The following is a 71724-nucleotide window of genomic DNA, read 5'->3' as shown; positions in this document are numbered from 1 at the left end:
GTATTTTTACTTTTTATATATATATATATATATATTGAATATTTGAATTTGATAATTACAATAGGAGAAAAGATATTATAATTACAAATTTTTGATGCATCTTAAATAATAACACAGAGAGGGAGGAAAGAATAACAAAAGGGTTTATTATACACAATAAAAAGTTTTGAAGGGAAAATGATCTTGAGAAATACAAATCGGGCCTATTCGCTAAGGTAACTCAAACAACATTTTTTAGTATTTAAATACTAAAAACTGTGGGGAAAAAAAAAACGTGTTTAGTAAGAGATTTTTTTTAGGAGTGTTTTAGTTATGTTTCTCATTTTAGGATATTTTAAACATTGAATTTAGAAAACTTCTCTTTCCAGTTTTCAGTTTTCAAATAACGTTATTTATTGACACTTTTAAATAAGTAAAAGACGGTGGATTCCACTAATTAGATTATATGTCATCACTTAAAAAAAAAACACACATACTAAACACACAATTTTTTTTTTTTTACTTTTAAAAAGACGTTATCAGAAATATAATACCAAACACTTTTTTGCATTATGAGTATTCTAAATACATATTTTCGCAACACTTTTTAAGTTACAATTTTTACATCACTTTGAACAACAATACTTAAATACCTTTACCAAATACCCCTCTCGAATCTTTGTGAAAAGGATTTTTCTTTTTTTGATCATTCGGAGCCTACACGTTTTAAATTCATGTAAAATGACTTTGTGGAAAAGTATTTTTATTTTAAAAGTAATAACACTATTTCAATAACACCAATAGTAGTGGCAGGAAAATTTTTCCAAATGATTTTTTTTTTTTTGGATAAAAGGGGAGAAAAGAGAAAAGAATCAATAAATTTAGGGAAAAAATATTTTTTTATCAAATTTTTTCTTTTTCTGAGTTTTTTTGTTTGAGAGAATTCTTTTTCTGAGTTGAAGTTCCTTTTTGTTTAATTTTTTTTTTTTTTTGATGGGCCTGTTTGTTTAATCGATGTACAATAAAAATATTCGGATAATGGATTCAATAAGTACATGTATTTCAATTTACAAGTTATAACAAATTATATATGTGGGGCCCGGCCCAAAATAATGGGCTAGTTAAATACAGGCCCGTCCGAGAAGCATCATGTCCGAGGAGAAGTCATAGCCAAAATATTATTCAAGCCCAACTGCGGTAAAAGAAACCTGTCTGAGGAGTAACACCTCCTTGGACACCACTAAGTCCAGATCAAAAAGCTCGCCCCAACCACTGCAGCTCATCCTCCAATCATATAAAAAAGAATAAAACCCAAAATATCTCACGGAAAGCTGCTTCCACCACATTAAATGTATCACAACCACCTTCTTGGCCGCATTAATGAGGAAAAGACCCCTGAACAGTACTACCTTGGCCACTGCAACTCACAAGGGAGTGATAAAGGTGTCTGATAGGACAGGTGCTCAAGTGGGGGCTTAGATGATCAACAAGTGTAAGGTTCAGATAAGAATGAGAGAGCTATATAATGTAAGGGAGTCCCTCAAAGAAAAGGGACGGAAAAAAATGTATTCAGCACTCAGGAAATAGAATCTTCTGTGGAGTATCCATTCTGGTGTCTTTATTCCTGCAACAACATTTTCCATACCTCAGATCGACTAAGCTCACTGAGGCTAAGTTCTTTGACCCATCCTCTACAAGTATTTATTGTGTGTTGCGCCTTGGGCCAGGGCCTGCTCAATAGGGTTTGGGCCAGGAAAATCGTGCAACTACAATTGGCGCCGTCTGTGGGAAGAACTAGAGCATCAGCCAGCACAACGATCGAGTATGGCAGAACTAGGCCCACACCAGGAGAATCCTCACCAGGCAAACTCCCAACAGACACAACCCGCCGAGTCCTAGAGGCAAAATAACCCCACCAACCCAAGCGGCAGGGGGAATCGTGAGGGAAGTGTGCATGCTATCCGGACGAGCTAGAGTCACACTCAGACAGGTAGTCACGTGTCCCAGAGGCGAAATAGTCATCAGGCCATGCAGCGGGAAATAGACGACCTGAAAAGGGAGTTACGACGTGTGCGGCGAAAACGATCCCCTTTTGACTCAGACGAGTCTTCTAATGCGGAGGATGCGAGTTACCGACGGAGGTCAAGGACCCCCTCAAGTGAAACCTTTTCCTACGAAAGGGAACCACGCCCTGTACGGAAATATGAGAACCCATCCAGCAAGGGTTCAGGGAACGATGTTATGAAGAAGGCGCTGGACCAGGTTTCGAGATCACCCTTCACGTATAGAATTGAAGGGGCTAAGCTGCCTCGACGCTTCAACCAACCGGCGTTCGCCATCTATAATGGCCGAGCAGACCCAGTAGAGCATGTGAGCCAGTTTAACCAGAAAATGGCAATCTACTCCCAAAATGAAGCCCTAATGTGCAAAATCTTCCCATCCAGCTTGGGATCAATGGCGATGAGGTGGTTTAACAGCTTGAAGACAAATTCCATAGGCTCCTACAAGCAGCTCACTCAGGCTTTCTGCTCCCGTTTTATCACAAACACCAGAATCCCTCGACCCCTTAGTTCATTATTGTCCTTATCCATGCACGAAGGAGAAACCCTGAAAGCATACTCGGATAGATATTGGGAGGTGTATAACGACTTAGATGACAACCATGATGATGTTGCTATCAGCACGTTCAAAAGCGGCCTCCCCACCGAGCATGGCTTGAGGAAATCCCTCACTGGTAAACCAGTTGCCGACGTTCATCAGCTGATGGATAGGATCGACAAGTACAAAAGGGTGGAGGAAGATCAGCTGCAAGGAAGGGGAAAGGAGAAGGTCATTCCCCCCAAAGCAAATGACTTTAGGTCAGAACGGTATAACCCTAGCCAGCCGAGGAGAGATTTCTCGCGACAGACTGGACAGAGCCACTCGCAAACAGTGAATGCCGTGTTCAGGGAGCCAGTACAACAGGTGCTGGAGAAAGTAAGGAACGAGCCCTATTTTAGATGGCCAGGAAAGATTGCCGGAGACCCTTCCAAACGTAACCAGGACCTATACTGTCACTACCATCAGGACCATGGGCATACCACTGAGGATTGCAGGAATCTATGGAATCACCTAGATCAGTTGGTCCGAGAAGGGAAGTTACGTCACCTTCTGCACCCCTCGAGCGGACATCCCGGTCACGCAATACCAGAGTCTCGAAAGGATGTGTCCTTAAGACCCCCTACTGGAACGATACATGTCATCCTTGCTGCACCAGGAAGAACTGGGCCACCCATCCCCAGGGTACTGGCTGTAGATCGGCTCCACTCCGAGGACAGGCATAGGGAACCCAAAAGGTCGAAAAAGCGAAGCTCTTTGATACTGGGATTCTCGGACGAGGATAAGAGGGGAACTATTCAACCTCACGACGACGCCTTGGTGGTTATGTTAAGAATTGGAGGTTTCGATGTGAGAAGGGTGTTAGTAGACTCAGGAAGTGCGGTAGAAATAATGTACCCTGATCTATACAAGGGGCTGAACCTGAAGCCGGAAGATTTGGCAGCCTATGATTCCCCCCTTCTCAGCTTCGAAGGGAGGATTGTTACACCGAAAGGGCAGATCCGGCTACCCGTGCAGACTGGGTCGGAGGTGGTGGAGGTAAATTTTATCGTGGTCGACGCTTACTCCCCCTACACCGCAATAGTTGCCAGGCCATGGATCCACGCCCTAGAAGCCGTATCCTCCACACTCCACCAAAAAGTAAAATACCCATCCAGAGGACAAGTAGAAGAAATCTGAGGAGATCAGGCCGTAGCCAGGAAGTGTATGGTTGCCGCCATCTTACATCGGCCCGTTGCCGAGTCCTCGGCCCCGTAGAGCTCATAGCAACCAGCCTCCTCGGCCGGGCAAGGGGACGGGCTAGCCGAGGAGATCAGGTGTGAAAGTTTAGATAAGATCGCTGTCAACAACGACCCGGACAAGTTTTTTCAGGTCGGCTCTGAGTTGCCTTCTCAAGAAAAAGAGGAACTGGTCAGATTTCTCAGAGGAAATGTCGACGTGTTTGCATGGGACACCTACGACGCCCCGGGAGTTGATCCTAGCCTTATTTCTCACCACTTGAATGTTAACCCCTCTTCCACTCCGAAGAAGCAGCCACCCCGACGCCCTTTAAAGGAACACGCTAGTGTCGTGAGAGACGAGGTGGCAAAACTGAAAAAAGCAGGGGCTATTATAGAGGTCTTTTACCCCGAATGGTTGGCAAACACGGTGGTGGTAAGGAAGAAGACAGGGAAGTGGAGGGTCTGCGTGGACTTCACGGACCTGAACAAGGCATGCCCAAAGGACCCATTCCCCCTACCCCGAATCGACAGGTTGGTGGATGCAACCATGGGTCATCCTCGGATGAGCTTCCTGGATGCCTTCCAGGGCTATCATCAGATCCCCCTTGCGCCAGAAGACCAGGAGAAGACGGCTTTCATGACGCCCATCGGAAATTATCACTATAAGGTGATGCCGTTTGGGCTGAAGAACGCAGGCTCAACCTACCAAAGGATGATGACCCGGATGTTCGAACCACAACTGGGTAAGATCATAGAGGTTTACATAGACGATATGGTTGTAAAAAGTAAAAGGGTGTCCGAGCACGTGAAAAACCTCGAAAAAATCTTCGCTATCTTAAGGGAACACCGGTTGCGGTTGAACGCTTCCAAATGTTCATTCGGGGTCGGGTCGGGGAGATTTTTAGGGTACTTGGTAACCCACAGGGGAATAGAAGTGAGCCCCGATCAAATCAAAGCAATAAACAGCCTACAGGCTCCTTGGAACCCGAAGGAAGTACAGAAGCTCACTGGTATGATTGCAGCATTAAACCGGTTCATATCGCGGTCAGCGGATCGATGCCGACCTTTTTACCTCCTGATAAATAAGTGGAAAGGGTTTGAATGGTCGGAGGATTGTGTTCGGGCTTTCCAGCAGCTTAAGGAATATTTGTCACGACCCCCCATCATGTCCAGCCCTGAGGCAGATGAGGTGTTGTTTGCGTACATCGCTGTAGCTCCCCATGCCGTAAGCTTGGTACTGATACGGGATGATAATGGGGTGCAGCGACCGATGTACTATGTGAGTAAATCATTACATGAGGCCGAGGTGCGATACCTACCTCTAGAAAAGGCAATTCTGGCGGTAGTACATGCCACCCGGAAGCTCCCTCATTACTTTCAGGCGCATACGGTCATCGTTGTAACTCAGCTTCCCCTCCGAGCAGTGCTTCGAAGCGCTGACTACACAGGAAGGATCGCCATGTGGAGTGCGCTTTTGGGAGCCTTTGATATTAAATATATGCCCAGATCCTCTATCAAAGGTCAGGTCCTCGCAGACCTGGTAGCAAAGTTTGCTGAACCCTCTATAGAAACAATAACTGAGAAGAAAGACATGGATGGAAAATCGGTTGGCGTAATTTTGGCAGGGGGGACCTTGCATTGGAAGGTCTACGTGGATGGCGCGGCCAACCAGAGAGGATCTGGAGTTGGGATAGTTTTAATATCACCAGACGGTGCTGCCATTGAAAAATCGCTGAGGCTCGGATTTTCGGCTACGAACAATGAAGCCGAATACGAGGCCTTACTCCAAGGGATGACAATGGTTCAAAAATTGGGCGGAAGAGTAATAGAAGCTTTCTCGGACTTCAGGTTGGTCGTCGGACAAGTGATGGGTGAGCTGGAAGCCAAAGATGCTAGGATGCAAGAGTATCTAGGACAAGTTAAACGCCTGTAGACGAGTTTTGAGTCATTCAAACTGACGCACGTTTCCAGAAGTGTAAACACTCATGCAGACTCACTGGCCACTCTTGCCACGTCCTCGGCGCATAATCTGCCACAAATGATCCTTGTAGAAGATCTAGTCAGGGCGAGTCCCATCAGCGGAAACCCTGCCCAAGTCCATCAGATCAGACAGAGTCCCAGCTGGATGGACCCCATAAAGAAATTCCTCCAAGACGATATCTTACCGGAAGAAAAACTAGAGGCAGAGAAGGTACGTAGAAATGCTCCTCGGTTCCGGCTATCAAACGACCACAAACTATATCGGCGCTCCTACTCTGGACCGTATCTACTTTGCGTACATCCAGAAGAATCCGAGTCTCTACTCGAGGAGTTACACGAGGGAATTTGCGGAAGTCACACCGGAGGAAGGTCGCTGGCGCACAGGGCACTCACCCAAGGATACTGGTGGCCGAACATGCAAAGAGAGGCTCAAGAATACGCTAAAAAGTGCGATCAGTGCCAAAGATTTGCCCCGAATATCCACCAACCCGGAGGGGTTCTCAACCCACTCTCTAGCCCATGGCCATTCGCACAATGGGGTCTTGATATTGTCGGACCTTTCCCCAAAGCTGCGGGGAACAAGCGATACATAATAGTCGGAACCGATTACTTCACTAAATGGGTGGAAGCTGAACCTTTGGCCAATATTAGGGACGTGGATGCCCAGAAATTCATCTGGAAGAACATTATCACCCGCTTCGGAACTCCACGTACACTCATTTCCGACAATGGTCTTCAGTTCGACAGTAAGAGCTTTAGGGAGTATTGCCGTGAGTTTGGGATCATTAATCGATATTCCACCCCCGCATACCCCCAAGGAAATGGGCAAGTCGAGGCCGTGAACAAGGTCATAGTGAACGGACTGATGAAAAGACTGGATGAGGCAAAGGGAAGATGGGTAGAAGAGCTCCCGCACGTCTTATGGACCTATCGGACAACTCCGCGACGTTCAACCGGTGAGACCCCCTTTTCGATGACTTATGGGGCTGAGGCCGTGCTCCCAATCGAGAACAACTTCCCCACACTGAGGTCTAGCTCGTTTACCCCAAGCGGTAACGACGAGTTATTGGGAAGAAGTCTAGACCTAGCCGAGGAAAGAAGGGAAAAAGCCACGATTCATATGGCCTATTATCACCAGAAGCTGAGACAAGGGTATGATGCCAATGTTAAGCTGCGACCTCTAGGTCCAGGTGATCTCGTGATGAGAAAGATTCTCGGCAGCGCGAAAAACCCCTCTTGGGGCAAGTTGGGGCCCAATTGGGAAGGACCATACCGTGTCACATCCGTGGCCGGGATAGGCGCTTACTACCTAGAAGATTTGGATGAAAAAACCGTACCTCGACCATGGAATGTAAATAACCTCAGAAGATATTGTTATTAATGAAAATGGCTTCGCCCATGTTTTGTTTCGTGATTATTCTCTGCCTGCTAATCTATCTACGACTGTTCATAGTTTTAAACAGAACCTAAGTCCTGCATGGCTCCTCGGACCACAGACTTAGGGGAAATTATTACTCATGACAATTTATACAAGTTTTAAACAGAACCTAAGTCCTGCATGGATCCTCGGACCACAGACTTAGGGGAAATTATTACTTATGGCGACTACTCATAGTTTTAAACAGAACCTAAGTCCTGCATGGATCCACGGACCACAGACTTGGGGGAAATTATTACTCATGACAATTTGGGAAACTATTACCTAGGGGAAATCATTTTAAGGCGTGCGCGAAGTCTAGCATCGTTGCAACCCTCATTCAAATTCGCTACAAAACATCCTCTTCACCTTGACCGTTTATATCGTTATCAGCGTTAAATAAAGGGATGGTGCTAACATAAATCCATGAAAATGAAGGAAACATTCTATATTAATATTCCGAGATCAATACAAAAAGAGAGGTCCTTACAAAAGAGCGCAAAAGCAGGACGACTCTCGTTCAAAAAAAAAAAATAATAATAAAGAGAGGAAGGAAATATAAAAATTAAAAAGCCTAAAAGCTAAGCCTTGGCAGGAGGGTCTTCTTTCTGCTCTGGCAGAGGAGGAGGAACCTCGATGGTAGGGTCCGCAGCCGGATCCTTCGAGTTGTCAGGCATGGGGACGGCATCTGGCACCGTTAAATCCTGCTCAGAAGCTGCTTGGACGCCGTCAGGATTCTCTCGGATCTCCTGAGGGTAGAAGACGTTCTCAGGCAGTCTTAACACCGAATCTGCAGGAACTCCTGCAGCATCAAGGGCCTGAGCCCATGAGATGCTGCAGTAGTCCCTGCACACCTCGGGGATCTCCTCGGATAGCCTGGCCTCCGTTTCTTGGACTCCAAGCTGGCGAGCAGCATTCTTTTCAGCCTCCGTAGCCTCTCGGATCAGCTGAGCCTCCTCTTTTACTCGCCGCAGCTCACCCTTGACTTTTTGTAGAGCAGTCTTGAGATCCAGCACTGCCTGCTTCTCGGTGGCGAGGTTGATCTGGGTCGAATATAGCTCTTTGCGCTGGTCCTCCGCCTGGGTCTCGGCACTCTTCAGACCAACCTCAGCACTTTTGCGTCGTTTCTCCGACTCCTTGAACTTCTCAGTGAGTTCAAGGTGATCGTGCTTGAGGGACCCCAAGGCTTTCTCCATCTCCGTCTGAGACTGAGCCTCAACCTCAGCCCGACTTCGATTATCACGACAAAATTCCTCAGCCACAAATACCTGCTGAGTAATCTGCAAACGAAACAAAATCGGTTCAGAATTTAACAGGGTTAAATAAATTAATAAAACAGTAAAATGATTACTTACCATCGCAAGATCCCTTTTAAGGGATAGGAAAATCTCGGGCTGAGAGAACCGCCTATAGGCCTCCATATCCCGAGGAAGCAGTAGGGGTTGCTCTAAGGCATCAGCCACGTACCCTGCTCGGCCCCGGTTGTACTCTCGGATCGACGAGTTGTAAGGGATAGCAACCCCATCCAACTCCAACTTAGGGCTCCACGTACGCGGGGTAGCGCGCACCTCAGCACGGTTCTCCTCGTCCCTGCTCTTAGAGGAGTTTGCCCTCTTACTCCTCTGTCCCTTTGTAGCCTTTTGCTGCTTAGCAGGCCGGGTGACCAGCTCACCCTCCTCAGGAATGTCAGCCTGCCTCTTCTTTTTTAGGTCGGGGATAGCCTTGAGGCCAGGATCAGTAGGGACCTGAGGGGCGATTGGAGGTGGGTCTTGGGTTTGTGCCTTGGCAGGCGCCTTCGAGGACTGACCCTTGCCTCGGCTGGACATCAACTCTCGCAGGGACTTTCCCATATCACCTCCTTCTCCGTCCGAGGAGTCGTCCGAGCAGGTTATTATGATTGGACCACCAGCCACGGAGTTGCGGTCCTGCTCTCCTTCAGGATCAGAAAGCTCAACCACGGGGTCTTGCTGAACTTCCTCCTCAAAATAAAACTCGTCTATTTCTTCCTCAAGGGAAAGACGAGATGATTCGGTTTGCCCCTCAACTGGAACAGCAACACCAGGCTCTTCTGGCGGAGGTAGTTGCTCTGCTATATAGGGATGCCGAACGCCGGGTAATACGACTGGTGGAAGATCACGTTGAGCTAGGAACCCGGTCTTGGACACGTCAATCCTAGCCAACCTCGGATTGCCAGCCCTTATGGCGTGACCAATAGCTTGGAAAGAGCGGCTTAGAGGTTGATAGCCTAGAACCAGATGAGCCGCACGTAGCTGTCCGTCCTCAGCAACGTAAATTTCCGACCTCAGAAGGTAGTTCAGCGCCGGCACATTCACGAAGTTTAGCCGAGGAGCGACGTGAACTTTATCTGCAAACATCCAAGAAAAGTGGGATTAGTTCATGAAATTCTCCAAGTGTAAGGAAAGTAAGAAAAATAACCCCCCAATGCTAAACCCTTTCCCCAAAAGGATTGGCCCTAAAAACGCCGCACCTGGGATTCCTGCCCGAGTCAGACAATGAATACCATCGAACCACTCCCCCGAAGCAATAAGAAAATCATTCTTCACGGTCTTATTGGATACTGGAAGACAAGAGATCAATCTAACAACCTCGGATCGGGATTTAAGATAATACCCTCCACTCTCGAGGCGGTGACACTCATACAGATAAGCCACGTCGTGCCAAGTAAGGCCTAGATTCATCCGTTCGTCTAAGACATCTACACAGCCTAGTATCTTGAACATATTTGGGGCACACTGATGCGGTGTCAACCTATGGTTGAACAGGTACTCCCTTGTAATCCTACGCATGGGAAGTGTCATCCCTCTCTCTATGAAAGCAATCATGGGGATAACAACTTCTCCCTCGCCTCTATCTGTCAATACTCCTTCAAGAGGACAGTACTGCAGCCCCACACCCGGGGGAATGTGGTATTTAGCCCTAAAGGCCTCCATAGCGGCCGGAGTATTTACTAATTTTTCGAATCTACCCATCTGAGCTGTACTGGAAGAATGAAAATAAAGACCAAGGGAAAAACAAAGTCTGAGGAGGAAGTCGAAGCGACAAAGCGAATGGAATTTACAGGTATCTTCTCAAATGACCGATGAGGAAATCGGAAAGCTCTTCTATGGAGGGTGCCTCGCAGAAATGACTATGAAGATCTGAAGGAAGGATGTGCTCAAGGATTTCTGGGCGTTGGAGTTCTCTGGAGGTCTCTATTCTGATGTGCGGATAAAAAAAGAAAAAGGGAGCCTGTCTGACGTCTTATATAGCCGGGAAGAGAGAGAAAAGATCGACCTCACCTAAAAAGTCGAGAAATAATGATGGCCGTTCGATCCACGTCTCACCGTTGGATGAAGGGGACAAGAAGCCTCCGGAAGTAAATGGCCGCGCCTCGTAAATTGTAGCGCGTCCAAAGTAACTGCCCGCACGCGCGCCCCAAGCCTTCATTACTTCCATCCTCTCACTGACATCAAAACCCCGCTTTTCTCCTCGGAAGGAGATAAAAACCGGAGTTTTGAGGGGCTATTGTGGGGCCCCGGCCCAAAATAATGGGCTAGTTAAATACAGGCCCGTTCGAGAAGCATCGTGTCCGAGGAGAAGTCATAGCCAAAATATTATTCAAGCCCAACTGCGGTAAAAGAAACATGTCCGAGGAGTAACACCTCCTCGGACACCACTAAGTCCAGATCAAAAAGCTCGCCCCAACCACTGCAGCTCATCCTCCAATCATATAAAAAAGAATAAAACCCAAAATATCTCACGGAAAGCTGCTACCACCATATTAAATGTATCACAACCACCCTCTTGGCCGCATTAATGAGGAAAAGACCCCTGAACAGTACTACCTTGGCCACTGCAACTCACAAGGGAGTGATAAAGGTGTCTGATAGGACATGTGCTCAAGTGGGGGCTTAGATGATCAACAAGTGTAAGGTTCAGATAAGAATGAGAGAGCTATATAATGTAAGGGAGTCCCTCAAAGAAAAGGGATGGAAAAAAATGTATTCAGCACTCAGGAAATACAATCTTCTGTGGAGTATCCATTCTGGTGTCTTTATTCCTGCAACAACATTTTCCATACCTCAGACCGACTAAGCTCACTGAGGTTAAGTTCTTTGACCCATCCTCTACAAGTATTTATTGTGTGTTGCGCCTTGGGACAGGGCCTGCTCAATAGGGTTTGGGCCAGAAAAATCGTGCAACTATAATATATATTAAATTTTATATAAAAAAATATTACGTAAAGATCAAGATCAAACACAGAAAGGCTGTCAAAATCAGTGACCTGGCCGGAGAGGTCTCCACGTTTTAAAATCATGTGAAAGAAGAAATAAAGAAGTCACTATTACACTTGTGATAGGTAAGTGTAAGAAGTCACTTCAATTAAACAATTTTGGTGGTTTCTCAAAAAAAAATTTTGTTTCTAAAAAAGTGCAAACACATTTTTTTTATTATAAATACTTTAAATACATGTTTTTATAACATTTTTTTAAGTTATAGTTTTTATATTACTTTGAACAACAATACTTAAATACCTTTACCAAATAGCCCCTCTCGAATCTTTGTGAAAATAATTTTTCTTTTTTTATCATCCGGAGCCTACACGTTTTAAATTCATGGGAAATGACTTTGTGGAAAAGTATTTTTATTTTAAAAGTAATAACACTATTTCAATAACACCAATAGTAGTGGCAGGAAATTTTTTCCAAATGATTTTTATTTTTGGATAAAAGAGGAGAAAAGAGAAAAGACTCAATAAATTTAGGGAAAAATATTTTTTTATCAAATTTTTTCTTTTTCTGAGTTTTTTTTTTTTGAGAGAATTCTTTTTCTGAGTTGAAGTTCCTTTTTGTTTAATTTTTTTTTTTTGATGGGCCTTTTTGTTTAATCGATGTACAATAAAAATATTCGGATAATGGATTCAAATATAAGTACATGTATTTCAATTTACAAGTTATAACAAATTATATTAAAATTTATATATAAAAAAAATTATGTAAAGATTAAGAAACCCAGAATGGCTGTCAAAATCAGTGACCTGGCCGGAGAGGTCTTCACGTTTTAAAATCATGTGAAAGAAGAAACAAAGAAGTCATCATTACAATTCAATTAAGCAATTTTGGTGGTTTCTCTCAATGTCTCAAAAACAATTTTGGTGGTTAAAATATATATATATTTTTTTTCAAGGCCTCGAAGCTTCAAAATAGCTGGCCCCACAAATCCACGTTCTGGGCAGAGACAGTGTCCTATTCTAGAAACCATATGTCGCAGAGTTGATAGCATCAACTATGAACCAAAGTTTGCTGATAAAACTGTTCTAAATGCTTTGAGGAAACACTGTGAAAAAAAAAAAAAAAAAAAAAATCTGTTCTAAATGGTTCCCAAAATCTCAGCCAATTTGAACCGCTAAAAAAACCCCTCCATGATTTTCCATTCTACGGGACCCAATCCGACGACCCTTCGAAATGATTTTCTTGTTCCTTTCTTCGTCCAACTGACACATGTTCTTAGCTCCTCCGTCATTCTCTTTTTTTGATAGGTATAGCTCCTCCATCATTCTCATCAGCCTCACTAGCTTTCTCTTCTATTACACATAGATTTCGATCATTGTCCACTTGAGGGAATCTTGTACTACTCTCAGTTTCCAAAATCCGCAACTGGGTTTTGTTCCTCTCTCAGTTTCCTCAACTGGGTCTGCCTCATTTTCCACTAAATCATCACTAGCTCGTTGCTGATCGCAAGAACTTTAGCTAGTTTTCTCAGAGGCAAAACGTTGAACAGTTGAATGGCATCTGCTGGGTCACTTCCTTTCACCATTGAGACGAAGTCTGAGAGCCCTGTGCTTCTTCACAGTGTAAATCATAGCCGACCTAGGTTCTCTTTCTTCGTGTACCGCCCCAGAAAGCCGCTTGATTATGCTGGTTTCTCTTTGAGCTGTGATAGACTGATATGTGGAAGCGGTAGAGGACAGCAATGGAGAATTACGCTTCCGAAGGTGAAAGCCAAGGACTTTGCGGAAAGTGAGGATGATAGCAATGAAGTGGACGATGCTCTTCAGGCCACAATCGAAAAGAGCAAAAAGGTTCTTGCCATGCAAAGGGACCTACTTCAACAGGTATTGAGATTGATTGTTTATCTTGCTTTAAGTTTTTGATTCTGGGATTTTATTCTCTTTTGGTATTGAGGTTGATTTTGTATTTACAAAATGGGTTATATATTTTGCTCAATAAAAGGGCTTTTAGCCTTTTAGGGTCTTACTGTGCCGCATGACATTTGGTTCAGATTTTGTATACACTGTTCTTGTTTTGGGAAAGTAAAAAAGCAACATTTGCTTTTAAGAGCTTTTCTGCTAATCTATGGGTCTATAAATAATTAAAATGAGTTCCAAAAAGATTATAAAAGTTAGTCGCTAGTCAAGTAAGTTAGCGGATCACTCTTCTGGTATCGGATCCAATTATCTGCACTTGCATTATTGCAGACTTGAAGCAGTCATTTCATGAAGTTGTTGTCTTGGGGTGTTGTGGTATTGCCTCAACTGTTCAGACAAAATCTGCCCCTCATTTTATTTTTTGAACTTCTGAGAATTATAGTTGTTTAACTCGTGTCTGTAGTCCCCTTTTCAAAGCCAATTCATTCGTCCTTTTTATGCTAGAAGAAACCTTTGGCTTATGATTATGTGAGCTTGGAGAATTTGGGAGAACTTTAAACTTATCAAAAAAAGAAGTTGTGAGAACTTTAAATCACGAATACCAATGCATTTTGAAAATCATTTAGAGAAAGCATGTTGTTAGAAACATGTTCTTACATTGTATAAAATTGTTGAAACTCTAAATACTCTTCTTAGTCTTCTAAGAGTTTTATTTTTATTTATTTTTTATTTTGGGATCAATACGAAATAAGTTCTTTGATGAAAAAGAAAGAGGCCAGGGCCCAAGTATACATGGATTATACTAAGGACACTCAAAGGAAAAGAAAGTAAAAAGAAATTAAGAAAAATACAAACTCTGCAGAATTGCTAGTATGTCTAAGTCTAGACCAGCAGCAGAGGAATAAACATGCTGCCACTCAAAAAGGGATTGCACTGCTGGATTTGAGTTAAATAATCAATCATTCTTGTCCTTCAAAATTACACAGATTCCTTTCCCTTCAAACAGTCCACATCAAGCATGAGGGAGCAGTCCCCCCAAATACTAGAATACATCATCTTACCACGCAGCCAATTCCAACTAGAAATGATATCTGGTACTCTCCTAGGCATCACAACTGATTCCCATCATAGTCCAAATTCTGTAACATTTTAATTTAGAATTTATTCTTCTAAGATAAAATGTTTTGTATTGGTAAATATATGTAAGATATAACCTTAAATCCCCAACTACCTCTCTCTCTCTCTCTCTCACACACACACACACACAAAAGGCAATTGTTGGAATGTCTTACAATAGCAAAAAGTACGTGTATACATTCAAAGGTAGGAAATACTTTAGAAAAAATTGCTCTTATTACGTTTGAAGTTTCCTAATGCAAGGAGGCTAGTCAAAATGGTATTGGTTTCAACTTTCAATTTGCATGTATGTAAATTTATATGTATTGGCTGATATTCATCACATTTTGCATTATTTGAAACCATTACAACAACTGTAGGAGTTGTAACTTTTAGCTACATATGAGATTTGTACACATGATCTTACCTGAATTTATATTATCTGTTTCAAATGGTGCTTCCTCTAGTCCCTGCTAATTATTACAATTTTTAGTATCTAAAAAATTGAATGCTCCAATGCAACTACTTTCAGATTGCTGAAAGAAGGAATCTGGTTTCATCTATAAAAGATAGTATTATAAATCAAGAGGATGAAGAAGTATCTTATGAAGGAAGGGGAAGCTCTTCTCCAAATCCAGATCTTGCTTCAGCTGGTGATAAATCTGTTGATGACAATAATAGTGGCATTCCTTCCAACAACTATGCCCGTTTGACTGTAGATGAGGAGCTGGAAACGCTACCTTCAGATATTAGTAGAGATTTTAATGAAGTAAAGAAGGAATCTGAAGAAGTGGCACCTCTAAGAAAAACATCCTCTGATGTTGACTCCACCAGTCATTTAAAAGAAACTAATTCAGAAAAAGTTTGGTCGGATGGGCTGCCTTCCTTTCTTTCTAGTCCCTCCGAAAGTTCCAGCATAACAGATAAAAAGCATGAAATTTTCAACAAAACAAGTTTAGCAGAGGTGGATGGTGAAGCAAATGATCCAGCAATTGAAGAAGTCAAACCCCCTCCTTTAGCTGGGGCCAATGTTATGAATGTTATATTGGTAGCAGCAGAATGTGCTCCATGGTCTAAAACAGGTATTGTGTAAAGATCTTCCTAGCCAGATTGTTTATTGAGAAAAGTTTCTCTGGGTATTTCTGTTGCATTACAAATAATCTTTTGAAATGGTTATCCAAAGAACAAATGAATGAAAAAAAAAAAAAAAAATCTGATTGGATATTTTTTCAGAAACCCTTTTGCACAATTCTTAACTTATGTATTGTTCATATCTATATCTTAATAGGCAGACAAAGTGTCATTTTTGTATTCATGAAGTTTTCATGTAATTGTATATTATAATTGTATTTCTTGTTTCAAAAAATTGAAATAGATGTGGATTAGATATTAGAAATATACAAGCATAGTTAGCAACCATAGATCAGCCTGTCGACGGAATTAATTAATGAGTAGCTTGATTAATCTGTCATTAAGCGTCTCTTACTGGGAAATTTATTTCTGTCATTAAGTGTCTCTTACTGGGAAATTTATTATTCTGATTACTCAGGGCTAACTTGGTAGTCTTTGAATTCATTTTAGTAGTTAATGCAGCCTAAATTTTGAATGAGTTAACATATATTACCACAGATTTTTGCTAATATGTTATTGTCATGCATTGTTATGCCTGACATGTAATGTGTTATTTGTAATATAATTTATCGATCATTTCCTGGTTTAAGTGATCGAACAATCAGTCTATCTATTTTTACCTGGTCACCCAGCCTTGCTTCAGGTCGATCTGGGGCCAAATAACATTAATGTAATAGGTTTGGTTACTCAATAGGTGTCACATGCTGGAATTCATCCATTTTATAAGTTGAAAACTTGAAATTGACTTGAATAGATTGTTTCTTACTAATGCAAGTCCAAGTCTCCTAGTTCTCTTGTCAACTTGTTAGATTATCAGCTTTGTAATGAGCCTCATTTAATTGCACATTTGTTTTTTGTTTTTTTTGGTGGGGGAGGGGGATGGGGCGTTTCCATAATGAAAACTTCTCTCTCACTGTGTGTCTTTTTGTAAACCTTTAGTATGTGCCCCAAAGGCTGATTTATGAGTTCTCATAGGTGGGCTTGGAGATGTTGCTGGTGCTTTGCCAAAGGCTTTGGCTCGGCGTGGACATCGTGTTATGGTAAATTGGTTATTCCTTTTAAATAGTTAACTGAAAATGGGAGTACTGCATTGCAGTCAACTGAAGACTCCAAGTTGCAACTTGAAATAAATATCTGACTTTCTTTTTCCCTAATTTCCTCAATATTAAACAAGGCCATTAAAAACCCATGAGTTTATTGGATTGATTGCAAATGCATGAGTTGTATTATATATTTTTTCTTTTGTTGTTTCTTTTTGCCTTAGGTAGTAGCACCTCTGTATCGGAATTATGTTGAACCCCAAGATACAGGAGTTCGGAAGAGGTATGTGGTAGATGGCCAGGTATGCACCAGCTGAAATGTTGAGCTGTAATTTATTTCCTATTAGAGTGACAAAATTATTTTTGTCATGGTGTAACAAATTTTTGAGCTTGCAGGATATAGAAGTATGTTACTTCCAGGCCTATATCGATGGTGTGGACTTTGTTTTCATTGAAAGTTCTCTGTTTCGCCATTTGGATAATGTATACGGAGGAAATCGTGTGGTATGATATTGTTCTTATAGTTTTGCTTAAATTATTCTTAGGGAGGATGGTGAATTGGTGATCATAGTTCAGTGATGGGCTAATTAGACTTCGAATAATCTATATCAGATGGTTTATACTTTTTACTTCCTTACTTCCATACTGTTATAGATTTGTCATCCAACTCTACAACCAAACTTGTGTTTATGATCTCATAAAAAAGGTTCTTGTATTTCTTTCTTTAATACAATAGAGTGTGCCCCTGGATTACTTGATACATGGTTCTAATGGGTGGGGTCATGTATTCACAATTTAATCCCCAGGGGTGGGCCCAAAAGGGCCCTGTCTGGTGAGTGTGCCAGGCCTAGTGCAATAGTTACCTTATTTGAAATTTACATTACATAATATGTATGCTATTTTAATGTGTCAATTGCAATCCGGTGCATACATAATTTACTCTCTCTCTCTCTCTCTCTTTCTCTCTCCCTATATATATATATATATATATATATATATTATATCATTTATAAAATTCTGAGTTCTATATGTGTTTGGTTTTCCCTCATTGCAGGATATTTTAAAACGCATGATACTATTTTGCAAGGCAACTGTTGAGGTATAGTTTTGGTCCTTTCAGACAAACCCTTAAATGAATGATATATGGAATTTTTTAATTCCACATTAAGTTGCATGAATTCTAGCTTGTTGAACTCATTGCTTAGCATATCTTAATTATGCACTGCCCCCCTCCCCCACTTGTAATTACAAAAAAAAAAAAGAAAGAAAAAAAAGCTCATTATGCACATTATAGAGATACCTATAAGCACCAAATGTTATTTCAGAAAATTAAATTATTCTATGTTCACACTACCATCCACATCACATTGGAAGCAAAAAGAACAAAATTTTCAACTTATCATAACTATAATATTTGTCTTGCGATGGGTCTATTATCTGCTCGGTTTTGCCATGTCAAACTGATTTGATATGGCAGTTAGACTCAATATCTGCATGTGTTGGGGATAATTGCTAGAAACCATGGTGCTACCCTGTTGTAAGCCACATATATGCTCTTCATGACAGATTTCCTGCAATTTTCTATTTTACATCATAATTATGTAGAATGTTCTTTATGATGTTGGGTCAAAGATAAAAATATGGATAATTGACATAAACACAACCAAAAGTGAATGCTAATGCATTGCTCTTGCAAACAAGGGTGGCTTTATTTATATGTATTGGCCAGCCTGTTAGAGTTGCATTCTGGTAGAAAGTCATCAGTTTGTATAAAGTAGAAATTTTGGTGATTATCAGGTCCCTTGGCTTGTTCCATGTGGTGGTGTCTGCTATGGAGATGGAAATTTGGTTTTCATTGCCAATGATTGGCATACAGCATTGTTGCCAGTGTATCTGAAGGCATACTATCGGGACAATGGTTTAATGCGCTATACAAGGTCCATCCTTGTAATTCATAACATAGCTCACCAGGTTTGTTCTCTGTTCGATTCAATATAATTTGTTTGGTGTAATTACCCTATACAATTTTTGTACTTTGAAGAAAGCTGAAAACATTTTTATTTTATTTTTATTTTTATAGTATTTAGATTGAATGGTTTGACTTTATTGTCTCCCATACAACACATTTTAATTGTTAGTTGATGACTTGGAATGTCAAAAAGTTGCTTTCAGTGGTTTTCACAAATCCTTTTTTTTTTTTTTTTTTGGGTAATTACTGAGGCCAGATTGCCTGAAATGGCACTTATTTATGCCAAAGTATTTGTAAGTTGTGGAAAAATGGCCAGCCCTAGAAAAATCTGCTTGGCTAAATTCAATTTAACATTGAGTAGTGAAATTAACAAATTAACAAAAGAACCAAAAAAAGAAAAGAAAAGAAAAGGTTTTAGACAGCTAGTTGCTATTGGGTGGATATGGCATATGGTATGGACATCAGTTTTTATCAACTTACCTTGGTTTGTGCCTGCATATACAACATTTTAGTCTAGGAACTTGCATTTATCTGTTTCAAAATAGTTTTTAATGCTTGTATGTTCTACTTCAATAGCGGTTATTGGAAATACTACCTTGATAAAAATGCGTGATGTTTTTTGAGCAGACAGGCCAAATTATAAATTGTATTTCTTCAATATGGCTAATGATTAAGTTTCAAATGACTTCAATACCCTCCAAATTGTGTAAAAGCAGATCGTATCATTGTTGATTTATATATTAGACAATAGTTGTCTAGATTATTGTATTCTTGAGCCAAGGACCACTACATGTTTCTGAAACCCTTGAAACATAGGCTGCAGAACAGTTGAATGCTTGGCTAATCTTGTTAGAGCTATTCAGAATCCCATTGAAAAAGAAATATCTCATGACATTTAGTGAAAGGGTAAAAACTTAAGTACAGTTTCCTAAGTGCAGCACATTAGGTTCTGCAATAAAATTCAAACACAGCTACAATGAATTATGAATTTAATTGTCCTTGGAAAAGATAACATTGTTTTGTGCTTTATTGGTCAATGCAATCATGTGTTGGAATTTAATCAGGAAACCTAATGTATTGCTCATAGGGAATTGTACTTAAGGTTTACCCTCAGTGAAAAATTAAGGAAGTTTAGTCATATCATATAAGTTGAGCCATTATGTTCCATCTCCCACTAAATCAAGAGTCATAAGTTGATCCCATAGAGTGGGTAGATTGCAGACAATTTAGCTAAAATACTTATTGATTGATATAGAAAGGTGACTCAATATTTCTCGTCCTCAAGCTGCATCCTTGCGATATTACTCATGAATGTGTAGTATTCTTATACCCGTATTGTAAGCTTTGAACATATTTCTAATACCCATATTACGCTTTATAGATGGTAAATTGGAACTAATTACCAATTTGAATTGTATGTTTTATCTAGGGTCGGGGGCCTGTTGATGAATTCACCTATCTCGGTCTTCCAGAACACTACTTGGACCTTTTTAGATTGTATGATCCTGTAGGAGGTGATCACTTAAATATCTTTGCAGCTGGTTTAAAGACAGCAGACCGTGTGATTACCGTTAGTCATGGATATGCCTGGGAAATTAAAACTTCTGAAGGCGGTTGGGGTTTGCATGGGATCATAAATGAGAATGACTGGAAATTGAGGGGCATTGTGAATGGAATTGACATGAAAGATTGGAACCCACAATATGATGTTTTCTTGACATCAGATGGTTACACAAACTACTCCCTTGAAACACTTAAGACTGGAAAGCCTCAGTGCAAGGCAGCCTTACAGAAGGAGCTTGGTCTGCCCATTCGTGAGGATGTCCCTGTGATCGGTTTCATTGGGAGACTGGATCATCAGAAAGGTGTTGATCTAATAGCCGAGGCAATTCCATGGATGATGGGTCAGGACGTGCAACTAATCATGTTGGGCACTGGCAGACCTGACCTGGAGCAGATGCTCAGGCAGTTTGAAAACCAACACCAGGACAAAATCAGGGGCTGGGTTGGTTTTTCTGTTAAGACAGCACACCGTATAACTGCTGGCGCAGACATTTTGCTCATGCCGTCAAGATTTGAGCCTTGTGGACTGAACCAATTATATGCTATGAGCTATGGGACAGTTCCAGTTGTGCATGCTGTTGGTGGACTGAGAGATACTGTGCAACCTTTCAATCCATTTGATGAGTCAGGGCTTGGGTGGACATTTGATAGTGCTGAAGCAAATAAGCTAATAGATGCATTAGGAAACTGCTTACTCACTTACCGAGAGTACAAGCAAAGTTGGGAAGGACTCCAGAGACGAGGGATGATGCAAGACTTAAGTTGGGACAATGCTGCTCAAAAGTATGAGGAGGTGCTTGTTGCTGCCAAGTACCAATGGTAAATCTTTGGTGTGTGATATGTACAAATTTTAACTTCTTGCAAGCTCAATAAAAGTAGGCTCATATATTTGGGGCTCATCAATGCTGGAGCAATTTCATTGCCAAAGTTTCTTAGGGAAAGAAACTGTGAAAGTTTGAGGGTAAATATTATTGGAAGATAGTACCAATTTTTGGGCCAATTAACTTTTTATTTTGTACTTTTGAGTACAATTATTGGTAACTAATGAAGTCAGATTCAATGGTTATTTTTTCTTCTTGTTAATAGATTATATGAATAACAGTTGCAGAGGCTAACATTTTGGCTCTTGTTTTCTTTATGGTCTATTTGGATGGAGGGGAAAGAAGGGGGGAGAGTGAAGAGGAGTAGAGTAGAGTTGGCTAAAAATAAGTTAATTTTGTACTAAATCAACTCTACTCTAGTCTACTTCCCTTCTCTCTTCTTTAATCCAAACAGACCATTAATTCAGGAATAGTAAACTTGTTCTTATGTTACTTTTACTATTGCTTTTGTCTAGCTTGTTGCAGTCAGATTTTATTCATTCATATTCTTACTTAAATGGGCTAGACCTGAGTTGTTCATATTCTTACTTAAATGGACTAGACCTGCTTCTCAATGCTTGCGGTAAAATGGATTGGAAATTAGGGGCATACACGGTTTGGTGCGGCTGGTTTTGGGAGAGGTTCTTGGGCTGCACCGTATGGATTGGTTTTCTTAAAAATGGAACCACCACTGCACCACATGGAATGGAATTTCGACTACGTCAACAAACATTTTTGTCGGTGCGACGATTGCATTCTGACATTTTTTTTCTTTTTGTTGAGAGCTAATATGGGGACTTGAGGGCCCTGGCCAACACGGGGAAGGAATGTGATTGTGAGATACATCATACATCCCAAAGAGTGGAATTTCACAGCCCATTAGGGAAGTTCATGAGCCGAGCCATTAAAATCCCTCTTGACGCACCTAAATTTAAACTCACATATGTGAAAGGATTTCGCCAAAATTTTTATATCATCAAACCTCATGAAGATACTGCTTCTCCTTATTTTATTTTATTTTGGAGTATGTTATGGGGGTTTCCTTGTACCCTCGTTAAGGAGACCTCAAAGAGTTCAATAAAAAAGAAAAAGAAAAAGGAGGTTTCAAACGTATCTACATATGCATTAGGAACTAGTGAAAGTTCATAAATAAATTCCCTTTAAACCAAAAGCTGCTTGACTCCCTATAAGTAGCAAATTGATTGCAATATGCACTAGGAACTAGTCAAACTTAATAAACAATTTCCCTTTAAACCAAGGTGGCTTGACTTCCTATAAATAACAAATTGAATACATTATAAAATCTAATTTTAAAAGACATTCGTTAACTGGACTAAAAAAAGGGAAAAAGAAACTACTTTATATTATTTACCAAGATTTGACTAAATTAATTCCAGGGATTCTAGGGAAAAAAAGTGATACGTTGTTTAGTTACGTGAGTAATGAGATATTTCAAGAGACATCTTTGAGTCCACAAGGCCACAACTCATCCTTTGTGTACTAAAGAAATTGCTGTTATCAAGGATTGTTGCATTGGTAATAGACTATTCGGTACTTACCATATGTAATATATGTTATTTGAGTGATTGATGAATGAGTGTAGTGTTGGAAGGATTTGGACCAAGAAATTAAGGCTCGGACTCCATCAAGACTATGCTCAATTCTTAAAATTTTGGGGGGAATGAGTTAGTTCTTATAGAAGATCACGAGTCACGACGCATGGTTGGTATTGTATAACCCTCGAACACAAGAACTAAGAAATCATCGTAAATATGGACGGTACAACTACATTCAAGTTATCAATTACACAAAGACACTAGTTTTTCTAAATGAAAGACATGTGCTTGAGGGACAAGACAATTTATAATGACAATGGATCTTTTCTTGGGGCATACCAAGTCCAACTCAACATTATGCTAACTAATTTCTGTGTTAAGTTTTTGTTATTGTACATAGCCTACAAATCAAATAAATGGTTTATTAGTATTGGGTTGGATGATTTTTTCTGAAATAACTGTGAAGGTGAGGGGATTTTTTGTTATATTTCAAGTTATTACTTAGTTTTTCTTCAATTTATTAGCATATAATTAATTGGTAACTCGTGCAATATACGAGGTGTTATTATATGTATCTGATACATGTATCTATTATCTCACATGAGAATGAATCCCACACTTGTGAAGTCAATCTTTATGTGAGAGAATGGATGCATGTATCAGATACATTATAAATTTTCTTGCAATGTAGAAGAAAATTTAGTATAATATGATTTTTTTTTTTCTCTTTTGCCTTTTTTTTGTCTAAATATTAAGTTTAATAATCATGGCAACTATCAATGGATATTTATTTCAATTGTGTTTGCACATAAAACTATAAGAGTAATTCTTACATTATAGTATTGCAGTCAACCCATTTTACAATCTTGGATATTATAAACTCAATTTAACTTCAATCCGACTATTTGATCAATAGATATTATAAAATCATTTTTTGACAACTAATATGCATCCGGGTAATTAAGGTTGGATCAAGTAGGATCATAAGAAGTTAATTTTAATTAGACCATCAAAAGGTTAATTTAGAATTAATTGTGTGTCACAATCTCATTGGATAAGGCTAAAATAGTTATGTGGATACATACACAAAATCAAATTGCTGATTAAAGTATTAATATTTTTAAATAATTTTTAATCTAAATAATAGTTTGGACTTAATTAATATTGAAAATAGGCATTTTCTAGCTGGAATTAACCAAAATCCTAATGATCTTAACGTTTAAAAAACTGGAATCCAATTAATTAGCCTTTATAAATTCAAAATGAGAAAAAAAATTAAAAAGAAATTGAAATTTTATTAAAGCAAATTCGGTTGCACAAGACTAGAGCTCAGCAATGGGCTCTTAAAAGAAAAATTATTTTTGGCTCATGCATCCCTTATTTTGGCTCATGCTAAGAAAAATTAATTTCTTAGCCTAAAGAGTTTGTCTTAAATTGATCTTTCTAATGGTGGTTGTATTGCCTAGTTTAGCTGGCCTTAATGAAGAAATCTTTTGGACAGTTTATGAAGTTCTGGGCCGAAAAATCAACGCAGATGCTCATTGCCAGAAGTGATTTCCCTTTGCACCAAAGGTGTGGTGCAGCTTTGATTTGCTTCTCAATGGCCCACTTGATTTTATTCGTATTATAGTGAGTAGGGTGGATTTGTGGTGGCGATGGGTATATTTAATAAATTCACTTTATTCTTCAGGTTCAACGCATGTTTGAAATACTGGAAGGAACGCATTGAACTGGTTCCTAGAACACCTTCCATGCATTGCTTCCACCATTCATCCTTCCAGAACAACGTATTTGACCCACTCAAATCGGGCAATTCCTTCGCCAAGATTGGGGTCAGCATGAAAATCTGCAAGACTTGGGGGAGGTTACGGGGGCAATTGCCCTCGACTTTGCTCATGTCTCTTTCAATGTACATAATCAAGCTATCATTCGATTGCAATTTTTTTTATTTTACAGTTCAACTCAAATTATTGATTCTTGTAATTGTATTAATTAAGATTTTTTTATTTTCTTTTTGTCTAAACTATATTAAGAATTCAATTAAACAATTCAATAAAAAAACAAATACAATTAATTTATTTAACAATTCAACTCAACTTAGTGGTCTTTGTAATTGTATTAAGAAGAACTTTTTGTTATGTCCATAACATTGGTTTTTTTAATTTGAGCAAAGGAGTGAGGACTGAGCAAAAGAATTTTGCCAAATGGGTTTCCTTCTTTTTTTTTTTTTTTCCTGAAATTGTTGTTGTGCTTCCTAGTTTTTTTTTTTTTTTTTTTTTTTTAATTTTAAAAGACCAACGATATATTTGAGAGGACCAAGTATAGTTTTGTTGGGATTAAAATAAAATTCAGGGTCTGTTCAAATTTTTTAAGGCAGTAAAAATAATATATATAAAATAATTTCAGGTCATGGTCTTTATTTGAACACCCCTCCCAGGGGTGGCCCAACAAATTTGAAGGTCTGAGGTGATATAATTAAATGAGACCTTTTTGTTATCACTTAAATAATATTTAACTAGTATCTAATATCATAATTTTTTTTATAACAAAAATCTATTTCTTTCATTTTGTAATATGCTTTTTTTTTTTTGGGGAAAAATGCTAAAACTATAACAAATTTTACTATAAAAAACTTTCAAACAATTTAGAAATGAATGTGATTAATGACATCTCAAGAAGAAAATAAACAAGCATTTGAATGAATGATGTTAGAGATATTATAAATTTTATAACATGAGGCTTACAAAGATGTATCACTAATCACAAAAAAATAATTCAAAAATGCATTTAATAGGTTATTGATGTCCACATATCATATTAATTGTTACATCAATTTGTAAAGTTTTCAAGTAAAATTAATAATATTTCTGACATTTTCCTATTTGAATTATTTCTTGTGATAAGTGAAACATATATTTGTAAGGGAAAATGTTAGAGATATAAATTCTTTTACAAAAACTTTGACAAACTGATGATGTGGTAAATAATTATAGATAAATAAAAAAGTAATGTTATTGGTGAGTCTAGATGAGAACTAGTAAGAAGTTAGCTATAACAATAATTTATAAAAATATTGTAAAATAATTTGTAACTGTAGCATTACTCTATTTGTAAGACCCATGTATTTGAAGTTGTATTATCTCTAGCAAAATATAAAACTATTTTTTTTTAAATATATCAATTCCCCCCCCCCCCCCCCCCCCCCCTCCCCTCCCCCCTCCCAAAATTTGGGACCTTCCTCTAATAAGGGGGGCCCTAGGCGGTGGCCTAAGTGGCCTAGGCCTAAGGCTGGCCCCCCACCTTTAATGTGGAGCCGCCCTAATCATAAAAAGAAAATAGAGTACAACTAAATTATGGAAGAATAGTGTCGTAATGTGTCTAAGATTTACCGATTTAAGGTTGCGTTCTTGTCTGGTGCACTTTGGATTGTGTTTAATGTTAAAGTTACTCGGCCAAACACCTCCTGTGCAATAGGTTACAAGGCGCATCTCCAAAGTAAGTAGTACAATTGATTTTATTTTTTTGAGTTTGGATTTGCAAAAAAATGATTTTGATTATAAGGTCCAGTTCTGGGGATGGACAAACAACAATCTATACCAACTCCATCAATTCGACGAAACCCTTCTCACAAACATCAGAGCCCACAACCCATTTTACCCACCAAATTTGAAAATTTCACAAAAACCCAAAACTTTGCCCAAAATACCTTCCTTGCACAGCCAATCACTAAGCATAGTACCACCTTCATCCTTTTAAGTCCAGAAAATACAAAACCCACACATACAACTAACCACATCCAAGATTGAACTTACAATGAAAAAACCATCACAAGCCTTCAAGGGGCCAAAAGCATCATTGTCAGAATCTTAGTTGTGATTAACATTCACATCCAAAATCTTCGAACTATTCTATTTTACTATCTCAAAAACTATTTTATCAATTATACCATACTATTTTATAATACATCTAACATCCCAGTTCTTATTTATCTCATCTATTCATTAAAATATTAATTTCATCAATTCTTTCTCTCTCCTCCTCTTCATAATAAAATAATTAAAAATACCCACCCACCATCACTAGGGAAAAAAAAAAAGAATATTAAAATGTATACAAGTTGCTACAATGCCATCCTAGCACAATTTTTTTGCAAATTTTTTGCAGTTGCAAGACCGGTTAATGGGGGGGGGGGGGGGGGGGTTTGAGGTACTGATGCTAAATATTACCAACATATGGCATATACAATACTCAATATGAATGCTACCATGGTTAAAGTTAAGTTTTTGTTTTTAAATGACGTGGCATACTCCGCACCCTTGATTTCAATATTTTAAATCACAACCTTTAAACGGACTCTCTCTATTTCAAAGTGAAATGGAGACAATCCAAATCCGTCGGACATAGCTACAGAAGTGTCAAGTATCGAGCAAACAAAAATTACATTTTTAATCGGGGTATGGTCTGGACATGGCCTCGACACGCCAAATCTCAGATCTGCCTCTCTGTCTCTCATCTGTTGCTTGCTCTTTTCTTATTTCATTTGTTTGCTCTTTTTTTTTTTTCCTCAGCTTGTCGGCTCTCCTATCTTCAACCTTCATCCATGACTCATATAAGAATTGATGAGGTAATATTTATATTATTTTAGACTTAGGACAGCAATGTACTATTATTTAGAGTCATGACAATAAAGGGGTCTTAATGGAGCAAGGGTTGGTAATACTGCGCAGCTCAAGGACAAAAGTGCAAAGATTCAAGAGCTCAATAAACAAATTGAAGCAACTAAGCATCTTATGGAAAATAAGAAGAAGAAAGCTCCAGGTCAGAAGCTTTCAACACATGGAGCCAAAAATATAACAGCATGAGTGGAACATAATGCACTGATGGCTGAGAAGTCAAGTAGAAAAGAGACGTAAACAATCCCATCTAGTCTCAAACTTGCAGCCATAGATGTGTCACAGAGCTAAATAAAACACTATGTATTAGTAATTGTCATGTACTTTTCTTCTGAAAATTGGTAGTTATGCTGATCTATTCTATTTTGATTATCTTACCAGCTCTTAGCTCGTGCAATGTAGTGGATAATTTAGTAAAAGCTATATGTATTCCATTTGTTGAAAGGTACAATCACTTGAAAATCATTGAAAAGAAGTAATTTAGTACCAAAAAATCGTTCAAAATATATAATAAGATTGCTTTAAATACTTCCAAGAGGTTTTCTATATATAAACGTAATTCAAACATTTATTTATTATTTAAATGTACCAATCACTTTGTAAGTATCTTGTAATAAAATTGGTATCAGTTATATCAGCCTAAAATATCAAGTGGGCGATCTTCTCTTAAACCTTAACCTATGATTAGATTGTACCATGTTGAACGAGTTCTGTACTACTCTCAAGTAGGTCAGGTTGTCAAATTGTGGAAAGTCATTGAGGGTAGTCATGTACAAGTAATCTGTGAAATTGAAGGCCTTAGCCTAATATTTGATAGTGATCATGTTCCCATAATCCAAATACTACAGCAGTGAAAATTTCCTGGAGTGAACTACTCCATTTTCTTTTCCCTCTATCTCACCATACAAACATAGTTACAAATAGAAGATAACGTTTTCCTTGGAAAACTTCCCAATTTTTTCAGATAGGAAAAGAAAAGCCCTTCCCCTTTTGTCAGCATTTTTTTTTCCTTTGTCTAGGTATTAAACAAAGAGTAAGGAATCATTAAATCCTCATACTGACATCTCTTGCTCGGGGGGCACTCAATGATCTTAGTTGCATTGTAGTCTAAGCACAGGAAAATCTGTGTGAGCAGAGGTATTTCCTTGTATAAGTTGCACTGTATTTGTGGACTGTGCCCCGTAGCTGTTTTAATGGCATCGGTAATGCTACCTTTGCTGTAGACGTTTCCACTTGCATAAATATCTGTAATGCTAAATATAGTTATGTTATGCTGTCGACGTTTCCACTTGCATAAATATAGTTATGTTATGCTAAGGACAAAACATTTTAATTAATGCTGTGTTTGGCTATATGTAAATTGAATTCTGAGTGTAAAATGAATGCAGGAGCAAATGAATTCCTGTAAAGAAAATGACATTCGGGTGTTATAACAGAAATTTTCAAAATATACACTTTAACACAACCAAAGATCAAAATAGAAACATTTATGGGTTGTTTTTGGGTTTGAGGGTGGATTTTGGTTAGATGGGTTTGAAGGGATGTGGATCGGCTTTTGGAGGAGGGTATGGCTTCGCCGACGTGAGGGAGAGTGACAGCTGGGCGGTGGTGTGTGGATCGGAGGTGAGGTGAGGTTGTTGGACTCAAATACAATTCAAACAGTGGAGGAAACTCACTGGCTCAAAGGGTGGGTTTGGGGGTGGAGTGTAGTGGGCTGGTGGTTGGTGGCAACTAGATCGGCGATGTTGAGCAAGAGGGAGAAGAAGAGTTGAGGAAGAAGAGAGAAAAAAGAGGAAGCTTGGCCAGTGCGATCTGGGCAGTGGGACGGCGTGATCTGGGCGATGGGGGCAGCACGATCTGGGTTGTTGGAGTTTGGCTAGGCGGCCACCTGTGCTCTCTCTCTCTCTCTCTCTCTTACTCTCTTTGCGAGTCCTAGAAATCATTTGAAGGTAAAATGAGGGTTGCATTGCTTTTACGGCTGAAGTTGGTGTTTTTACAGTCAACATGTAATTGATTTTTCAATTGACTATATTTTCTGTTGAAGCCAAATACACACAAGGGTGTAAAAGTAATTTCTGAATTAGGTTTTAGCTGAAACAAACGCAACCTAACAACCATTTTCACAACTTAATAAGGTGACAAGTTGTGACTAGAGCAACATCGCATTCACAATGTGCCTAGCACTGGGACAACTCTTGTTATCTACCAATGACAATAAGTCACGCTAACAATCGCAAAAAAATTGTAAAAAACATAATAGTATCCTTTGACAAGAAAAAAGTTTTTGACTTTAAAAGCAAGCAATCACAGCTTGAATGCAAGTGAGTTATAAAGAATTTCAAACCTTTCTGTGCTAGGATATTCACGAGGCTATATTTTTGCTTAAGTTTTAGTGCTGCATCAAAATAAGCACGCTGAGGGAGTACAGCTTCGGAGCATATTCCATGGCTTTCCCACTCATTTTTCCAGTACAAGGTATTATCCTCGTGTATCATTGATGGCCATTCCACGTTCAACTTATCTACGAGGTCTGAAATCTGTCCTCACATGAAAAATTACAATGGAATTACTGAAATATAGAGCATATATTTCGAGCCCTTAAAGTAGTGTATTAGTGTGTATGTATGAAGTACCTTTTTTGGAACAAACTCACTACCACAATTGCATTGAGTTTTCCTGGAATAACTAGCTGGCCAGAGACCGTGAATGCTGAAAACTTGCCTTGCTGGTTTTAGGCAAGACCTTAAGTTACACACAGACAATTGCCACTAATTTGAAGAGAAAAAAAGTCAACCATGCAACCCCATCAGGCTATATGAAGCACAATAGAATTAATTCTTTGAATATATATAAGAACAAATTGTTTTCTTATATTATAAAACCTGTTGAACAAAGTATATGAAATCATATTGTCTTGCTGGCGGCTGCGGCTGCATATATGTGTACAGAAACAGTGAGTAAAATATGTTACGCTAACAAAAGATATACGTACTAAAATGTAAAGGAGAAGAAGCTTTTGTTCAAGTTAGCCACCTTTGGAACAGAGTTACAGACATTATTGAACTCAGCATCACATAATGCTGCCTGAAGATGAAGTTGGAATATGAGAATGAGAATAAGCCTCCAATGTGTTCCTTTCATCTCTGTCTCTCAAATACAAGCACACATTTTATTTAGAACTTATGTGCTGAATTTATAAGCAGATGTGATAATTTGGGAATGTAGCAATTCAAAATCCAAGCAATGAGGAACCTACTAGTCAAAAGAATCAATTGAATGCGAGGAGACACAGGCAATTGAATTATTGATGTTGCTCAGTAAAAAATTGGATGGACATGACAATTCTTCAAAAACAATTTTGAAATTTGAATATGCTCATTAAAACTTTTCATATCTTTTTCCTTAATAGCAATTGTCCTTCACTGACTCCCCATTAAAATCTATTGAATAAAAAGCATCAATTTGGCCAGATATGGTTGTATACATATTTATAGCCTGGGCCTTTTGTTGGAACAAATTACTGTCCATCTGTCAATTAATTTCACAAACTACTAAACAATGTTAAAAATTAAAAATAATGTTAGAGGTACAAATTATTTTACAAAATTTTTTACAAATTGTTGATGTGGTCTTTTCATTATTGGTAAATGAAAAAATGATATTAATAGTGGCCTAGATGAAAACCAATAAAAGATTGGTCACATCAATATTTTGTAAAAATATTGTAAAATAGTTTGTGTTTGTAGCATTACTCATTAATTAAAGGAAAATGTTAAACAATGCCGTTAGAGCATTGGTTTAGGAACTATTTTTAGAAACATTTTATTGAGAGAATAATAAAATAATAAATGTTGTCGATAGCTTTTTATGTTTCCCATGAAAGTGATGTCAAAACTTTCATATTATAGTTTATTAACAATTGCCCTAAGGGCATCCGTTAATATGACCCAAAATTAAAATCACACAAACAATTAATTAAACACCAAAAGTACATTAACAAATGAACATGACAAATTTATGTGAATAACTTTTTAGTGTAAAACCATAGGACAAATTTAATCCGTTCACTAGAGCTTACAACACTTTAACTTTATGCCAAAAACATGATTTATTAAAAAATTGGATAAATACAAAAAAATTACTTGTGTATAAATAAATACAATTTCATTAGAAAAAGTCAAAAACCCCAAAGAGAAAGTACACGACACAACTTTTACCATAACTATTATATGTGATGGAAAAAAATTGATAGATTTATGTGAAATAATTGTCCAACACTCATAATAAACCATTTCATCGTATTGCAGTTATATGAGAACTGAACCCCAAAACTTTTCTCTCCAAATAAAAGACAACTTTTTTATGTACTCTGAACATTTACTGCTAAGTTTACTATATCTGATTGTAGCTATATATCAACATTTACTATTAATTTTTTGTTTTATATTTTAAGGTTTATACAGTAAAACTTATGATAATTCTTGCATCATATTTTAAGGTTTATATAGTAAAACTTATGATAATTCTTGCATCACTCTTAAATTTTTTTTGTTTACATTGGATTCCAAAACATAGAAATACTCTTGTTTGGTTAATTTATTGGTGGCAGGCTGATGATATTATTATTGCATCACTCTTAGGACACTGCTGGCAGGCTGATGATATTATTATTGGTGGTTGTTTTCAAAATATTAATAATGCCTTACTTATTACTGTACCTTCTTTCTTTGGGTTTTTTTATTTTTTATTTTTATTTATTTATTTTTTTTATACCAAATTTGACGATTGCTTATCTGTATCAACTTTCCCCTCGTTTATTTCCTCCAAAAAAAAAAAAACTCTCCCCTCATTTAGATCCTGACATGTCCTCTACCTCTACCCTCTAGGGGATAAGACTAGTAGACTACTTTCCATGCACTTTAAAATGGAGAGCCTCTATTTTAAAGGTTGGAGTTGATTTAAAGGTTTTATTTTTTATTTTTTAACATAGAAACAATAAATTTTTAATATATTATGTTCTCTATAATGACTATTCTCTATTATTAAATTAAAATACAAATTAATTTATTATATAATCAAAGCTTCAACTCAGATTTTTTATTCGAACACAAAAAATTTACCAGATACAATAACAAGAACCCACAGTTTTAAGCTAAATTTATAGCTTAGAATGTGCCACATCATTCAAAAGAACATAAAGGCTGACATAAGACTTAACAGAGCATGACCTAAACTGACGTTTCTTTAACCAGAAAAAACAATGGCCTTTGTCAAATGTACAACTGTCAGTTTGTCTTTGTGCGCCTAAAATGACCAGCGTTTTAGTCTTGTCCTTGATACAAGTAATTTTGCACCTCCTAAATCTGTTTAATGGTGTTCGCTCAATCGTTTTATAACAATTACTTTTTATTATGGAATCAGCACATAAATTAGTTTTTGATATACGCAAAGATTGAAATCTAAATTTTCTGTTTAATGACAAATTTTTTTTATCAATTAAGCTAACTAAAACCAATTATTAGACAAAATAGTTTGTGGCTGATTTTGGAAAAAGTCTCAATGCACATTACCCTAGCTTACTGCAACCAACTGAATTTTAGGCAACCCCAATATGAAGCAAGCTTAGAAGTGTTTATACGACCTATTGAGTATTGACCACCCCCTCGGAAATTTTCACAAAGGTATCAAATTTCCTACAACCTCAATAAGGGGCATGCATAATTCATAGAGTACCAATGTAAATATAGTATCTTTCCTTATCGCTGTTCTAATGACTTTTGGTAAAATAAACTAGAGTCAATAGTCTCCCACTTTTTAAAGTTTAAACTATTAGCAGCATAGCTAATGCGACCCATACTGAGACCTGATGCGAACTATCATCCTCAACATCAAATGTCTGTTACAATATGTCTCTGTTAGCATTTCTTCAATTCCCTAATTCAAGATTTTATGGTCTCAAACAAATTGACAATACATAAGGATGGCCCTCAAATAAAATAGTAAAGCCAGGGCAAATGATTCTTAAACTTTAGCCCAGAGTGATTTGATTTAAAATAATTGCTTCTAGTTCCTAGCAAACCAAAAGTGATGGCTTTTGGTCCTTCTATCAATATCCATTAAATCTCTAATAGAATGATGATATGGCCTAACTAAAAAATGACGTGTCATTTCACTCCATAATCTAGTAGATATGTTAAGGACAAGATTATTTTTAATTTGTTAATGACTAAAGTAACTACATTAAACTTTAAGAACTATAATTGCTGATGGGTTAAAGTTAAGGACTAACTGCATATCTTGGTCGTCCAATTCATTTATGTATTTCTTATCCTAATTCCCCATGTAGGGTTGAGCATGGAACCCACCCAACCAAAAAACCTGCCCAACCCAAAGGGCTTTGGGCGTGTCAGGTGGATGTTCGGGTCGGGTTTAGGTCTTGCTCTCATAATATTTTTGGTTTTTGGGTTGAATTCAGGTTTAACCCAACCTTTGATCCTGGTTTTTTATTTTATTTTTTATTTATTTATTTATTTTTAATTTTTTACGCCTCTGGCAGGCTTGGTGTTATATTCTGTAATATAGTACCCTCAAAACCCCCCCCCCCCAAAAAAAATCATCTTTTGAATTTATATATTTTTATTTCCAATTATAAATAAAAAAATCAATTATTATTATAATTTTCCCTCTTATTTTCTTTTTCAATTTAAAACCTGAACTAATTTGCCCATTTTAGACTCTATCATCTTTTATACTTTCCATATTTTTATTTTCAATTAGAATTTTAAATAATCCTTAGAAGGAAATCTCTTGACATTAATTACCCAACTTATTTGAGAAAATATTAAATCAATTATTAAAAACTTTGCCAAATGCCAATAGAAATGTCAACTTAAATTTGAATTTAAAAGCTTAATTCTTGTGGACATATTTTATATATAGTCACCTCATTAAAGCCTCTACAATTTCCAAATTTAATTTTAAGATTCAAATTCAAATTCAACATTGACTAACCCAATTATATTTGGAAATACAATATGAATTTACCAATTTACTTCCCATGAATTTTCACCGCATTGAATTTAGATTAAAAAGGACATTGAATTTACCAATTTCCTTCCCATAAATCTTCACCCCATGTCCCAGTACTAGCAAAGTTTTGAATTTGCTAGTCATCCTCACAACTTAGAGCTAAAGTTGAAACTGATAACTTCAAATTTGTTTAGGACCAAAAATGATGACATTAAATTTAGGGACTAAAATCACTAATGGGCTATGTTTTATGTATTAATTATATGTTTTTGCCTCATGACAAGTATAACATGCTCCAATCTGTTTCCTATGCCTATCTTTTGAATTCCAACTACAGCAGGAGAGGGGAAAAAAAAAAAAAAATCAAATCATACTCAGAACTTGGACATATTGCTGATGCTATGAAGGCTATAAACGTAGATGCATGATATACATATAACCCCCAACTATAGTTTATGTTCGGTCCAGTCCAGTCCGGTCCTATTCACTCCTATTCTGTCTATTCGGTCTTATTCTATCCTTTTTGGTCCATTCGGTCTTATTCTGTCTTGTTTGGGTCCTATTTCGTCCTCCTTGCTCTTATTTGGTCCATTAGGTCATGTTCGGTCCGCTATAGTCTTTTTCAGTCCATTTGGTCATCTTTAGTCTTTACTCGGTTTTGTTGGTCTACACGTGAATGTTTTGTCTTACTTGGTTCATTCGGTCTTCTTCGGTCTTCTTTTGTTTTGTGAGTTCCTGTTCGGTCCTCTTTGGTCTTTACTCGGTCTTGTTTGGCCTTATTTGGTTTTTTATGATCCATTAGGTCCTTTCCTTTTCAGCCTTATTTGGTCTCGTTCGGTCATGTTAGGTCCTATTTAGTTTAATTTAGCCATTTTCGGTCTTATTTGGTCCATTCAGTCATGTCCGCTCTTGTTCAGTCAATTCGGTCCTGTCCATCTTATTTGGTCCTAGTCGGTCTAGTCCAGTCCATTTTGTCTTTCTAATAGCCCTACCCCCCACTGATTTATTCTCACATTGGATTTGTCTTAGCTCTCAATGGGTTTCTTTTAAGAACAAGGTTTAGATACAAAATTTGTTGTAGCCATTAGATTTGTTTTACTCAATATCTTTTTATTGAAAGTGAATTTTGACAAATCCACTATTAGATTACATCTTCTTCTTATTTACTCCATGCTTGCAAAATTTTTAGAAAATTGAAGATTGATAGCTATGTTATTAATAAATTGTTTAAATTGCAAGTTTTTGTAATTTAAAAGCATGCATAAAATATAAGTTTATAGATCATATAGTAAATAATATTCAATTGACACAAAATTTGATGTGTATTAAGAATATAAAGAACATACAATTTAACGATTAGAGTTTCAAAATATGTAATAATATTTATTTAATTAAGTAAGGTTGTACTTTTAAGGCTACAACAAATTTTAAAACTAAACTTTGTCATTCTTTTAAATGATGAACTACAATTCTTAAGTCACGTTGGAGGCTCAAATACTCTTTATAACCTTTGCAATTCATTTTAAGAAATTGTTTGGTTATACCATAAAAAGCATAAAATTCCACACAAATTCTAGCATATTTCTATAATGGATTTGGGTAAAATTGCGGCTTACACTAAATGAAGTTACCTTACACCAGCTATCATATAAGCTTTTTGTATCTATCAAACTATCGACCTTTACTTCCCTCCTACACATACTGAGACTAAAGTGTCTCCATGGCTGTATAATTACACTGAGGTAACCTAAGCTTCTATCAAATCACGGATAGGGGTTCTATCCATCTCAATGGAAGAAATATCTGTGAATTCAGATAGGATTGCCCTGAATTCATCACCTGTGAGGGTTTCCTTCTCCAAGAGAACATCCACTAGTTTATCAATAGCTTCACGGCTATTTCTTATGTGGTTCTTTGCAATCTCATATGCACTTTCTATTATATCTCGTACTGATGAATCAATATCTTCTGCAAGCTTTTCTGACATAGAGTTTCTAGCTAACATCCTTAGTACTACATCACTGCTTTGGAGTACTGGATCAGTCAATGCCCATGGCCCAATCTCAGACATGCCAAACATTGTTACCATCTGTTAATAAAAGAAAAGAAGTATGTTATAATTTGGGGCTAGTAGAAACAAATTCATATAAACAAAAATATAAAAAAAAACAACTACCCAAGCCACAAAAATCCCAAAATTTCTTTGAGACAACTTCCAATAACTACAAAAACAATAACAACAAAGTTCAGTGGATGTCAACAAACTAATCACACTTGTTTCACACGTATTATTCTTCTTCATTCTATCATATCCAAAGTTATACCTTCTCTTACTTCCTTAATTAATGTGACGTAATTTCTAACAAATACATATGGTTGTTTAATTAGCTACGTGCCAAAGACAACTTCCTTTATGGTGAACACATACCTGTCTTGCTATCTGAGTGATTTGTTGCAAGTCTCCAGCTGCACCTGTAGTGATTTCTGATTCTCCAAAAATCACTTCCTCTGCTGCACGACCTCCAAGGCCTCCAATTATTCTAGCAAATAGTTGCTGCTTAGAGATGAGGGCAGGGTCTTCACCAGGTATGAACCAAGTTAGACCACGGGCTTGGCCCCTTGGGATTAGAGTGACTTTCTGTACTGGATCATGGCCTGGAGTCAAAGTCCTAGAGGTTGCAAAGAATTTAGATCAATTTAGTCCCATATGACTTCAAAGAAGCAGAATAATCATAAATAATAATATTATAATAGCACTCTGTCTTAGGCTTAGCTCCTTGTTGGGCAGCTAAATATGCTTTAATTGAAGGCAGATTGCCAAGTAAATCACTTCAGTGAGAGTTGAAGACAGATTGGATTTTGTCATGTACTAATTTACTTTAAAGAAGGTTACTAATAAAGCTCCAGTACACTTGAAAGCTCATGAATTACCAAAATCAAGTACATTTTCCCTTGTGATTTCTTTTGCTTAGGTAGTATATACAAACCAATTAAATAAGAGGGAAATGTTTCAGTACTTTACAGGGTGAGGAAAGATTTGAGCTACTTACGCACACACTGCATGCCCAATTTCATGATAAGCCACAAGAATTTTGTTCTTCCCATCTGTCATTTTGGTTCCCTCCATTCCTGCCACAATCCGATCAATTGAATCATCTACCTCTTTCATTGTGATCTTCTCTTTACCTCTCCTACCAGCAAGAATGGCAGCCTCATTCATGAGATTTGCCAGGTCTGCACCACTGAAACCTGGGGTTCGCATGGCGAGAACACTAAGAGATACATCCTTATCAAGTTTCTTGTTGTTGCTATGCACCTTTAATATTTCTTCCCTCCCTCGCACATCAGGTAATCCAACAGTGACCTATGTAAGCAGCAAAGAAAACCATAAACTTCCATTCAAGGCCTTAAAAGTTAAAAGAATGTTCATGTCAACCTCAAATACCATAATATTTCTTAACCAATTGTGTGCACAACAAGATAGTGTCACATTTTCTATAAATAAACATTTCTAATTTGGGAAACTTTTAAAAGGAAATGAACATTTCTAATCTAACAGACTAACAGTGACCTATGTAAGCTGCAAAGAAAACCATGAATTTCATTTAAGGCCTTTAAAAGAATGTTCACCTCAACCTCAACTATCTCTATGGTAATGTGTCTTAACAAATGGCGTGCACAACTTGATAGTGTCACATTTGCTTAAAATGAGCATTTCTAATTTAGGAAGGTTTATAAAGAAATCATAGCTTACCTGTCTGTCAAACCTCCCTGGCCTAAGCAAAGCAGAATCGAGAATTTCTGGTCGATTGGTAGCAGCAATAACAATCACTCCAGTGTTTCCATTAAAACCATCCATTTCAGTAAGCAGCTGGTTGAGTGTTTGTTCCCTCTCATCATTTCCTCCACCAATACCTGTTCCTCTCTGCCTCCCAACAGCATCTATCTCATCAATAAAAACCAAGCATGGGGAATTAGCCTTTGCTTTGTTGAATAAGTCCCTCACTCTTGAAGCCCCTACACCAACAAACATCTCAATGAACTCTGACCCAGATAGAGAAAAGAAAGGAACCCCTGCTTCTCCAGCAATTGCCTTGGCCAACAATGTCTTTCCAGTCCCAGGTGGACCAAGAAGAAGAACTCCTTTAGGAATTTTAGCTCCAACTGCAGTAAACTTTTCTGGGGTTTTCAAGAACTCAACAATCTCTTGAAAATCTTGCTTTGCTTCATCAACACCAGCAACATCATCAAACGTAACTCCAGTGTTGGGTTCCATTTGAAATTTAGCTTTGCTCCTGTTGATAAACATATGGGACAAGTATACAGATAAGATATGCAGTGAACATTTAGAGCACTGGAAGTAATTGGTCCAATGAATTGTCATAGATTATTCTATTTGGAATCATGTAAAATTTAACTATTTTGAAAAGAAACTAGCTTTATAAAGTTGATGAGAATTTTTACAATCCAAATAACAGTGAAATGATTAAATTCACAAAATTTTAAGAACTTAAACTTTTAGGACAAGTGATAATTCATCATATAATGAGAACATGTGATATTAAATTTTGTCTCCACTTAACTCCCAGAAATCTCACTTGTAGGGCCCTAGGCTTGTATGTGAGAGAGAGTGTTACAATAATTATTAAATAATTAAATATATCCTTTTTTTTTTAACAAGATAGAAATTTTACTCTAATCTAATCTGTGTGTATATGTGTATGAAACTCCTTCCTGAAAACGTGAACCCTACCCTTACTCCCCACACCTTACAAATATTTATAGTTATGAAGTCACCATCCAAGATTGTACGGTAGTAATTAACCATTTTCTAACCGTTTAAAGTTTTGGTACAAGTTTTAATTTATCATACTTTACCTTCCAGGTCCAAATGGCAAGTTGGGGCCTCCTGGAGTGTTTGTAGATGATGTTCTAAGCAGCAAAAGGCCAAGCAATATCAATGGAAAAGCCAGATTCCCCAACAAATCTAGTATTGCAGGCCACCAGTTCACTTGCATTGGATGAGCAGCAAAGTCTACATTCTTCTCTTTCATTTTCCTCAGAAATTCTTGAGGCAATCCAGGTAGCTGAATTTTGACCCTCTGGATTTTGTTTAGTATTGGATTGAATATCTCAGCAATGGCAACAGTCCCATTCTCAAACAGGTCTACCTTTCTTACAGCGCCTTCATCTAAGTACTGCAAGAATCTTGAGTATGACATTCTACTTGAAGTGGCTTCAACTGGACTCTCTTGTACAGCTCTTGCAGGTTGAGCAACAGAGAGTCCTCCTCCAGTAAGGCCCAAAGCAGTTGACTTTATTAGCTTTCTCCTACTGATTTTGATGTCTAAAGGTGTTTTCTGACATGGGTTTTCTCTATGAGTACTTTTTGTGAGGTTGGTGTTATCCTTTGAGAAGTCCTGAGACTTGAAGATTGGAGGGTGGGAAAGAGACAATGATAGAGCAGGTGACATGTCCTTTGTTCAACAAAGGGTTATACCGAGCAGTACACAAAGGTTTGAACTTTGAAGTGGCAGTCTTTATTCTTTGGTTTAAGCTTAAGCAGTTGCTGATTGATTTTGTTTTATGGGAGAATTGTTTAGATATAGGGATCATTGGAGGTTTCCAGCACTTCCACTTGGCCTGTTTTGGAGTGGGAATTGTCCTCTGATTTTCCATTTGATGATTCTTGAAGTGTCTAGAATGGTGGTGTTCTTAGCCTATTTGTAGATGAAAGTGTGAAAGAAATGGGAGTCTTTGAAAAGCATGTTCCTGCTTGATGACCATACACTTGGAAAAACTGGGATGGTCATCAAGCATATATTAGCCAAAAAGGAGATCTTATCCTTCTGTCTCAACCGTACACTTGGAAAAATTGAGATGGTCTCATTTTTTTTTTTGTTTGTTTTTGTTTTTGTGTTTATATATGTGTGTGTATTCTTGAATTCTAAAGAGTGTCCTGATTTCATGCCAGTATGCCACGATTTGTTTGTACTAATATGGTGGGTAAAATTTTCTTTTTGGATAAAATTAAAAGGCTAGAAATATGGTGGCCATTAGACCTGGCCTATAGTTATGAATTTACCATGGCTGAAAATGCGGCTAAAAAAAAGTGGCTATAGGCTGAATTGTCTTATAGCCACATTTTTAAGAGCCATATAGTCATGTTTTAAAAACGCAGATATAAGACTTTTTTTTTTTTTTTTTTGTAGTGTGGGTAAATTTGGAAAAGGATTTAATCTGTTTGAAAAGAATTTATTTTATAGTTCAAATTAAAAGCTATATATTTAGAAATATATTTAATGCCATTGTTGGCTTTTTGTTTGTTTGTTTTTTTTTTTTTTTTTTTTTTAGAAACAAACACACATATAGGGGAGAAGGAAATAAATTATAATATAAAGGCACACCACAAAAGCAGGAAGGTGCTCTCTCATCAATCTCTAGTGAGTCGTGTCTGCACTCACCTACAGGTTTTCACCTCTCGAACATGGCTTTCTTATAAACATGCATCTCTATTTGTAGGAGCGATTGGTTAGTAATCTACAACCAAGCACTCCTTTCTTTGGATGCTTATTTCACCAAGTGGCTCTTTACGTACAGAAATTGCCTCTACTTCCAGACCCACCAAAGATTAACCATTGCATAACTCTTCAATTGATTTGACCACTGGTCATGTTGTACAAATCTCAACTCTTTGGTATTAAACCATTCAATATTCAATAACTTCCTCAATGAGAATTACATATGGCTATAATGATAATTTTTTAATTTATAAAATATTTGAAAATAAATTTATTGTGTATTAGCCACCAAATAAATACTTTTTTTTTTTTTTTTTTTTGAGAAATGGATACTTGCTGATATAAAAAGCCAAGGATGAAGAATCATCCAAAACAAAAGATATAATATCTGATGGAACACACTCCAGCCAGATAAGAGAAGAAAAAAATTGTCTCGCTCGCTGGGCTAAGGCATGGGCGACCACATTACCTTGCCGACGTACGTGAGCGAAAGAAATACTCCGGAAAGAGTTTGATAGGTATGTAATATCCTGTATGAGATGCCCGCCACGAGAATTCTCCATACCGGTTCGCCTTAAGGAATTTACCACAGACTCAGAATCGCCCTCACATATAACTTGATCAAACCCGGACTCAGCGGTAAAACTTACAGCACGCCTGGCAGCGAGGAGTTCAAGTATTTCCACAGATGGAGGTTTCACAATCTGCTCAGATAAGGCAGCTAACACCCGACCCTCGCTGTTACGGACTACCACCCCAATACCGGCCATATTAGATTCCGCAAACATGGCACCGTCATAGTTAGTTTTTACTGAACCCGCACCAGGAGGTTGCCAGCTGGTAGGAGAAGCTCTGCGTCTGATGGAATGGTGGCTGTTCAGCTCCTTGAACTCACAGAGGTAGTTTTTGGCAAACTCAGCGATATTGCCAATAGGCAGGGGGTTATCACAGAAGCGCGCTTTGTTCCTTTGATACCAGATTGACCACGCCGTAACAGCAAAAAGCGGAGGCAGAAGTGGTTTGGTCTGGATTTTTTGAAGAACTTCCGAGAAAGAAGCAGGGGCCGTTAAACTCCTGCCTACCCAACCGAAATCAGACCCCCAAACCACTTGGATGCCATTGCAACTCCAAAGAGCGTGCACAACAGACTCCGAATCTCCAGAACAGCGAGCACAGACCGATTCCTGAAGGATTTTACTTTTCATGAGGTTGTCTTTTGTGGGCAGCGAGTTGGAGCAAGCTTTCCAGAGAAAGTGCTTGATCTTCCCAGGCACCTTCAGCTTCCAAATGGATTTCCAGAAGCTTTTCTGGGAGTCTGAAACTTGAGGCCGATTCATATCAACATTATGGAGCTCGCACAGGAGTTTATAACCAGTCTTTACCGAATAGCATCCTGATTTTTCAGTTTTCCAAACCAAAGAATCGGATTGAGGAGTAGAACACAGGGGAATAGATTTAATGAGGCATGCATCAGGTGGAAAAAAGCACCGGTCAATGAGGTTGGTATTCCACCAACCCGTAGCAGAGTCAATCAAAGAATCAACAGTGGACTCTGGTGTTAGATGAACAGCAGGAGAACAGATTCGCCCATCAGAATTAGGGAGCCAAGCATCTTTAAAAATCCGAACAGATTTACCACTGCCTACTCTCCAGAAGGCTCCCTTGTTAATTAAGTCTCTAGACCACAAAATACTTTTCCATGCAAAAGAGCCCGTAGAATCCTTAGCATCAAAAATTGAGCAACTTGGGAAATACTTTGCCTTGAACACTTTATAAAAAAGAGACTCCTTATCATGAATCAATCTCCACACCTGTTTAGCCAACATGGCTTTATTGAATTTACAAAGGTCTTTGAAACCAAGGCCCCCCTCACTCTTCGGTTGACACAAGACCTCCCACTTTTTCCAATGAATTTTTCTCTTATCACCCCTTTGACCCCACCAGAACTTCCGAATGAGCATCTCAATGTCTTGACAAAGCCCAATAGGAAGTCGAAAACAACTCATTGCAAACGTAGGGATGGCTTGAACCACCGCCTTCAAAAGAACTTCTTTGCCCGCTTGCGACAATAATTTCTCCTTCCACCCTTGGAGTTTACCCCACACCCTATCCTTAATGAAATTTAAGCTGGCCTTTTTTCTCCTCCCAACCACCGTCGGTAAGCCCAAATACCTCTCATACTCCTTTATTTCGGCCACACCAAGCAAATTTTTTATTTCTTCCCTTGTGTCACTAGATGCATTGCAGCTGAAAAAGAGGGTCGTTTTATCTGAGTTAATTTTTTGACCGGATGCACATTCATATTTCCCCAATATCTCTTGAATTTTTTCCACATCTCCCACCCTAGCTCGGCAGAATAATACACTATCATCCGCAAAAAAAAGATGCGAGATTTTTGGACCATTTCTGCAAAGGGAAACCCCCTCAATATGCTTGTTGTCCACTGCATGCTCAATTAGCCCATTTAAACCTTCAGAACATATTAAAAAAAGGTAAGGGGAGAGAGGGTCACCCTGTCGAATGCCTCGTGTTGGCACAATATGACCTTTAGGTTCGCCATTGACTAAGATCGAATAGGATACAGACTTTATGCACTCCATAATCCATCCTATCCACTTCCAGTCGAAGCCCATTTTTTCCATGATCTTCTGCAGGAACACCCATTCCAACCGATCGTATGCTTTACTCATATCCAATTTTAAAGCCAAATGGCCCATTTTTCCCGTTCTTTTTCTTTTCATGTGATGCAACGTCTCAAATGCCACCAAGATGTTATCGGATATGGCTTTGTCCGATTGAAAGGCGCTCTGAGATTCTGAGATGATATGGGGTAGTACTTTCTTCAACCTATTTGCCAAAACTTTCGAAACAAGCTTATACAAAATATTACATAAAGCAATAGGACGGAATTCAGTGACAAATTCGGGGCTTTTTACCTTGGGAATTAAAGTAATAAAAGTGTGATTCAAACCTGATTCAATTGAATTCGAATTTAGACAAGAAATCACAGCTTTAACTACATCGTCCCCAATGCTCTCCCAATAATGTTGGAAAAAGACTGGCGGCATTCCATCCGGCCCCGGAGCTTTTAATGGAGCCATTTGCTTCAGTGCTTTCTCCACCTCATCCTTTGAGAAATCTCTGGTAAGACACTTATTCATATCATCGGACACCACCTTCTTTGTATGTTGGACAACTTCCTCCAAGTCATGCGGATTAGAAGAAGTAAACAATTGGTTATAATGTTCAATAATCATCTCCGAAACTTTTTCTTCACTTGAAACTATTCTGCCCTGAGAGTCCCTAAGTTCCGTAATGTTGTTTCTCCTGAAACGTTGAGACGCCCGGTTATGGAAATAGCTCGAATTTTTATCCCCAGAGATCATCCAGTGCACATGACTACGCTGCTGCCACATTTTTTCTTCCACTCTAAGCAAATCTGCCACTTCAGATTTTAATTGAAGAAAAAACTCCACACTCCCTCCTTTCGTTGCATCCTCCTCTGCTTGTTTTAGATTCTTTTTTTTCTCTGCCAATGCACTAACCACATTCCGAAAAGAATTTTTGCTCCAAACACGCAGCTGAGTTCTGCATGTATCGACATTCATCATCACTTTGGGCATAGGTGGTTTCGAGGAAATAGTCTTCCAGGCGTTTTTCACTGTGTCATGGCAGCCTTGCTCTTCTAACCATATATTTTCAAAACGCCAGGGGCGTTGAGGTTTTAAGTTAATCCCATCGGGAAGGACCAAAATAGGGCTGTGGTCCGATGAAGCACACACAAGAGTTTTCACTTTTGTTGCAGGAAAAAGATTAAACCAATCCGTTGTGCACACAGCCCTGTCTAACCTCTCCCAAACAATACCCCCATCCGGATAAGTTTTGTGCCACGTAAATTTACAGCCCACAAAGCCAAGATCAAACAACCCACATTCATCTAGCGCTTCACGGAACTTCAGCATTTGACCATAAGGTCTCAACCGACCACCCACCTTTTCCTGCGACTTCAGAAGTTCATTAAAGTCACCTCCAACCAGCCACGGTACTGAGAAACGGTTATTTAGCTCTCGCAACAAATCCCAAGATTCTATACGAAGCTGAGTTTCAGGAGCACCGTAAAAACCGGTAAAGGACCATACATTCACTTTTCCACCATTGAACAAGACGTCAATATGATTATGAGATGAGGACATTACCTGCACGTCAACATCCTTCTTCCAAAACAACACCAAGCCACCACCGCGAGTTAACCGAGAAACTCCATGGTGATGACCAAAACGAAGCGAATCACGTAAACCAAATAGCCTAACCTCATCCAGCCATGTTTCGGCTAAAAACATCGCCGTAGGATCTTGTGCCCGGACTATATCGCCAAGCTCTTGAACTGTCTGCCGGTTCCCAAGCCCGCGACAGTTCCAACATAGAAGATTCATAATTCCCGGCGGAGTTGCTCCGCAACCTCCGCCGATCCCATTGATGAAGTAACCATCGTGCTCTGTTTTTCTGCTACTTCCCCTGTTTTTTGTTTTTTTTCCTTCACTGCATTTGCTTCCTCTCGGGCCTGGTCTTCTCTTATTTTGCGTTTTGGGCCTTCACTCCCATAGGGTGCTTCCTCCATTAACTCAGAACTGATCCTACTTAAAAGTCTAGTCCATTGGCCTTTTTTTCCTTCCTTTTTTGGGCCCAGCCCAACTCCATCTTTATCTGCTCTGCCCGGCCCAGCCAAGCCTTTTTTAATATCAGCTTTTGCTCTTATACTGCTGTCCGTTGCACCCTCCAACCGCACCGTCCCTCTGCTCTGACAGCTTTCATCTTTTTGTAGTTGTGAACCTATTTGTCCCTCTAGGCCCCCTACTTTCTCGCATGGGACATTATCAAACTTTTGAATGTCACTGTCAATTTCCTGCAGTTTTGCCAGGAACGGGTCTCCTCCAGCGTATGTTCCCATGCTGGTTGGGAGAAAAATAGGGTTTAATGTCATGGGTAAGTGTTCCGCAACACCCAATGCGACTCTACCTCCACTAGTATTCACGTCGCTGTCAGTGGTTTGGTGTGCGAAAGCTGGTGGTGAGGGAGAGCCAGCTTTACCTTGCCATTCTGTCGTCAAGTCCACATCAGTCTGCGCTCTCGATGCAGCTAGAGGCTCAGTGGCATTTAATGTATCCCCCGTCAGTATCGAGGCTTCCGTTTCAGCTTGTTCTCCAGAGGGAAGATGGCCAGATTTTTCCGGTGCTGATGAAGTATTCGTTTGGGTTCTTGCGTTCGCCTGTGACCTCTCCCCACTTGATTTCTGACCCCCTCTGTCTTCAAAGAAACCCGATACATGAACAACTGATTTTTTGATGTTACCTATCTGAGAAGCTCGCATAAAAGGTCCAAATTGTTTATCCTGGGATTTAAGAGAACCTTTGCTTTCTATCCACAGGTGGCAATCTTTCTCATCGTGATCCAGGCGCCCACACCAGTAACATATGATGGGTAGTCTTTCATATTTGAAGGAGACCCATACTCGATCGCCTTCTTCCAGATTAACTAATCTTCCCCTGCATAGTGGTTGTGTCACATCCACTTTGACCCTCACTCGCACACAACATCCTCCAACCTCTGTTGGATGAGTTTCCGAGGAGCACACCTCACCCATCGACCTGCATATATCTTCTGCCACTTCCTTAGATGTGTATCTTATTGGAATGTCGAAAACTTGCACCCAGAGAGATGTCTTGTTAAAACTAATATCTTGTAGAGGAGTGTTTTTCTCATACTTCTGAATCACCACCAGGTGTTTATCAAACATCCAAGGCTCACTGCTCAGAACCCGGTGGATATCTTCCTGGTTTTCAAAGACAAACAACAGAACATGATTGCCCATATTTTTTATTGTGAACCCCTTCATCGCTCTCCATAAAGGTTTGAAGGTCCTAGCAATAGCATCAACGTTCAATGCTCTTTGGGTTAAGAATTTTGCTGCTATGATGTGTTCCTTGGATCCTTGGTTTTTTCCCAACGTGATCTTGTCTCCCTCTCTGTCCAACAATGAAAATTTGGTCCATTGTTTTGATAGTTCTTCCATAACTAATGAACTCAAATGAGAATGAATAGAAAAATGAGAATGAATAGAAAAGATGGTAGTAGGAACTTTCACTATAGAGAGAAGAAAAATAAACTGTTTCCCAGACCCCTTGAAAGGAAGGACCCACTAGCTCTGCAGATAACAAAGTTATCTCAGAGGAAAAACAATCCTTCAGAAGAAGGAACCAACTATTTCACAACCGGCGAGAGACTAGGGAGAGCCCAAGTCAAACGCTAGAGGAAAACCAAGATACGAATCTTTCATGAGGCAAACAAAACTCATTGATTGAAGTCTCAATAGGTGTAGTAGCAAACAAAATCTTTTTGAGTTACCACAACTATTTATGTGATAGATTGTGACTGATTGCCTACATAGGCTTATCATTTTTAACCCATTATTTGCAAAAAAAATTCCAAAATACATGTCTTGTGTAATTCCAAAATACATGTCTTGGCGGGAGACTAGGGAGAGCCCAAGTCAAACGCCAGAGGAAAACCAAGATACGAATCTTTCATGAGGCAAACAAAACTCATTGATTGAAGTCTCAATAGGTGTAGTAGCAAACAAAATCTTTTTGAGTTACCACAACTATTTATGTGATAGATTGTGACTGATTGCCTACATAGGCTTATCATTTTTAACCCATTATTTGCAAAAAAAATTCCAAAATACATGTCTTGTGTAATTAATAAATGCTATTAATTACACAAGACATGTATTTTGGAATTTTTTTTGCAAATAATGGGTTAAAAATGATAAGCCTATGTAGGCAATCAGTCACAATCTATCACATAAATAGTTGTGGTAACTCAAAAAGATTTTGTTTGCTACTACACCTATTGAGACTTCAATCAATGAGTTTTGTTTGCCACCTTGCCCATTCAACACCATTTGCTCTGCTAGCTAGCACTAAAAACCTTACCTTTACTCACGTATAAAAGGACTTAATCAATAATGTTAAATTGATGTCCGTACTTTAATAATATAAAAAAAGTGAAAAACATGAAAATATTCAGTGCGCCTCTGCCTCACCGCTCTCCCGCCTCTATTTGCCAACACCTATGATTACTTTCAGCTAGTTCTAACATGGCCACCAACTTTTTGTACTGCTCCTTCGCCATGTAAGGAACCTATTCCACAAGAGTTCATTCTAAATGGTTTATGGCAGAGTAACTCAAAATCTCGACGTTATCCATGGTGCACTGGACCGGAACTCAACCTTGAATTGGTAAATTTTAGACACAGACAACACTATTCTTCCATATTTTAGTTGTACGTACACTAGCTATATTTTCTTTTTATAATTTAAGTTTAAAGTCTTGCAGATTTCAAAACTGACCCCAATCTTGGAGGAGGAATGGAGGAAGCATAGAAGGTGTTGTAGGAAGCAGTTCAATGAGTTCGAGTACTTCCAACTTCCAACGTGCATTGAACCTAAAGAAGAAACTGACTATATTAAAATTTCTCGCGCAATCGGATATTCACCCAACACCATTAAACCGCCCTACTATCCATCATATTCATAATAAAATCACGTTCGCCATTTGGAAGCAAATTGATTCTAAACCACACCTTTGGTGTAAAGGGCACAAGCTTCTGTCAATGAGTATCTGCGTTGATTATTCGGCCCAGAAATTCATAAATTGTCCAAGAGTGTTGGAAGAGGTTCGTGCACATGGTGAACAATGCGGACGTCGTGTGGCTTTTACATTTAGTCCAAAATAGATAGGCATGTCCGTCTCGGAATGTTTCTCTTTCAATAAGCCTTTAAAATAGTTTTCTTTTATTCTACGGATTTGTCTGTGTTTGTGTTCAGAGTGTTGCAAGGCAGGTCCCGTTGAATATTGTTCTGAATTAATGTTGTGTAGTTGTGTAACTGGCTTGTCCCTGTGTTGCTGTTGTTGTTTTTTTTTTTTTTTTAAACTTCATTTTTGAACTCAATGGATGGAACTATAAGACATTTAATTATCCTGATTGAGCATGTAATGTTATCCAGTTGCACTTATTGGTTGTCTATATATATATATATATATATATATATATTTTAATTCCATTAACATATAGTAGGAACCGAAGAGTCTGTTACAATCAATGCAACAATCATTGACAACAACAATATCTATAGCACTTTCTGATGAACTTTAGTCTTTATTGCAGAAAAAACTAAACGGAACTCCAGTCTTTTAAGGCATGACTGGATTTACTTATGCACTTGAATCACATCAAACAACACTTGTTTCCATTTGTCCTTCCTAGCTTATTTACATCAATACTGTCAAATGGATTGAAAGGTTGCACATTACACAATATTTGTTTTAGTCCTCCAACAGCATTCACAACTGAAACTCTCCCATATAGCTCATAGCCAGGGCTAGCATTAATTAGGTCAAGGCCATTTTCTAGGGCCTCAAACTAAAAAGGTCCTAAAAATTTTGAGTTCAATAATTAGATATTGAAATTAAAAAAATTATCTAATTAATTAAACAAAGAAAGAAGAAATGAGCATCTCTCACTTTAAGAAGGCTTCTAAAAATATGAAACAAAATAGATATTCAACACGTACAATTAAAATCCTAAATTGTTTATAGAAAAAAAATTCATATAAGTTTGATGAATTGCCGTTAGAATCCATTAAGCTCAAATTTTGTCATTTTAATGAATTAACATAGGCAAAGAAATCATTTTAGTTCTTTTGTCCATTACTGATGTAATAATATTGTTTTAGGATTAAACATTAAAATTTATTTAAATATTTTTTTGTTTATTTGATAGGTGAATAATTAAATTATTTTTTATTATTTACTCATTTTAAATAGTATTTTATTTAAACTTTGAAAAATAAAACATTTCTTTTTCTCATGCTCTCCAAAGTTGGTAGGTGAGAGTGACTCTGGAGAGCTTCAAGATCTTAAAAATCATAATATTTTTTTCTCAAACTTAACTCTGAGATTTTGGGGTGAATTGAATTGTAGGTGAGGGGGGTTTATTTATACTGGGAGTGGGGGGTATAGGGTTAGGAGTTTTTCAACGTGGGATGGTGAAAAGTTTGGAGGGAGTGGAGAGCAAGCAAAAGTTCGATTCTTCTTGTAGCTTCTTGTAATAGAGAGCAAGTCAAATTCAAAAAATCATATCTCACTCATTTCTTAATGAAACTAGTCCATTCTTGTACTCAAATTGAAGCCCTCAATGTCTACATAAAGAGTGACTAGTAAAATTGTTAATATCATTTTGATAATTGTTTCGGTTTGTCTATTAGAATAAAATATTTCAGTATTAACTTATTTCTAGTCAAATGTACCATTTCGAAGTTATTGCTATGTAGTCTGTTTATCTATATAAATACCGACCAAAAACTTAGATGATAAAAGAAATTCTATCTCATTCATAGAGCACTAGCATCAACTATGCTATACTAAGTGCTATTTTGACACACTAAAATCTACTTTTTAAAAAAAATTTACCATATCATTTTACAGTACACTCTACATTACATGTTTTATTTTAAGATTTCAAACACATTAAAATAATTTTAAAAACACTCCTTTGAATAAAAAAAAAAATACAAATTAGCTTTTTTGAAAGTAAATAGTGGCGTGAGAGAGAGAAGAAAGACATTTGCTGATAAAGGAAATGTGACATGAGGAGAGAGAAAGAATCATTAAAATATTTATAGCATTATGACCGTGCCATGCCATTTATAGAACATCATTGTAGCTTCATGTCATTTCTTTTTGCATTTGGCACATCTCATGAAGCAATAATTTTTGTGTTTGGTGTGCCATATGCTAAAAATTTAGCATTTGGCACACTTGATGCCAAGGCTCTAAGAATAGAAGTGTTGTTAATTTTACAATTTAATATCAAAATATTAAAGAATGGGTAACAAATTAGTAATGACCCAAAACAAATGTGTTAAAAGTGCAAACTCAAAACAAAGCCTACAAAAGCCCATTAGTCCAATACCTATACTGATCCAACTTACACAAATAAACAAACAAAAAGAGAGATAAACAATCAATAAGGTAAGACATAAAACTCAATGCATGGTTCGGTTTCCAATCCCAACTGCCAATCCCATCTTCCCTCCAAATTCCTCCAACTGTAATTCAAATTTCATTTCCAAAAAGCACCAATGCCTCACTCTTCTCAAGCTCTGCTCCTCAGCCCAGCAGCTCTTTCAAATCCATGCTCAAATCATAGTCTCTGGCCTCCACAGAGACAGCTTCCTCTTAAGCGAACTCATCCGGTTCTGCACTCTGTCTCCATCAAAAAACTTGCGTTATGCGCGGTCGATTCTCAATGGTTTCGATGATTCGACGCCTTTGCCGTGGAACATTGTCATCAGGGGATATGCCTCGAGTGATTCTCCGAAAGAGGCGATATGGATATTTCTTGGAATGCGAAGGCGAGGAATTAGACCCAATAAACTCACGTTTCCGTTCCTTTTCAAGGCGTGCGCGGCGGTTACGGCGGTTAAGGAAGGGAGGCAGGTTCATGGGGAGGTTGTGAAGTGTGGTTTGGACTCTGATGTGTATGTTCAGAACAGTTTGATCAGTGCTTATGGGTGTTGTAAGAGGATTTCGGATGCGTGTAGGGTGTTTGATGAAATGTCTGTGAGAACGGTTGTTTCTTGGAATGCTGTAATAACTGCTTGTGTTGAGAACATGTGGTTTGATGATGGGATGTGTTATTTTTTGAAGATGAGGGATTTTGGTTTTGAGCCGGATGAGACCACTATGGTGGTTATGCTTTCTGCGTGTGCTGAGCTTGGAAACTTGAGCTTAGGGAGATGGGTTCATTCCCTAGTTATTGTGAGAGGGATGGTTTTGAATTTTCAATTGGGTACTGCCCTTGTCGACATGTATGCAAAATCTGGAGATGTAGATTATGCGTGGTTGGTGTTTGATAGAGTGCAAGAGAAAAATGTTTGGACATGGAGTGCAATGATTCTGGGGCTAGCTCAACATGGGTCTGCTAAGGAAGCTCTTGATCTTTTCTTAAAGATGATGTATAACTCATCAATAAGTCCAAATTATGTCACCTTTCTTGGGGTCCTCTGTGCCTGTAGCCATGCAGGACTAGTGGATGATGGGTATCGATACTTTCATGATATGGAGCATGTGCATAAAATTAAACCCATGATGATACATTATGGTGCAATGGTGGATATATTGGGCCGTGCCGGCCAACTCAAGGAGGCTTATGCTTTTATAATAAACATGCCTATGGAACCCGACCCAATTATATGGAGGACTTTGCTTAGTGCGTGCAGCATTCATTATGTTAATGACAAAGATGGGGTGGGAGATAAGGTGAAGAAGAAGTTGCTTGAATTGGAGCCAAGGAGAGGTGGGAATTTTGTGATGGTTGCAAACATGTATTCTGAAGTTGGGATGTGGGAGAAAGCAGCAGATGTGAGGAGGATTATGAAAGCTGGGAGGTTGAAGAAAATGGCGGGAGAGAGTTGTGTGAATTTAGGTGGATCCATCCATAGGTTCTTTTCTGGATATAATGATCAAGCTGATTATGGGGTTATCTACCAGTTATTAGATGGGCTGAGCTTGCACATGAAGATGATTAACTTATTGTAATTGAAATTGCTTTTCATGATGCTGTTCTATTGCAGAATGTGGAAACTGGATTTGCACAACCTCTGATTTTCCATGAATTTTGCTTGTCAGTAAGTTTTGAGCCCTTTATTTTTCCTTTCAAGTGTTACTTGAAAACTTACCTTTACATATTAAAATATCTTTACTTTTATACAATCATCTGATGATCGACAGCGCATGGTTACCAAATAAATTGTGACGTGTATGTCAGAATTTTATTTTATATGGGTCTCTCCCTCTCTCTCTCTCTCTCTTTCTCTCTCTCTCTCTCTCTCTCTCTCTCTCTCTATATATATATATATATATATATATTAATTTCATTAAAATTGGATCAATGGTTTTGAGATCATTTCCACATATACATGTGAGTCTATTCAACAGTCAATGATCATAAAAGTTGATGGAGATTAGTTTGCTTGAAAAAACCATAAAGGAGCATATAGATGGCTATTTTAAGGATGATTATACTCTCTTGGAGAGTGATAAATTGAATGCTAGTTTTTTTATTTTTTATTTTTTATTAATTATTTATTATTATGTATAAATGGCCTAGTGTGTAATGGATTTAATGAGATGTGCAGAAGTCCCTTTCACACCTATAAATTAGGTTGTTTCTACCCATCAAGAAAAAATTAATGAGATGTGTAGAGAATAAAAGACCTTAGTATCATTACTCATAGCTGAAGGTTACACTTTTTTGTTTGTTTTTCTATGCTTCACTGTGATGCACTAAACTGATTTGTGTGGAAAGGTGCTTCCAACACTGTCTTAACAGTATATTAATGGATTTTGTGACGAGTCTCTCTAGCAATGATGACCATTTCAATCATATACAACTAGTTGATCCATAATCGACCACCCTAATTCTTCCAAGGAGAGTCTTCTCCGCCAAAGATGAGACTAAAATATTATTTCATAAGTTGTAGAAGACATACTACACTTCTTGTTCAGAAAATCATTGAGAAAAAGTTTGTTGAAAGAATTGAAAAAAAAAAAAGAAGGATTTTGTTTGTTTGTTTTGTTTTACTTGAAACACATATGTTTAGATAAGGGGGCACTAGTCCCATCTACAACACAGTACTCCTAAACAGATAAATGAACAAAAGAGATGGAGATTGCTTTACAACTAGAAACTAGACCAAGAGGCAACAGAAAGAGCTACCAACTTTTCCATTTTGAGCCTTAGCCCAAATGGGGCCACCCTAATCCAAAATATCTGTTCAAATTACAATGATCTCAGTCCTATGATTTCTAAACACCGCTACAATACAAACATGATCATTTCTTACCACAGCATCAAAGTTACATTTGCCAAAATCTGGAGCTGGGGGACAAGGTGTTGAAACTTTAACAGAAGGTTTGATTGAATCCTTACTGATTTGTATGTTGCATTTTTTTCCCTTTTTTTTCCAATTCCTTATTAAATTTTCTCACACAAAAAAAGTACACACTAATTTTTAGTTCCTTTCCTTGCAAACACCTAAAGCTCAAGAGGTCTATTGTCATTTTTCCCTTACTTGTTTTTCTTTATAAAAAAGAGCTAGTGTTTGAATCTCTCTCTTATTGTTATAACTATCGAATTTAAAAAAAAAAAAAAAAAAAAAAAAAAAACATACACACACTCCTACTCCTAGCTTATACAAGTACAAGCAGTTCAAGATGCGAAATCAATTAGTGCAGATTGAGTTTTTACTTTGTTTTGAATGGAATATCCTAAACCTATCCCTTGATACGTACATGTAAACGTGTCAAAGAGTTCTTGGAAATACCAAAGTTAATTTAGCTTCAGCACGTTCTTAATAGTCTTTGAGGTTGGGCGTGGGGGTTTTAAAATCCTCCAATGAAACACTTTCTTGGTAAGTACAATTCAATAGAACACGCTTGTCCCTCTTTTCTTTTCTTTTTTGGTAAACCTTGTCCCTCTTTTCTATATTTTAGTTTTTAATGTGTATGGTGAATTAAATTAGAGATAATTTTTTTTTTTAACAGTTGTTGGCGTGGTTTACTATGATTTTTTTTTTTTGTTTTTTGGGTAAACTTCGTCTACTATGATTAGCACAACAGAGATGTCATCAGTGAATCATTATCTATGTAAAGTAGTGTTGTTTCAAAGTACTTTTTTTTTTTTTTTTGATAAGTTGTTGTTTCAAAGTACTTGTAGCTCAATGAATCATTATCTATGTAAAAGTAAGCTTGTTTCAAAGTACTTTGTAGCTCAGTGATATTGTCTAGTGTTTCCACTTGAAATGTATGAAAGAAAAAAAGTTATCACCTTGGTGAGGAGTGAAAAAAATTCGGAAAAAATTTTGTTCCTAACATTGTTGTTTTTTCTAATGGTTAATTGTAGCTATCCAGCATAAACTATAGGGATATTTGTAACATGTAGCTAAACTACAAAATTTTGCAATCAACGCCCTAATTCAGGAATAATTTGCAATTTCCACCCACTATCTAAATTAATGTCTAAATTAGTGGAGCACACTTCAAATGCTCTTATAGTTTTAGATGGATAATTTCTCAATAAATCATTAATTTTTATACAGAAAATTTTTCAAATTTAGATGCAAATTTCATATTTTAGGGTGGATCAGGATGATTGTAATTAAGCCTTTCTTAATTTTGTGGGTTATGTGCAGTACATCAATAAAAAAGGGAAAATATTAACAGATGTCCTTAGAGTAATTGTTAATAATTCATTTTAAGAAAATTTTTATGAGAAAATAAAAAAATAAAATAAAATTTTGACAACTTTATCCATTTCCTATAAAAGTGGTGTCAAAACTTTTCTAAAATGGATCATTACCCTAAGGGCACCCGTCAGCATAACCTATAAAAGAAAATAAAGTAACAGATTGCTCACCTGAGACCAAAGAATTCATTAATACCCTTATCACAATCTGGTTTTTATAATTCAATAAAGCACGTTGTTTTTTATTTAACCCTCCTTGAAAGATAATTTTTTAACCCAGAATCTTTGGAGCATTACTTGGGGTCCGTTATGCAAGCTTTTCTAGGCCTGAGAGTTCATTAAAATTTAACTATCCCTTATCACGTTTTGCTTATTTATAATCCAGTAAGGTACGTTTTGTTCTTTAATCTTCCAACCCTTTTATTTATTTATTAATTTTGTGGGCTTTTGTGATTTGTCATACATGTGCATATAAAGTCAAATCGACAAGTTTTATGAAATATTTTGAACCAAGAATGTATAGAGGATAAAATTGTGTCCATTAAACTATTAACAATAGCATCACAGAAGAGTCTAGAGAGTTCATTTAAATACTACCTTATCGCAATTACTTTAGGTCAAGAGAAAGTCTATGGAAAAACTTTTTCCATAAATTGCTTAAGTTAACAAGTATTATTAGATACCATCATACACCCTTGATGCGATGCTCACTCCACAAGTATAAGTGTTTGTAGGGTGTGGGAGGCAAGGGCCGGGGTTCAAGTCTCTAGGAAGAAGTTTTACATACATATACACTTAGATTAGATTAGAGTAGAAATTATTTCTTGTAAAAAAAAAAAAAAAAAAAAGTATTATTAGACCCATAAACTTTTTCTATCTAAAAGTATTGTTAAACCTAGACATCCTGTATTATTTAAATACATTGTTCTAAATGGTGGGGTCGTATATCCATGGTTTACTTTTCAAGATGGGTCTAAAGAGTCTTACCTTGGTGAGGTTCCACGTCATCAAAGAAAAGAAAAGTATTGTTAGACTTATTATTCACTAATCATATCGTACCATCTCAACAAGTTATGAAAAATAGTCGTATTATTAGTTGGATTGGTAAGTGAAAATATTCCTTGCAAATGACTTGTTGCTTGATAGGAATCTGGGCATCATTTATATAATTTCTTCAAGACACAAAATTTCATGCACCTTTTAGCCCACTTTTCAACAATAAATGGATCTCTCAGAACTGGATAAAGCAAATCTTTTATAGTTGAAAACTCACAATCTGTTGCTTCATTCCAAATATTTCAAGCTGTCCCAGTACACTGTCGAAGTTCAGTAGTGCCTAGGATATGTGCTAATACAAACATAGTGCATCTCTATTAAACTTGCATTGGTTACAAACTGGGTTGAGCAATCAGTTCTCTTGTAAGTGCAGCACTCTAGAGTAAGTTGTTTCCATGAGAGCATCAAGAATCACCAATTCAGAATAATTTCATTCACCTAAGGCACTATTATTTCTATCTAAAATAGCTATTATTTCTATAAATTGTTGGAGACTTCTCCAATTCCTAACATCTGCCTTTTACAAATAATGCAGATCAACTTTATTGTAGAACATCAATCAGAAGCAAAATCTAATAAATCAAGTGTTCCTTGGTAGACAACTCAGTAGTTGAATACAGTAACGCAATTCTAACATTATCATAGAGATATTATCTGCTTATAGATCCCCTACTATTTGTACCAGAGATGTGTAAGTACCAGATATTGCCAGAGCAACACCCATTAGTATTATAAAGCATATAACCACCATTTCCCATCCAATTTTCTGATAACTGCCCGAAATCGTCAAGTAGCATAAGCATGGCAGTATAATTGAAACTGTGGAACTTAGCAATGCTCCAACCAATGACATGAGAGTCGCATAAAAGGGAACAGCCAACGCTACAATAACTGTGCTGATTACAAGCGAGTGTTGGGGAGATTAAACACCTTGAGGAGCTTCCTTGAGTAATTAATATAATATATAGAGACACACTTTAACCCAAAAGGCCTAAGCCCAATGGGTATGTGCTCAATTATGTAATATTAACCACTCATTCTTCTCATATTTATTCAATGTGGGACTTCACTCACACGTGTAACCCAACAAATCTCCCCCTCACGTGTGAGTCTGCCTCTTTATGGGTTTCAAGACCTCTTTGTGAGCCATGAACAAGTCCTACTCACTCCCCCTTGCCTAATGGGCTTTTCACTTCATCAGCGCGTCATCCATGGGTCTCTCGTACGCCATCCATGGGAACCACGTGTCAACCCCGCACGCACATCCATGGGAACCTCGTACGTCCATGTCCATGGGAACCTCGCACCACACAATTATTTAGCACCATTAGCAATATTCCTTTGTTGGGCCTTTTTTTTTCTTCTCCAGGATCTTTATGTGTGGGCCGTTTAGGCTTTCTCTGTTCCCGCTGGGTAGGAACCATGAACACCTCACCACCTTCGCCGCACACCACCATGGGCTCTGATACCACTTGTTGGGGAGATTAAACACCTTGAGGAGCTTCCTTGAGTAATTAATATAACATATAGAGACACACTTTAACCCAAAAGGCCTAAGCCCAATGGGTATGTGCTCAATTATGTTATATTAACCACTCATTCTTCTCATATTTATTCAATGTGGGACTTCACTCACACGTGTAACCCAACAGCGAGGTACTGATTAAGAGGCCAAACATCCTTTTGTTGTACTGATGTGGGAACCAACTTTTGATAGCCTTCACAATAGGTGTAACCATTAATGCATATTTGGCTATGGGATTGACCGAGGTAGTGCATATTACCACCCTTGAGCTAAGCTTATCAGTTGGAAGGTTTAAAGTTATCTGTGACTGAACATTTGACCCAAACATTAAGTAACCAAAAACAGCCATTGTTGCATAACTAATAGTGCATGAGGTAAAGCACAGAAGCAAGGCCTGCAATTAAAATAGAAAAGCAGAAGTAAGTAACACAAACAGCTAAAAACCACTTGCTTCAAGTTTACAGCTAGGACTAAACTTTGGCATTGTCTAAATCACATCACATATGTCATAGTTAAAATCACTTTTAAACTAATTAAATTAGCACTATATAATGGACTATAGTATTAGAAAACTCAAAGAACTTGATTCTACTTACATTATTGAATTGACTTTTGTTTCTCATAGAAGTGTGTATTGTTGGGAAGACTGGATGGGCACCATAACAGAAGGCATATAGCTAGCAGCAGTGGGGATTCCATTCCAATTAATGAGTGTCCCTTTTTGATGAAATCCAATGCCATCAAATACACCAGTCCACAAGACTGAACCAAGTATAATGACAGAAGCAAAAACACCACTGGCAGAGACATAAGAAAGAAGGCTCAGGTTATCTAAACAAACTGAAGGTAAAATTACAATGGCTACAATTATTACAAAAATTTGCTTTCCTTCAATTTTGATACCCGCTATTTCAAATCCTGTGTCAGGAAACAAATTATGTAAGGTATCCCCTTCTAGAATTAGGAAATCTGTTGCAACCAAAAAGAGCTCCATATTCATGAAAACCGATACTAATATTCTTCCCTTATTCCCAAATGCATGGCTTCCTATGTCAGTATAATTTCTGATATCAGAATCCATATCCATGCATCTTTGTATCAGCAGGCCTGAGTAAAAGGTTGCAATGGCGATAGCAAAAAGAAGTATCAAGCTTAACCATCCTCCTAATGATAGTGCATATGGAACTGCCAGTATGCCAACACCTGAAAACCAGTTAAGGAGAGAGAGAATGAATGGTCCAATTCCTCTGTAATTGAAAAATAAAGTTTAAAATTTGAAATAAAATCTTCAGAACAAGAATTAGCTGGAGGAAGAACAGAACCTGACAATGCATTGAGTCCATTGAAACAGGTCTTGAAAAATGATGTGGTGCCGGTGGTATTTTGATCACCATTACTTGCCTCTACTGTTGATGGCTGTTGGTGAGTCTCATCATGCATGAGAGGTACAGTTAGGGAAAGGGGAACCCCATTTTGCTGTTCAGCTTCCATTGTCTAGGGAAAGAGTTCAAATAAGTGACGCAGCTTTTGGAGACTGAGTTCATTGAATACTCCCATTTCCAGTTTGCCTTTTTATAGTCCATTAAGATACTTTTGAGATCTTCTTTCGTTCTTTTTAAAATAATTTTATAGGCTTTGTCATACATGTGCATATATATAAATTTTCCTCCATAGGTTTTAAGTAATATTTTGAACCCAGAATGCATAAAACTTTAGCTTATGTGGATTAGGCACTAATTCAAACTTCTGAAAAAGGAAAACTTTTGGGAACTAGACAATCCATTTAAGTACTCACTCATTAAAATTTCTTTAAGGCAAAACTGTTTCTTCACTTGTTTGTCTAAAGGTGTTAAATAGCTTCAATCACATTGTATGGAGTCGTCAAATGAGGTGTCATGTGTGGTCTTATTCCAATGGTCTTATTTATTGATAGATTTTAATAACCTTTAATATTATCTTAGTACAACTCAGATTTGTCACTTCAATCCAAGCATAGTACTTCATAAAGAAGAAAAAAAACAACCAAACAAATAATAATAGAAGGATGAATTACTCTTGCACAAAGGAAAGCAAGTCCCACTACACCAGCAGGTGTTTTTGCTATGTGGTTTTTGAAATAAAGGCCAATTAAGAACGATGTTACATGTAATTGCAGAACAAAATAAAAGAAAGCTCATGAAAGACCAAATACTGTGTATACAAAAAGAAGGGAAAAATGTTAAGGAGAAGAAAAGTTTATTCCTTCCTTATAGAAAATAATCGAGGGGAGTTTGCATGGTGCAGACTTGCTTCTATATTGTTGAAGTGTAATTCTCCCCTGTACTGTATTTGCTTTGCTAGCTACTTCAGCTTTAAAAATAATATGGACTTCTTCTAAGGCATATAGGTTTGTTCTATCATAATAGGTTCAAGTTTAATTTGGTTTTCTATGGTGAGTACATTTCTAAATTGTTTGGAGCACGGCTGCTACAGAGCCAATGCAGACACTAGCATTGGCTACATTGATTATTTAGGATAGCTCAATAACTAACCTTTTTAAATTGTTTTTTGCATATGGTTTATTTAACGCTTCTCTGCTCTTTTCATTGCTTCAACAGGGGAGTTACTTTTAGAAGTTGATTATTGTAATTGGAACTCTTATGTATTAAAAGGGAACAGATTATAAACACATGGGAGATTGGTTAGGGGCTCAAATGGAGGTAGGTTAGAAACAAGAATCAAACTCAGGACTTCCTCCTTTGATATCATGATAAATTACTGATTATCCCAAAAAGATTAAGATGTCAGGAAATGGTGATTTTAATCGCTCAACCTTAATTCTAACAATAAAATGATTCCCACATTAGAACTCTTTGAAGTATGGATTCTCAAGAAATTCCAACTTGGTTTGCTAATTGAGCTGATCAAAAAATTATATGGTAGAGTAAATAATAGGAAAAAGAATATTATGATGGTACTTAACAATTAATAGCATCGAAGCATGAAATTGTCAATAGTTCTAAGGGATTGGAGGGTAAAGATGATTCTCATTCTTAGCTTACTCAGCTAACTACTATTTACAGTACATGAGAATTCTAACTACGGCACCTGCCTAATTATACAATCTGTTAAACTCAATTAAGCAAGTAGTAACAGGCAACAACTTCCTGATCACAACAGCACATCAGGTCACAAAACTATCTTGAGATTCCTAACAAGAAGGGGGGAGAGGGGGGGGGGGGGGATAAAGGGGCAAGGTGTCAATATTTTGAGAATTTAGGTATCAATGTAAAAAGGTCATACCTACTGCACAAATCTCCCACTTTTGCGGGGTATAGGAGAGGTTATGGTAAGTAGCCTTACCCCCAATTTATTGGAAAGGCTGAATCTTGGACTCAAACTTACGACCTGTCACTTTTGGTGAAAGCAACTTGCCCTCGTACCAAGGCTCCACCTTTAATTTAGGGTAACAGTGTATTAAACAAAAACAAAAAAGTATACTAAGTGCCTATTTGGGATGCACTTATAAGCTAGCTTATTGTTTATTTTTCTTAATATATGCAGGTACTACATGAGTTACTTACTTATTTTATTTAACTTTAGCTTTTTATCTACAGTACTTTTAACAAAAAAGTTAGATAAATTGTTCTCAAATGGGCACTAAATTTGATTTCATTATGCCTCATGAATATAATGAAATCTACCTTTTTTTTCCCTACAAGACAACTCAGTGTGAATAAATCAAGGATTCCCTACAAGACAACTTAGTTTGAATAAATCAAGCATTCCCTACAAGACAACACAGTAGTTGAATACAGTACCACAATTCTGACATCGACATAGAGAAAGTATCTGCCTATAGATCCCCTATTATTTGTACAAGAGATATGTAAGTACCACTTAAGACAACACAGTAGTTGAATAAAGTACCACAATTCTGACATCGACATAGAGAAAGTATCTGCCTATAGATCCCCTATTATTTGTACAAGAGATATGTAAGTACCACTTATAGCCAATGCAACACCCATTAGTATTATGCACCAGATAATCACCATTTCACATCCAATTTTCCGATAACTGCCTGAAATCTTCAAGTAGCATAAGCATGGCAGTATAATTGAAACTGTGGCACTTAGAAATGCTCCAACCAATGACATGAGAGTTGCAAAAACGGGAACAGCCAACGCTACAATAACTGAGCTGATTACAAGCGAGGCACTGATTAACAGGCGAACCATCCTCTTGTTGTACTGACATGGAAACCAACTTTCGATAGCATTCACAATAGGTGAAACCATTAATGCATATTTGGCTATAGGATTGACCAAGGTAGTGCATATTGCCACCCTTGAGCTAAGCTTTTCAGCTGGAAGGTTTAAAGTTATTTGTGACTGAACATTAGACCCAAACATTAAGTAACCGAAAACTGCCATTGATGCATAACTAATGGTGCATAAGGTAAAGCACAGAAGCAGGGCCTGCAATAAAAATAGCAAAGCAGAAGTAAGCAACATAAACAGCTAAATGCACCTTGCTTTCAAAATGACTACTAAAACTTGACATTGTCTAAATCTCATGATATATTTCATAATTAAAATCATTTTTAAAATAATAAAACTCAAAGAATTTGTTTCTACTTACATTGCTGAATTGAGTTTTGTTTCTCATAGAAGTGTACATTGTTGGGAAGATAGGATGGGCACAATAACAAAAGGCATATAAGCTAGCAGCTATTGTGATCCCATTCCAATTGATGAGTGTCCCTTTTTGATGAAATCCAATTCCATCAAATGCACCAGTCCACAAGACTGAGCCGAGTATAATAACAGAAGCAAAAACCCCACTGGCAGAGATATATGAAAGAAGGCTCAGGCTATCTAAACAAACTGAAGGTAAAATTACAATGGCCACAATTATTACAAAGATTTGTTTTCCTTCAATTCTAACACCAGCTACTTCAAATCCTGTGTTGGGAAATAAATTATCTAATGTATCCCCTTCTAGAATTAGGAATTCTGTCGCAACCAAAAAGAGCTCCACATTCATGAAAACCGATACTAATATTCGTCCCTTATTCCCGAATGCACGGTTGCCTATATCAGTATAAGTTCTGATATCAGAATCCATATCCATACATCTTTGTATCAGCAGGCCTGAGTAAAAGGTTGCAATGGCGATAGCAAAAAGAAGTATCAAACTTAACCATCCTCCTAATGATAGTGCATATGGAACTGACAGTATGCCAACACCTGGAAATCGGGTAAGGAGAGAATGAAGGGCTGAAATCCTTTATAATTGAGCATATAATTATAGCAATGAAACCTACTTGTTTGATCTAGGCAATGTAGAAATATATAAGAAAAAATACTCTCCAATCTGCAAATTCACTTCGTTGTATGGGGGCTATACATTTTGTCCAACTTGAGGAAACATATAGATTGGAGAAACAAATTAACAGATACTAAAAAAACATACGACAAAACCCTATGAATCAATGACAACGAATAAATAAGTTTTCAAATATAAAATAAAATCCTCAGAACAAGAATTATCAAGAAAAAGAACAGAACCTGACAATGCATTGAGTCCATTGAAACAGGTCTTGAAAAATGATGTGGTGCTGATAGTTTTTTGAACACCACTACTTGCCTCTACTGCTGATGGCTCGTGGTGAGTCTCAGCTTGCATGAGAGGTACAGTGAGAGGAAGGGGAATCCCATTTTTCTGTTCAGCCTCCATTGCCAAAGGAAAGAGTTCAAATAAGCGACACAGCTTTTGGAGACCACACAAAGCTCATTGAGTACTCCCATATCCAGTTTGCTTTTTATCGTCCACTAAGATACTGTGTGATATTCTTTCATTCTTTTTTAAATAATTTTGTAGATTTTGTCATCATTGTACATATATATAGAGTCTCCTCCACAGGTTTTAATTAAAATTTTGAAACCAGAATGCGTATAACTTTAGTTTATGAGCATTAGGCAATAGTTCAAACCTCAAAAAAATAAAAATTTTCAGGAACTAGACAATTCATCTAAGTACTCACTTATTAAAATTTCTTTGAGCAAGGCAAAACTTTTTCTTCACTTGTTTGTCTAAAGGTACCAGATAGCTTCAGTCACACTGTATGGAGTCATCAAATGAGGTGTCATTTGTGGTCTTATTTTAGTGGTCCTATTTAACCTTTAATATTTTCTTTTTTTGATACAAACCTTTAATATTTTCTAGTACAACACAGATTTGTCACTTGACTCACTTCATTCCAAGTAAAGTACTTCATAAAGAAGAAAAAAACAACCAAACAAATAATAACAAAAGGATGAATTAATTACTCTTGCACAAATGAGAGCAAGACACACCACCAGCAGACTTTCTTTTATATTGTTTAAGTGTAATTGTACATTGATAATTAAGGATGGCTCAATAACCAACCTATTTAAATCGTTTTTTGCATGGATTGAGATCCTCTAGAGTTCTTAGGGTACTCTACCATGTAGAGTTCTTTTAATCTGAACCTTTCATTTATAATAAATGGTATAGATTTTGCCATATCATTAATCCACTAACAAATCTACAAAAATAATGATTTTAAAAATAACTGCTCATAAATGATAGTTATTACCTTAAATGCAAATAGTGGCTATGACATTGCAGCATTAAATGCAAAAGAATTTCTTATTTATAAAATTGATTGTTATGCACATAGACCAAGAAACATATATATATATATATATATATATATATATATGATATATGAATGGCAGAGGCACTTGGGTTTTCATTCCAATTTTTTTTTTTTTTTTATCTTCTATTAATTTTATTAAAATTAAGCATATACATGTTTTTTTTTTTTTTTTTTTCAAGTACATGATTGGCACTTAGATCATAAAATATGATTTTTTTATGTCCCATTTTAGTCGAACCTATGCTTTGAAATTAACAACTAAAACAATTTGTGGAACAAATTGAAAAATGAAGAGGGAAAGGAAAAGATGACTTCACGTTTTCTTAGAGACCTGATTTAGGTAAAAGAGGTAAGGTTATAATTATCATTTATGAGTAGTTATTTTTTAAACCATTATTTTAGGGGATTTGTTAGTGGATTAATGATATGGAAAAATTTGAACCTTTTATTATAAATGAATGGTTAAGATTAATAGAACTCTATACAGTAGAGTACCCTAGGAACTCTAGAAGATCTCAATCCTTTTTGGATTTTGCATACGGTTTATTAATTAGCTCTTTCCATGACTTTCACTAGGGGAGTTCTAGTAGAAGTTGATTATTGTCATTGGAACTCATATATATTAAAAAGGATAGGATTATATACACCAGGGGAATAATTCCTATGTGGTACATGATATAAAGGCATTGTACAGAATAAATCAAGACAAAAACAAAGAATAAATATCATGAAAGACCAAATAGCATGTATACAAAGATATGGGAAGAAACTAGAAAGTAATTTATCTATATCTAAAAGTTAAAGCTGAAATGTAGCATTTATTGTTGATATACTCCGGTAGAGCCACATCAATGACCACATCATCTACCAATTTTCAACATTTTTTTTAACTCCTTTTTTTTCTAATTCATTTCCCAACTAATTGTTATACTTTCTCTAACTTTTCCCCTCCCTTTTACCTTTTTATCTCCCCACTACTATCTATCTTAATATCACTTTTTATTTATCTCTTTATCTTCTTTTATTTTTTGTTTTTCTTGTTCCCCTCCTCTTACTATAAATTTACAATTCTCTTTCCCATTTTATACCTAGTTTTCTCACACACAAAAGGTTAATTCTCTCTCTCTCTCTCTCTCTCTCTCTCTCTCTCTCTCTCATTTTTTTCCCCTCTTTGGTGGATTTTTTTTTTTAATTTTAATTTTTCATGCATCTCTACTTTACATTCCCTGTCACAAGTACTCTCTCTCTCTCTCTCTCTCCAATAAAATTTAGATAATAAATTATACATATTCTGTATAAGTTTGATATGAGTAGTTTTGATTATTATGATAATCTTTTTTAAAAGAGTGAATAATTTATTTAAATAAAAATAACACACACACACACACACACACACACATATATATACTTTGCTTAAATGTATAATCAACCTCACGCAATTCATTTAAAAGTAACTATGTCAAAACAAATGAATTGTCCTAAAGATTACATTTGTATATTCATAACCTTTATGTTTAGAAAGACTTTCACTTAAATTTAGTTGTACGGAAGTAGACTAAAATGCTATGTTAATGTGGCTCAACAAAAGTGTAGTAACAATAAATATTATGCTTACAATTTTATATATTACGAGCTTAAGATTTATTTATATTTTCTTAACAAATTTGGATTTAGAATAGATGCTTTCAACCCAAACAAGTTTTTTCCCATTATGTAAGTGCACAAAAATAGATCGAAGTAGACCAAAATGGACTGAAATGGTCCGAATAGACCAAATGGAATAAAGTGGACTGTAGTGGACTGAGTTGGACCAAAGTGAACCGAATAAGAACAAATGGACAGATGAGGACCAAAATAGACAAAATAGACCAAACGGGACTAAATTGGACTGAAGTTGAGAGACTAGACCGAAGTGGACCGAATAGGATGAATGTGGACTGAAGTTGATTGAATGGACCGAATTGTACCAAAGTTGACCGAATAGAACCAAAGTGGACAAAATTGACCGAGTAGGATTGAAAGTGGAGCAAAGTGAACAGAATGGACTGCATAGGACTAAAGTAGACAAAGTGGACCAAATAGGACAAATGTGGACTGAATAAGACCAAAGTGGGCAAAATAGGACCAAATGGACTGATTAGGACCGTATGGACCAAATAGGACCAAAAAGGGCAAAATGGACTGAATAAGAATTTTGAATATTTATCATTTTTTTTTTTTTTTGCATTTTTAGGGCTCATATTTCTAATTTCTAATGTCTATTTTCTTTATATTTTTTAACTTAACAAAATTAAAGAGTTTTGCCCAAATATATTAGAATTTCATACTTTTAAACCAAAAAATTTAGAAAAGTAAATTTTTGAGCTAAAATTGTAAAGGCAACTTACAAAAAAAATCAATTTAAGGCTCAATTAGTCTATAATTGACTGAAAGGGACTGAAATTGACCGAGTGGACCGAATGGGACTGCAATAGACCTAATTGGACTGAATAGAAATTGTTTAATTTTTAGGGAAAACAAATCATCTTCAAAAACTCTTTAGAGAAAAAATTATACATTATATTACAATACAAAATAATCATTTATTCTCATACATTGTGTGAGTCCGTGACTAGTGGAAAAGAAAAGCTAGTGCGTTTTTGAAAATAATTTAGGGGGAATTTGCATGGTTAATTGGTGCAGGCTGTCTTTTTATATTGTTACGTGTACTTGTATTTCCAAGGAGTATAAGTTTCTTATACGTATTGACTTCAAGTTTGATTTGGCCTATCTAAGGTTTTTTTTTGGATAAACTTCAATATTTATTCATTCAAGAAAAGGAAAAGAAACAGCAATCCGCCTTACATGAAAGAACAAGTCACTGGGCAGACAATGATTATTGAAACATAAGAGGCAGAAGAGGTTAAAGAGAGCTTGGCTGCTTAAGCCGCTGAAAAGAGCAACTACCCAAGGATTCTACTAGGCATAAAATATTAGAAATTATACTACTAATGGACCAGTCAAAAGGTGAAGTAGGAGAGGCTAGGCTATCAAAGCAAATTTTAGCGCCTCCTTCAAAAATGATCTTGTCCCATCCTTCAAATAGTGCAAGTTGTACAGCCTAGACGATGGCAAGAGCCTCTACTTTGAGGATTTTTTTTTTTTTTTTTTTTGGTGTTGGGGGGGGGGGGGGGGGGGGGGGGGGGGGGGGGGGGTGGTGTGGGGGGTGGTGGGTGGGTGTGCAGGTAAGTGGATGTTCGGCTTCAAGTTTTATTCGGCCTTCTAAGGTGAATGGATACTTTAAAGGTGAAAATACTTTTTTGGTACTCACATTTTGGGCCATTTTTCACTTAGGTCTCCACTTTTCTTGAACTCCTGTTTTGGTTCCTAAATGTTGAAAATTGTTTTTAATTTAATCCCTACCATTATTTCACTAACAAAAATTGCTTACGTGGGACATGAAGTGCATAGATGGCACATTAGATGTTAACATGGCTAATAACAATTTCTAAAAGTAATTTCTATCTTTCTATTTTTACTAATAGATAATTTTATCATTTTTTTTTTTTTGTGTTTTTGATTGATATTATTCTTTTTTGAAGTGGTTCATATTCTTCTAACTATTATTATTATGCATTCTAATTTCATAATTTCTTTTGATATAACTAAAATTTTTAAGTTTCAAATTTACAATTCAAAATTTTCATTTTCTTAAGGAAATTATCATGATAATCAAAACTTATTGTATACTTACAATTAGGGGTGTTTGCGGTACGGTGCGGTTTTGGGCCATTTTTAGCACCACACTTTGCGATGTGGTTTAACCAAAATCATAACCGCACCGCACCTCATTTTTACAGTCACATGTGCAATGTATAGTTTAGCCAAAACTATAACCGCACCAAACCTCATTTTTGTGGTCACATGTGCGGTGCGGTGTATAAAATGCGATTTGAATGGTTTGAAGTCAGTATATTTTTCAAATTTTGAGCTTTTCCTGCTCAGCCCAAAACTGAATTTTCCCTTTGTTTTGGGCCAAGTTTTAAACCATTGAGCTAATTTTTCCTTATTTGGGCTAGTTATCCTAATCAACACTTAAGGTTGGTTTGGGCTAGCCCAAATTTTTGTTTTTAAGAACTATAATACACCTGGTATATAACAAAAATTGAACATATATTACTATCTTAGCCTATAATACACCTGCTATATAAAAATTCAACATATATCACCATACAATTCAACATATATCAGTAATATCACTATCTCAGATTCTCAAGTATACATCAAACATTTAAATGAAGTCAAGTAGTTCGAACAAGGTACAGTGGCAAGCAACCTAAATGTTTTAACTATCAAAATCTAATGCACTTCACTTTAAATCAAGAATATGAAGTAAAGAGTTTATGTGAAGCACCAGGTACAAAGCAAAAAAGAATTACCCAGACTCAAAGCAATGCTAGTCATGCGTACTAATTTCAAGTTTCAATTATCAAAACCATAATGTAAACAAGTCTAAAGCAAAGCATGAAATGAATTACAAATCCAAAACTAGTATTAATTGTAAACCCAACAAGAAATTGTTTAAATCGTGTCAGCAAGGTCTGAACGAATGGCTCTGAGAGCTAAGACACTGAGATAGAGAGTGAGAGAGTGATATATTTTTTTTTCCTTTTTTTTTAGAAGCTGACATAGTCAGTTAGACGGCTAGTTGCTAGGGTATTAAACTATTAATAATGTGTATTTGATATTATAATAGTTTAATACCCTAGTAGCTAGTCGCTAGGTTTATTAAACTTTTTTTTTTTGAAAGTTAGGGTTATTTAACTATTAATAATATATTTAATATTAAAAAAATAGATATATTAATATATAGAGAGGGTTCGGTGCGGTGCAGTTTTCTTATTATAAAACCTCAAATTGCACTGCACCATGTGGTGCGGTGTACTGTTACTTGTGATTAGGAATGACAACGGTTAGGTTCGGACCGGGTTTTTTGATACTCGAACCCGACCCACGAGTCCTCCCCTATTACCCGAACCTGGTCCATTTAATAAACATGTCTTTTTTTAGACCCAAACTCGGCCCGTCGGGTCTCCATTGGCCCTGTCCAACAAAAAAAAAAAAAAAAAAAAAAAAAAAAAAAAAAAAAAAAAAACACAAACACAAACACAAATCAATCAACATTGTTATCAGTTAAATCCTCAAACTCCATTTATCATTTATGGAAGAAACAATACTCTGATTTTTACATTTGTGGACAGATTTTTACATATTGAATCCTCAAACAAATACCCAAAAACAAAAACTATTGAGAGAGGAACAAAACTCCATTTATCATTTATCATTTATAGCCTCATTCAGTGCTGTACTCTTCAACTTCTCAGTCATTTGCACAAGTTATAAGAAGTTTTGTCATGTCGAAATGCCCTAACCTCACTACAATATGTAGTGCAGTGTCGCCTTTCCAATTTTTCATATACAAAAGTGATTGTTGTGAATCGATTGCGAGGACCCTTTCGTGATTTGTGCATTTCCAGATTTTGCTACCACGTGAAGAATAGAGTTCTCTTCCGCTGTCACCTGCATGAGATTTAGATTCACACCCCCAGAGATTTAGATTCACACCCCCAACTTCATAAAAAAAAAACCATCATTCCCATCAATTACAACTTTGAACATTCCAGCTTTGAACATTCCCTATGTGAAGACCGAATGAGATGCAAGTGAGAGTGAGAGTCAGTGAGGGAGGCGGCTGAGTTGAGAGAGAGGAGAAAGGTGGCTGAGTTGAGAGAGAAGAGAGAAATGAGTTTTAGGTTAGGGTTGTGATGTATATATATATATATATATATATAGGTAGGTTTTTTTGAAATTTTATATTTAGCTAACCGGGTCGGGTCGGGTTCAGGTTTAGGCGGGGACTCGTTTCGGGTTTTTTTTTTTTTTTTTTTTAAACCCAAACCCGACCCTATTCTTTATTTGACTGGGTAAAATCTGACCCATTAGGGTCGGGCTGAGCTGGGTACCCACGGGTCGGGCATAAATTGTCATCCCTACTTATGATGCGGTGTGATTATGCCATATTGGGATTGGTTTTGGTGTAGTTTGTGCGGTTTGGTGAACACCCCTACTTACAATTGATAATACTCAAATAATTGAGTGTATTCTTAACCCAAACCTGTCTTTTTCAATTTTTAAGTAAGTACACCGAACTTGATCAAGTATACCAAATTAAAAAAAAAAAAAAGTGAAGCGAAATGTACCGAATTAGACACGAATGAACCAAAATGGACCAAAGTGGACCGCACCAGACTGAAAGATCAAAATGGACCGAATAGACCAAGCTAAACTAATATGGACCGAATTGGACTGAATTGACTAAACGGGACCGTAATGGACCAAATAGACTAAACCGGACCAAAAGGACCAAAGTGGATCGAAATAAGTAATGTAACACATTCTATATACATATCTTTAGTTATTGCGTAACTAATTCATTCATTTTTTTTTTTTTTTTTGTTGAATAACTAATTCATTCATTCTATGCAAAGTTTTTCTTAGGTATCAAATTTATCCATTTTTTTTATAATAAAAAAAATAGCTATTTCTAGTTTACTTTAGATTTAGAGTTTTAACTTTTAAATGCTTGGCTGCAACTTATATTGCTAAAAGTGTAAAACACTTTGATTGTAACTTGTTAGGTGATTGTGTCATTTTGTTATAGTGCATTAGGCATGAAATTCAGTTTCTCCACCTCATTTTGTTAGGCCCAAAAAGCCCAAAACAATGAATTTGTAGAGAATGGGTTAGAAAATTGGGCTTTAGTTAACCGAAGAACGAGTTAGATAGGTTTTGTTAGGACATATGTGATTCACTTGTTAGGAACATATGTCACTATTTTATGTAATTGGCTAATCCTTTGACAAAACGCACTTTACTTGTAATTGGGTAGATCTAGGTGTTTTTAATACTTCAAGAAACAAGGTTTCAAGATCAAGTGTTGAAGTCATTCAAGTCTGTCCAAGAAACAAGCTGAATAGTGAAAATTCATTAAAACTCGACAGCTGCATCTATCGAGCTTAAGAAAACTGTTTCAACCCGTGTGCTCGACAACTGCTCGACACTTCCTATCTGTCGAGGTTTAAGAAAGAAACAGAAATTCTGATCTGTTTTTTTGGAATCCGTGAATGTGTCTTTGGGCCTTCTTTTCTCCTAACCCTAGACATATAAAAGGATTATTTTAAGAGCCGTCAAAGAGTTCACAAGTTGCACAAGTGTTGAGCAAAATTTGTTCAAGTAAATTATGACCAGAGACAGAATTTGCTTTAGTTC

The 71724-nt window shown here is 37.0% G+C and overlaps 5 protein-coding genes and 1 pseudogene across 6 annotated transcripts; 2 read left to right on the top strand and 4 right to left on the bottom strand.

The window, feature by feature from the left end:
• The first annotated feature begins 12443 nt into the window (after window positions 1-12443).
• On the top strand, window positions 12444-21227 carry LOC126715166 (granule-bound starch synthase 2, chloroplastic/amyloplastic). The gene is made up of 8 exons (XM_050415626.1): window positions 12444-13309; window positions 14991-15540; window positions 16565-16629; window positions 16854-16931; window positions 17026-17133; window positions 17684-17728; window positions 18427-18600; window positions 20028-21227. The coding sequence occupies exons 1-8, from the start codon at window positions 12980-12982 to the stop codon at window positions 20982-20984; spliced, it is 2307 nt and encodes a 768-aa protein (XP_050271583.1). The 5' UTR covers window positions 12444-12979; the 3' UTR covers window positions 20985-21227.
• Window positions 21228-28032: 6805 nt separating this feature from the next.
• LOC126715165 (extracellular ribonuclease LE-like) lies at window positions 28033-30496 on the bottom strand. The gene is made up of 5 exons (XM_050415625.1): window positions 30284-30496; window positions 30133-30180; window positions 29884-30018; window positions 29595-29787; window positions 28033-28495 (listed from the first exon to the last, which is right to left on the bottom strand). The coding sequence occupies exons 1-5, from the start codon at window positions 30389-30391 to the stop codon at window positions 28266-28268; spliced, it is 714 nt and encodes a 237-aa protein (XP_050271582.1). The 5' UTR covers window positions 30392-30496; the 3' UTR covers window positions 28033-28265.
• Window positions 30497-35839: 5343 nt separating this feature from the next.
• LOC126715164 (ATP-dependent zinc metalloprotease FTSH 6, chloroplastic) lies at window positions 35840-40015 on the bottom strand. The gene is made up of 5 exons (XM_050415624.1): window positions 39158-40015; window positions 38034-38574; window positions 37330-37643; window positions 36708-36948; window positions 35840-36368 (listed from the first exon to the last, which is right to left on the bottom strand). The coding sequence occupies exons 1-5, from the start codon at window positions 39751-39753 to the stop codon at window positions 36027-36029; spliced, it is 2034 nt and encodes a 677-aa protein (XP_050271581.1). The 5' UTR covers window positions 39754-40015; the 3' UTR covers window positions 35840-36026.
• Window positions 40016-50803: 10788 nt separating this feature from the next.
• On the top strand, window positions 50804-52702 carry LOC126715163 (pentatricopeptide repeat-containing protein At2g36730). Its single transcript, XM_050415622.1, has one exon. It carries the CDS (start codon window positions 50914-50916, stop codon window positions 52459-52461), a length of 1548 nt encoding a protein of 515 aa, XP_050271579.1. The 5' UTR covers window positions 50804-50913; the 3' UTR covers window positions 52462-52702.
• A 4545-nt stretch (window positions 52703-57247) lies between these two features.
• Window positions 57248-59265, bottom strand: LOC126715162 (amino acid transporter AVT1I-like; annotated as a pseudogene).
• A 2196-nt stretch (window positions 59266-61461) lies between these two features.
• LOC126715160 (amino acid transporter AVT1I-like) lies at window positions 61462-63703 on the bottom strand. Of its 2 annotated transcripts, XM_050415621.1 has the most exons (4): window positions 63302-63703; window positions 62373-62980; window positions 61694-62209; window positions 61462-61584 (listed from the first exon to the last, which is right to left on the bottom strand). In XM_050415621.1, the coding sequence occupies exons 1-3, from the start codon at window positions 63468-63470 to the stop codon at window positions 61694-61696; spliced, it is 1293 nt and encodes a 430-aa protein (XP_050271578.1). In that variant the 5' UTR covers window positions 63471-63703; the 3' UTR covers window positions 61462-61584. The 2 variants fall into 2 exon arrangements, with proteins under 2 accessions (XP_050271578.1, XP_050271577.1); XM_050415620.1 differs by having other exon boundaries at window positions 61462-62209; window positions 63302-63699.
• Window positions 63704-71724: the final 8021 nt, after the last annotated feature.

The sequence above is a fragment of the Quercus robur genome, chromosome 2 (genome assembly GCF_932294415.1).
Source record: "Quercus robur chromosome 2, dhQueRobu3.1, whole genome shotgun sequence".
Classification (NCBI taxonomy): domain Eukaryota; kingdom Viridiplantae; phylum Streptophyta; class Magnoliopsida; order Fagales; family Fagaceae; genus Quercus; species Quercus robur.
This window is presented reverse-complemented; position numbering and strand designations above follow the sequence as displayed.

Coding starts and splice junctions, on each gene's coding strand:
- LOC126715166 (XM_050415626.1), top strand. CDS start 12,980: ATGGCATCTGCTGGGTCACTTCCTTTCACCATTGAGACGAAGTCTGAG. Junction 15,541..16,564: donor TGCTCCATGGTCTAAAACAG/GTATTGTGTAAA, acceptor GAGTTCTCATAG/GTGGGCTTGGAGATGTTGCT. Junction 16,630..16,853: donor GGCGTGGACATCGTGTTATG/GTAAATTGGTTA, acceptor TTTTTGCCTTAG/GTAGTAGCACCTCTGTATCG.
- LOC126715165 (XM_050415625.1), bottom strand. CDS start 30,391: ATGAAAGGAACACATTGGAGGCTTATTCTCATTCTCATATTCCAACTT. Junction 30,019..30,132: donor TCATATACTTTGTTCAACAG/GTTTTATAATAT, acceptor TCTTCAAATTAG/TGGCAATTGTCTGTGTGTAA. Junction 28,496..29,594: donor GAATATCCTAGCACAGAAAG/GTTTGAAATTCT, acceptor TTAGCATTACAG/ATATTTATGCAAGTGGAAAC.
- LOC126715164 (XM_050415624.1), bottom strand. CDS start 39,753: ATGTCACCTGCTCTATCATTGTCTCTTTCCCACCCTCCAATCTTCAAG. Junction 38,575..39,157: donor TTGCCATTTGGACCTGGAAG/GTAAAGTATGAT, acceptor GTTTATCAACAG/GAGCAAAGCTAAATTTCAAA. Junction 36,369..36,707: donor TCACTCAGATAGCAAGACAG/GTATGTGTTCAC, acceptor TTTTATTAACAG/ATGGTAACAATGTTTGGCAT.
- LOC126715163 (XM_050415622.1), top strand. CDS start 50,914: ATGGTTCGGTTTCCAATCCCAACTGCCAATCCCATCTTCCCTCCAAAT.
- LOC126715160 (XM_050415621.1), bottom strand. CDS start 63,470: ATGGAGGCTGAACAGAAAAATGGGATTCCCCTTCCTCTCACTGTACCT. Junction 62,981..63,301: donor TGGACTCAATGCATTGTCAG/GTTCTGTTCTTT, acceptor CCCGATTTCCAG/GTGTTGGCATACTGTCAGTT. Junction 62,210..62,372: donor ACAAAACTCAATTCAGCAAT/GTAAGTAGAAAC, acceptor TTTTTATTGCAG/GCCCTGCTTCTGTGCTTTAC.